The sequence below is a fragment of the Numenius arquata genome, chromosome 1 (assembly GCF_964106895.1).
Source record: "Numenius arquata chromosome 1, bNumArq3.hap1.1, whole genome shotgun sequence".
NCBI classification, from domain to species: domain Eukaryota; kingdom Metazoa; phylum Chordata; class Aves; order Charadriiformes; family Scolopacidae; genus Numenius; species Numenius arquata.
The window spans coordinates 20,895,897-20,960,965 of NC_133576.1; the positions used below are offsets into that span (position 1 = coordinate 20,895,897).

The window sequence follows — 65,069 nt, forward strand, 5'->3', positions numbered from 1 at the left end:
TACTAGGCAGAAGCGGGCAGCATTTTGAACAGTGAAGGAGGCAGCTGACATCAGTTCACTGAAGTCTTCAGAAAAGCACTTAACATCTTAACAGGGATCAACCAGCTACAGTACTTGTTAGCTGCTTGCTACAGGTAAGGAAAGGACACGTTCCAGCCTCCAGAGACCTTGGCTGAGCCTGCTTAAAGCACCATCAGATTTCCTTTTGCTTCCTCCACTCCTTCCTTTCCTATTCAACTCACCACACTTCCCTTTCTCTGCATCTCCTTACATCTCATTTCAACAGTGATACAAATCCTTCTTTCCCTTTACTTTTGGGTCCTTATAGAAGTGTCCCCTTTCATCCAGGTAACTTCAGTGCTATTCATTGTTTATCTATATATCTTTTGCTGCCCTAATTACTGCTTCTTGTTATGTATTTTTCCACTTCCCTTACATTTATGTATTATTTTCATTTCATAGCCTCCTATCTCTTCAGTCCTTGTTCCATTTAGTGTTCTCATTTTCCCCTGTAGACCCACTCCAAACAATAAATACTTCTTTTGACAATAAACTCAGAAGAGCATTTGAGTGACTTACTTTCTTCCCAAGTCCTTTTGCTAAAACCAGATTATGCACTTGTTGGAGTAGCAGCCAGAGGGTGGCACTGAAATGAGGGTTTCTATTGTGCTTAGCACTGTAAAGGCACATTAGTCTGACTAACTGTAGTCAGAAGACACTTTGTTCTTTGAAGAAGTTTGAGGTTTCTAAAAGCATTGACCCCAAGGGGACAAAAAGCAAACCATTTAAAATGAGATTCTGAAAAGTAAGTAGTATTTATCCACAGTTGTTAAGGGAAGAAATATATTCTGAAATGGTGATGGAACGGGGGAGCTTTCAAGAAATATTTGCTCAAGCTTTTCCAAAATGAGACATCAAAACAAGTTTTAATGAAAATTTTAGATCTTATTTGAAGTGACCTTTTGGTGGAAAACTCTTACTGTAAATGTTACCAACTCTAGTTGTGAGCTTTCTAGGCAAGTTACTCAAACAGAGAAATGTGCATAGTGCCTTTCATATAGTCATTAGGTAAACAGAAAGTTGGCAAATACAAAATTTGACATCAAAAAAGGACTGGCATTATCATGGGTATACACATCTCTAAGGGTCATTTGTCCCAGACATGAGATGCAAATGGCTCTGCTCTGGCTCTGCCGGCCAGGAAAGGAGCTGTTGCTGCATCTGCATGCCATCAAAGGTTGTGGGGGACCTGTGAGAGCGAGAACCGTTTGCAGGGCACCAGTGACTTGTTCCAGGCAGAGCACAGTTGTCTCCCCTGCAGCACCTGTGCTGACAGCCTGCCCTGGACATGGCCACAGGGCTCTGACTGAGGCTGTCAGGGGAATTCAGCTCCCCATGGGAAGGTCAAAGTGTGCCCACCGTGGACACATGAGACAGAGATCAAGGATGTGTCACTGCAGCAGTACAGGAAGAGCTGGCAGTTGTTGAATGCCCTGTGGATTTTAAAGGCTAACTAAGGTACCACTGTTCATGCAAAACATGGACACACACTGGGGTCCTGCCTCCTCCATGCTGCTGTTGATCAGCTGTTGACTTCAGATGCAGACATTTCATCTCCGCTTCATCCGCCAGGGCCCCCATTGTTCCCCCTCCCACCTCTGTGCCTGCATAGGCAGTGCAGGGATCCAACTAAAGCATCAGTCTTCCACAGTGGCAGCAACCAGGAATTTTTGAGACACAACTCATTTTATCTAAATTTTTTTTTGGCCTTAGATACAAATGAAAATATCCATAAAAGTATTAGAATTACTACTAAACTAAAACAAACAAACAAACAAACAAAAAACAACACCCCATCCCTCCCACCCCCCAGTCTCACTCTCTAATCATCTGCACTAAACTGAACCCAACGGATAGCTCTATTTCTGTAAAACTAGGTTTGTAAGAAGAAAACCTCAGCTGATTAATGGAAGGGAAAAAAACACCCCAATCTGGTAGCACTTCACTATCCAGAAGTTCACTTTTGAGTTTTTCACCCTAACCACAATAACCAGTCTAAGATTTTCTCTCCCTTGTTTATGTTCTGACTTTATTCAATCTCTCCATATCCATTAGAGATCACAAAAACTTAGAGATGGAGAACATCCAGAACCTTTAAAATTGTAACTGCAATGGTTGCTGGATCTATAGTTTTGGCGAGGGGTGGCCCAAGTAATGAATCGTACCCTAGACTCCAGTGCTTAAACTATGTACTCGACAGATGTATTGCTAACAGCAGAAAAAAAGATGCAGCAAGCTGTATAAATCGGGGGTGGGAAGGCAAGAGAGAGCAAAGATAGAACAGAATAGTTAGGTGCTCCCACAAATTTAACTATGACACAAAGCCTCAGGAACTTGGCCTTCATTTAGAAACTGAATACCAACATGTATAAACTTATTTTTCCATTAGTGACCTCTGGAACATCTCAGCACTAAGTGGTGCTGGTGTACAACAAAAGAGGCAGCTTTGTGCTTCTATAAAACAGGAAGCAAGGCCATGCTCCTTCGTCATATATCATCAGGCAGTAACAGGATAGAGACATTACAATGTATGAGTCCCAGGTATCTGTGAAGGTCTCATAATTCCTGTCAGAGCTCACTTAAGGCAAACTTTTCAATCAGAAGAATTAAGGAAGCTTCTTATATCTTTAAATAGGAACTTCTTTTAGATCAAGGATGATGTACTCACTCTCCCCCGAAAAAGGGTACTCAGGCAAATGCTTTAAATTCAGGAATTAGGGTTTCTGAATGATTCAACTTCATGCCCATTCTGGCACTGAGCAAAAAGCCCTGATGATGCAGAACCACTCAGCCCATGAGGGCAGAAGATTGAAAATACAAATACTCCTCCATAGCAGAAGGGGACAGGTCAGGCTGACTGAGATCCAGAGAGGTAATGAGTACTCTAGAAACACTTCCCTCATTTTAAAATAATGCCAAATTTCTAAGGTGAACACAGTGCAGTCTGCCTAGGACCTGACAGTGAGAGGACCCTCATGACCCACTCCCACGCAAAAAAAATGTGTCAGTATGGAGTCCCTGAAGTTTGTGGAGTGTTTCCAGCATGGAGCACATAAAGCTGTTGGGTGAGGTTGTCACAAATCACTCAACTTTCAGGCAGGAGGCTGAGAAGAACTGGCATTGGAAAGAGACCATGACAGTCTGTGGAAGGTCGACATGCTTTTCTAAGCTGATATTGAAAGAAACTACCATGACAATAAGGATTAGGGAGGCAGCTGATGTATTCAGCAGGTATATCTATACATACCATGGATGCTAAGTAGGCCCCTTGTTTGCTGGGATTGCTGAAGGACAGAACAGACCATGTACACATAAAACACACCATCTTCTCTATCAGTACTATTAGCAAGGGCAGTCAATAGTTAAAACATCTTGCTACTGAAAACCAAAATCCAGATTAAAGCCTGCATTCAGAAATCTACCAACATCTTGACTAAAGACAAGAAAAAAAAAAAAAAACTTTTGTACACAAATGGTTCATTTTCTTCTGCATCAGTAGATGGTGCTCTTTATATTCTCAGGTTACTTCTGAGAAACAGCACTCATATGCCTGGGGGTGAAATCTTGTTCCATAGGCCCCCCTTCATCTCCTTAAATTGCCAGGCCTTTTTCCCTCTAAAGTGGCTGGACAATAATCATATTAGTGCTCAACGTGTTCAACCAGGAACTTTAGATTAATCTGTCATGGTAAATAACCAAAGGAGTCAGAGAACATGTAGGATTTCTATGCCTCCCCTTAAGGCTACCACTCAGTAAGTACTAATGTGATCCTTCCTTTGTAAGTGCTGTTGAAGGCATCTCTCCAGGCTTCTGTCCATGGTCATCCTGGCAGGAAAGTGCTGAGCAGCAGAGTGACACCACATCTGACAAAGCCCAAACACAGTGCTTGTGGGTCCACAGCATTTAGAACCAGGATGTAAATTTTACACATTGGAGACACATTAAAACCGCCCTGCATGCTTCTGTACCACCACTTACTCCTATTAGGCTACCAGAATCCCAAAAAACACCCCAAACTGTCACATTCCAAAAAATTTTCCAAGTGCAGAATGAGGGAGGACAAATCCTGGAAAACACACATGAATACCAGCCCCTCTTCTGATCCCCAGAACAGAGGCATCCATAGTCCAGCCAGCAGCAGAACCATCTGTCCTCATCTCTGCAGGCAGGCACAGATGCCCTTGTCCTCTGGAAATGGAGCATCTGGGCATTTGTTCCAGTGTACTCACTGTAACTCAGGCAGGTGATAGAATATCACACAGTCTTTAAATAACCTCAGAGGCATGACGAAACAGAATCAATTTCTGGGATAATAGGAGGAAAATAAGTCCAAATATACACGCACATAAATCAAGCAAGTTGGCACGCTTACATAAAAGTGCTATAAACGATGCAGTACTGTGTAGGACTCTTAGTCCTTTCCTAGTCACCTTTTAAGTCTATAGTCTTCCACAACTGGCATCCATTTTTTCCATGGCTTCCTACTGAGTCTGGCACTAGAAGTTGCTCTAAAGACAATGTGCTGTATGAAGTGACCTGGATTTGTTAAAAATTAACCTATACCACAAAATGCATCCAGCCCACGACAATAACAGTAAGACCACAAACCACAAACAGCGGCACCGACACCACTGAGGTAGCAATACACTGCAGTGCTTGTCAATCAGCTTTCCCACCAGGGGAAAAAAAACACCAAACCAAAACAAACACCAAGATCACCCCAAAAGCCCAAGGAGGTATCTTACATTTACTATTGCTTAAATTCCATAGCAAACCTGGTCAAGGTGTTATTCTTTAGAAGCCTGAGAATGAATCTTTTCATCTCTGGCAGTGAAGGTAACCCACAATGAACCATGTGAAGGCAATCAAGACTTCCTCAAGAATTAGCTCCTCCACAGCTGCTTCCTTTTTAAACCTAGAAAAGCTCCTTTTTTTTTTTTTTTTTTTTTTTTTTTTGTAGGTTGTTAGTTTTTTTCCCTTGTGTGCGGGGCCTGCTCTTTGCCCTCAGCAGGAGGTGGAGATGCAAATAGCTGGACCACGAGTCTCTTTCTCAAGTGGCAAGATTCAACACTTCCATAGATTTTTCCACATAAATGTACATTGTTTATATGTCCATTACTTACTTCCAACCTCCTGCTCCCTTCACCCCCAGCACAGTCCTTATGTCAGGACTCAATTTTGCTCTTACAGCAGGCCTCCCAAAGATATCAAGATGGACACGTTCGAGGCTCAATGCCTCTGGCCACTTTAAAGAATCATGGCCTGCATCATGGGAACCTTTTTTATCTGTCCTTTACTGAACAGATTCAAGTTCTGCTCTGTGTCTCTCTCCCACATCTCTTTCTATATTCCTCACCCCTTCCTTATCTTAAATCATGCCTCTCTTTTCCCTGCAGTATTACCCAGTTGCCTTTTCCAACAAGACCCACACTCCCATTCAATCTTTGATGTCACAGGTTCATTGTTAAATTCAGGCATCTATAACCTTGAGGAATTTCCTGAGAGCAGAGGCATTCAACTTCAAAACGTGCTGCTGAAAAGCATGCACAGAGACTTAGGAACTTGCTGCCTTGGTCTGCATTTTCGCAATTTCTTTCTGAGCTAGAAAATTCACCTTGAGAAAGAGCTGAATGTGGCATGAAGATAAATACAGCTTTGGCGCTCAGTGCACTCTGCTTTTTTGTTTGTCATGCTAATGAAGCAAGACAAACCCCAGTACTTTTCTCCCAACAGAAGCCATGTATCTTATATCCCAGAAAACCCTTTTCTGTATCTTAAACATCTGTCTCAGAAATGCCACCCTGCTATGGTAAATAGAATTATGTATCTTGACCTGACGTTTACTCTACCTATATATTGGTTGTTTTCACTCCATGCTCTGCTCTCTCAAGATAAGCCACTCTTTGAATAGAGATGGAAGGAGGAAATGGAAACAAAGGAGGATGAGACTATTCACTGGCACTAGGAAAAGACTCTAGCTCCTCCTGAGGGCATGGGACTGGTTCTGTGCTTAAAAGCAGAAAGATGAGGACAGAACACAACAGAGCTAACCTGAAAGGAAAGAGCTTAAAAAGCTCTCCAAATTAACACAGGTGTCTGCTGGAGGGATCTGAAGTTCTGGCTGTTCAGCTTATCATCATAAGAAAGTATCCTCACAGAACAGATGGCCGTATCGACCGTTTTAAAATCCTCTAATTAAGTCATAGTTTGGGTTAAGATAACAGAAAAGTTCTTATGCTTGCCAGAAACCACAGACATTGGAAGTAAAGCAGAACAGTTATTGATTCTACTCCAGGATAACAAACATCTTCATTTCTGAGCTACAGCAAGGCAGCTGCCAATTAACTGGCAGCCTCAGTGTTCTAGTGAGGGGAGTGAGGGATATGGCTGAGCTGCATAAAGTAACCCTGCAGTAGAGTAATATAAGATCTCTAAGACCAATGAAGAAACTAGTTCATTCTAAATATTAATTGCATAGGTGATATCTCACTAGTTGGCCAGCATTTTCTAAGTTTTAAAGATTTGCATGCCCTCCCCTCCTCCTCCTAATAGGAGACATCAGTGACATGCTGCTAAAGGCTCATGCATGCAGACAAGCCTCTGTTCTTTCTCCTGTTAGTGCTGTCAAGTCTCTCATATGGGGTAAGACAACCTTGCCCAGCTGTCTCCCATCACATGCTTCACTGTCGTTAGCGGTTTACCACCTGAATCAGTGCAGGAGAGAGGCTCCAGCCCTGCACTGCAGCTAGTGAGGCAGGTCATGTCAGGAAAGACTGTGCTCAAAATATAGCCTGCCTATAGCAAACTAACTGTGCAGCCCAGGGCAGGAGTACCTCACCCACTGCAGGACCAGAATGGTCAAATGGGCAGGCATCACATCAGGAAAGCAGAGACATACAAGGATAGTACTGTAAGTACTCCTTGCCACACATTAGTGAGATTCCTTTTAATAGTGCTCTGCTCCCCTCCTTTGCTTCTCCAAACATAAAAATTAACCATCTAAATCATCAATACAACATCTTTAAAAACACTGGCATCAAAACGAGAAGTACAGGTAGTAGTTCATTAGTCACTTTGTCAGGCACCATACGACCACAGAGAAATACTACTGAAGTGATACTTAAGTCATGTCATAAACCACATGCCTGCTAGGTAGAGTTGAAACACTCTTGCTGCAGAAATTTTAGAAGTCCTAGTACAATGACCTTTCTGAAAACCTGGACACATTTAGTTCTAAATGCATTAAATTTCCAGATTTCACCTGTGCTTAAATTAGACGTGAATTAGTGCTCTCAACAAGTCATTGGAGGTCTGAACTTGCAGATATAGTAATGCTCAGGGGAAATTCAGAGCCAAGGCTCTGGACATGTAGCATAGATCTGTCTGCACAAAGTTACTCCAGTGTGTGGAGGAAATTGTGTGTTACTACCTCTAACTCAGGAGAAGCCAACCTGCAATCCTCATTTGATGGCATCCTTTCATCATGGCTTTAAACAATCTCACAGATATTGCTGCTGGGTAAGAGGTGTATTCTATATCAGAACTGACCACAAATCATGTTGTGTATGATGCATGGCTTTTATTGATTCCACTTTATCATAGAATCATAGAATGGTTAGAGTTGGAAGGGTCCTTAAAGATCACCGAGTTCCAACCCCCCTTCCATGGGCAGGAACACCTCCCACCAGACCAGGTTGCTCAAAGCCTCATCCAGCCTGGCCTTAAACACTTCCAGGGATGGGGCATCCACAACTTCCCTGGGCAACCTGTTCCAGTGTCTCACCACCCTCACAGTAAAGAATTTCCTCCTAATATCCAATCTAAATCTCCCCTCTTCCAATTTAAAACCATTACCCCTTGTCCTGTCACTACACCTCCTGACAAAGAGTCCCTCTCCGGCTCTCCTGTAGGCTCCCTTCAGATATTGGAAGGCTGCTATAAAGTTTCCCTGGAGCCTTCTCTTCTCCAGGCTGAACAACCCCAGCCCTCTCAGCCTGTCTTCATAGGGGAGGTGCTCCATCCCGCTGATCATCTTCGTGGCCCTCTGCTGGACCCATTCCAACAGGTCCATGTCCTTCCTGTGTTGAGGACTCCAAAGCTATTCCAGTATTCCAGGTGGGGTCTCACGAGTGCAGAGTAGAGGGGTAGAATCACCTCCCACAACCTGCTGGCCACGCTTCTCTTGATGCAGCCCAGGATGCGGTTGGCTTTCTGGGCTGCCAGTGCACACTGCCAGCTCATGTTGAGCCTCTCATCCATGAGCACTTCCAAGTCCTTCTCCTCAGGGCTGCTCTCCAGCTATTCTCCACCCAACCTGTGTTTGTGCCTGGGATTGCCACGTCCCAGGTGCAGGACCCTGCACTTGGCCTGGTTGAACTTCATGCGACTTGCACGAGCCCACCTCTCAAGCCTGTCCAGGTCCCTCTGGATGGCATCCCTTCCCTCCAGTGTGTCGACCGCGCCACCGAGCTTGGTGTCGTCAGCAAACTTGCTGAGGGTGCACTCTATCCCGCTGTCCATATCTCTGACAAAGATGTTAAATAGCGCTGGTCCCAGTACTGACCCCTGAGGAACTCCACTCATCACTGGCCTCCACTTGGACATTGAGCCGTTGACTACAACCCTTTTAGTGCGGCTATCCAGCCAGCTCCTTATCCACCCAGTGGTCCATCCATCAAAGCCATGACTTTCCAATTTTGAGACCAGGATGTCATGCAGGACAGTGTCAAACGCTTTGCATAAGTCCAGGTAGATGATGTCTGTTGCTCTGCCCTTGTCCACCAAGTCTGTGGCAGTATCGTAAAAGGCCACCAAATTTGTCAGGCATGATTTGCCCCTGGTGAAGCCATGTTGGCTGTCTCCAATCACCTCCTTATTTTCCACATGCCTTAGCAGAGATTCCAGGAGGATCTGCTGCATGATCTTGCCAGGCACAGAGGTGAGACTGACTGGCCTATAGTTCCCTGGGTCTTCTTTTTTTTCCTTTTTTGAATATCGGGGTTATGTTCCCCTTTTTCCAGTCAGCAGGAACTTTGCCAGACTGCCACGATTTCTCATATAAGATGGAAAGCGGCTTAGCAACTTCGTCTGCCAGCTCCCTCAGGACCTGTGGATGGATTTCATCAGGTCCCATGGACTTATGCACCTTCAGGTTCCTTAAGAGGTCTCGAACCTGATATTTATAAAGATCTGATCATTATAAAGTGTTTTGATATGTTTCAAGGATAGACAGTTCTGTAAGAAGTCTTTTATATCAAGCCTTAAAAAGCACTTCAGTACAGACTCATTTCTGTATAGCTTCTCTCTGAATTTCAGCATTGCCTAAGTTGAGCGGATTGGCACATTAACATACAGAGTTCCATTATATGATAGCAGGGAAAAAAAGTTAGCATCAAGTGGTAGCATTAGCGTATGAATCACACACAATTATACATGTTTAACCAGTGAAATAGAAACCTTTGTGAGCTACAAATGACCTCAGTCAGAAGCCTTTTCTCTCAATTGAAAAAAAAAACCAAACTATCAAGAGTTTCTTTAAAAGAACCTCCTTCGCCTCTAGCTGTGGAGAAAGAAACTCAGGGGTTTGCATGATAATCAAATGCTGCACGTTTGTTCAACAGTGTTATCAGTGCAAATTTTTGACATATACTGGATGTTAATAATGTTTAAAAGAAAAGCAGTCTAATATACATATGGAGAAAGTTCCAGCTTTTCTTTGCACCCTGCAGTTTTGTTACTGCTACTGAGTTGCAGCACAACTCTGGGAAAACTGGTGCCAGGTAAGTCAGAACCCTCCATCTCTATGATTAACGACTCTATGTGAACTGTTCCACGAGGTAAAGTCATGATGTGTACGTTTCAAAAGCAGAATACAAGCAATCAGCAGCAGAAAGCCGAAAACCAGAATGGTCAACCCTTACCACAATTTTTTTTCTCCCCAAGAAGCTGCAATACGCAGGTTGTGACTGTTCAGCTGAAACAGAGTCTTGTTTCCAAGAGCAACAGAAAAGAATTTACACTCTCCTCTTCATTTCATCATGGTGCTCTAACTCCCAAAATAAAGTTTCACTTCAAGTAAAGGGTAGAGTGAGGCATAAAACAGATTCTTTATCCAGGATGCTTGGCTAACAGCAAAGATGAACAGCTTTAAGCATGCACTTAGTCAGGTACTGAGAAGAAAATAAGTTTCAGTGCACAAAGATCAAATAGTAACGTGAACACACCTTTCCCTTCCCCAAGGTGAACACACCTTGCTTCCCTCACTTCATTTTTAAGTTCCAGGTGTGCCGGTACTTCTCCCCAACCCCATCCTGAGATGTGGCTACAGCATACAATCCACGTCCCTGTACCCCTCTACCCCCCTATACTAATTATTATCATATGCCACATTTCCGTTAGGAAGGGGGAGGTAAGTTTGGAAAATGGTTTGCTCTACCTGCCTCCTCTGCTTGAAGGGAATGCTATCAAGCTTCTGAACTACATTTAGAAGAGCATTGCTTCTCAGTAGCTGCAGACCATGGCCTAATGAGTATTGTATGAGCTAGGGAGTTTTAGCACACTTTCTGCTGGACCCGCAAGTAGTTTTAAAGACGGCAATGCCATCTATTTCTGCAGTGCTCACGCGTTGCTGGCTGCTTTGGTGTCGTTCACTCCCACTCCAGTCACAATGCCTTTGCTCCACCTGGTCTTATCTGACATAGACAGCTGAACACACACATACATATACATCAGTGGTGATGTAGAAGGTTGTGTGGTTTTTATTCATCAGTTAAACCAGCATCTGAACAGAAATTTCTAAATAGCAGTCAAATCACATGATTGCCTATCACCTTTAAATACTATGTAATTTTATTTTTTAGATTATGAAAGGAAAGAAGCCACTCATTCAAATATTTCTACATCCCTGGACAGTGCTACAAATAAAGTATTGACTAAGCAGCCTAGCAAGAATTTATATGCACCCATAATAGCACATAGAGTAACTCTTTCCTAAGCATCAGCTATGGAAGTGGGAGCTGCATGCACGCAAAAAAGATGACAAAAAAATACTCCTAAGTAGCACAGTTTCATAAAAGAGAAAAGCACCTTTCTTTAGTAGTCAAATAGACTCAAAATAAGAGTTATTAAGCACAGGACATGAGTAGAAAGACCATAGTACCCTAGATTAGAAACAAATCTAAAATCAAAATAATGGGACTATTCTACTAGTTTATAAATCTGAGGTAGCAGCAACAGAGCTTGCTTAGATCAGTTTTTCAGCAATTATTTACTTCTGAGAGAACATGAGTTTGTTCGCCAGGAAGCTTAGTGGAATGTGCCATGACACTTCTGGAGGGAAAACTTCCTCCCGCTGAGGATGCAGCATTTGTGTGTGACTGAGCAAGGCCACCCACGACTCCTAACAGGGTCCATGACTGCATTTTTCTGCTGCCACATGGAGACAAAACTTCAGCCCATATCCTGCCTTCTCCACGCAGAAACTTTAACCCAAGACTGCCCAAGACAGAAAACACCTTTAACTTATATATAATATTCATTTTGGCCTCTGAGAAATGTCAAAATGTGCATGCAAATGTAGACTTTATCGCCTTACAACATCCTGTGGGACAAGACAGCCATTTTCCACACACCTGTGCTCTTACTTTCTGCAAATGCTAACAAGCCACTGACAGTTTATACAAGGAAACTAGCACACACTTTGCTGTGCCTAAATGCGCCGCTGAACAGGAAGTAGTAAGAAAATAATGTTCTAACAGCCATGAGTGTGGCGAGACGAGCACTTTTATCTGCTTACCAGGTATTTCTTTAAATAGAGAGGCAACCACAACTCTGTTAAGCTGAAAGGTTCAGTAGTTGAGTGGTTCAGTTCAAATTTACTACTCCAATGCATCACTGACCACTTTTCAAGAGCTGGCTTCACAGTCATTATTTCAAATCTTCATCTTAACCTACATGCACACTAACTAGGTCTAAGCAGTCATTCAGCTGCACTGCAGATACCTTGGGTTGTTGGTAAATATATGCAAACACAGAGATTAAGTTAAGGCAGACTCATGCATTTTTTTATTTCCTCATCACTGTTTGTGCCTTTGCAGGCGTGTGCATGAACGCATTCCTTGGCTCCCAGTGCTGTGGTTCTCCTGCTGCCCTCTGGTAACTGTGTCACGTTAGGGGAACAGTGTCCCTCAGGGATAAAATGCAGGAAGGATGTCAGAGGAGAAAACAAAGTAGTTCAAATGCTTTTTACCTGCATTGTTGTGGCAAAGAGAGGTGGGAGCAGACACATATACCACAGAGTTTGACTTCTAACAAGAACCCCTAACAAGACAGCTTAAGTCTCCAACAGCTCTTAAAGAGCTCAGAACTTCTGTTCTGTCCAGAAGAAGGATAGGGCAAAGTCCAGTTAAGAGCCAACATGAACCATGCTGTGATAACACAGGCTTGGAGTAGTGGTGGAAGAGGCTTAGAGTTCAAACGCACAGACAGCAGCCTGAGTTACAATTCATTAGCTGTGAAGCCAGTCATTCACTAGAGTGCAGGTGGTTTTTTGTTCAAAGCAAGGGTTATTTTTATTCCAAATTGTATTTGGGAATACTTCATTCAAAGCAGAGCAAGTTTAACTCATTGCAACAGAGAGGACAAGCTTCTGACATTCTCCTAGCCAAACACTTAAGCTCGAAGCTGTGGATGAGAAAGCCCACTATGAAGGCTAAGCTGGTTAAAGGACTCACTGAAGAACTGGAATTAGTTTAATCACTTTAGCAATGAGCACTGTTGAGCAGTCGGGTTTATTAGCTCAGCTTTAACATTGTAGGAAGGGACATAGACTGTTTGGGGAGATTTTCCACAAGGCTCCATGCCACATACGCGAGTTTGTGTTTTTTACACTAGGTTCAACTGAGCCCCATGGACATGCTTGTGGCAGTTCCAAGCAACTTTTAAAAGCACAAGCTCAGTATTTTAAGGGACACTATTTTGCTCACAAATTCTTCTTGCACTTTGGTCATAGAAAGTGGATAGAGTTGCAAGCTCGTTACCAAGCACAGAGTGGAGCTCGCTGGCTTCACTAGGGTGTCTCACAAGAGGAGTAGTTGCAGGATCAGGTCTTTGATTGCCCAGGGGGAAATATTTGCCCCTACTCTTTGTATAAGCGTGTCAAGGGGGAATTACAAAAATCCTAAAACCAGGTAAGTGGTTTATAGCAATGTTAATAGGAAATTCCATCTTCTTGTGGCTATTGAAAGAAATACCACTAGAGATTACATCTCTGTCAGGATACAGTACCTGTCTGAACAGAAAATAAAATCCACTGAAGTCCATGGAAAGGCCACAGTTTACTTCTGCAGGTTTTGGATGAAGTGGCATCTGTTCTGTTTTCTCTTTGCTAGCTGTGCAGAGACTGCTCAGCTATCTCACAGCACACAACACGAAAAACCCCACCCAAAGCTGCACAAGTGTGCAGTGTTAGCTTTCAATGGAAATTTTGACAGTGCAGAATTACCAAGATAAGAAGTTTTCTCTTTACAGTCCTTGATAATAAGGTTTTGTAGCATTCGGAAAAAAACCCTGTGGTTTCCCCACAGGAAACCCATGATATTGGTTGTAATAGCAGCCATAATTTCAGGGGCAGTTAATGAGATAGCATTGTGCTTCACAGTGGTTTAAGTAAAACTGAAATTAAAGACTTTGTCTACAATGCACAAAAGAAACTGATGTTTTTTTTCAATTTTATTATCAACTACAAAATTCACTATAGGAGTCAGAAGAGCTCTCTGCAGCATTTGAGGCTGGCTTGAAAGGCCTCACTCTTTCTGGAAATTTTACCCCAACCTCTCTCTGTAGCATTGTTCCTCATTTATGTTCACTACACAAGGAGCACCAGGTCTGCACCTGCAGTCTAAGCAAAGAGCCACGTGCTAAGCTTAAAAGAACAGTTTATCTACTTCGGCGATGTGTTTGTGAGATTAGAAGCAGAGCAGATTTCACTTCAGCATAAGCTCCCCCTCAAAGCATTTCTGCTGTAGTTACTTTCCCCAGCAAATCCTAGAAGATTCATGATTGAAAATATATTCCCACTTCAAACAGAAATGTCATTTACCTCTTGCAGGAATACCTATACTTTTCAAGCTTTTACTACAAACAGTCTCTCTCTCATTCTTTGCAAGGGGGTTTCCACTACACCAGTTAGATAATGACATCATTTTTCAAAGAAAGGTTGTAATTTGAGTAGTGATAGAGAAAGTGGCATTTGAGGCCCAATTCTGTTGTCAGCTGAGCAATTTATTTCTCCTTCAGGAAGCTAGAATAAACCTGCATTCTGTGGTCTTAAAAAAGTCCAGATGGCTGGCAACATGCATGCATTGCAAACATGTACTAAACTAATTGACTTCTTAAGTAAAGAAGAGATGCAAGTTCATTAAGTCAAATGCATTGGAGGCTTGTGCCAACTGCCTGTTAAATTTGCATTTTCTCCAACTACACTTGGAAAATGTAATATTTAGTTTTAATATCCATTTTCTAAGTAACATTTAAGGCAGTCCCCAGAAGTCTTCTTTTAGTGGCATAGCAAAGACTCTCTTCTTTGAAAGCAAAGAGGAAGGATTCAAGAGGGCTTTTTGATTTCTTGGGGTGGAAGAAAGTACAAAATCTGAAGTTACTTCCAGGTCAATAAGGCTGAAAATTCTTTTCCCTTGAGGTTTCCAGTCATGTACAGCAAATCCTAGGCTTGGAAGAGACTGCTACATTCTGCTAAGATTCATCCAGAAGCAGAAAAGCACTTTAAATACAAAAATTCTAGTAATGGTCTTGCTTCTGGAAACTTGCTGACTTCCTCTGTTGGGAGAATTGCCTTAGTTCCACTTTCTGTGACAATAGTCTGCAATCTTATCACAGAAGTTATAGATCTCTACCATGTTTGGCTGCTGCCATATATCTCCCTCCTCAAAAAGGAGTGTAAATCTTGCAATTCTATGTATACCACAGATGCATAAACATACAAGTTTAAGGAACTTCATGGTAAGCGTGAGTTATCATTTCCTAGACCATGAGTACTTAACACAGGCAGTTCTAGGATTTCTAATTATTCCATTCTGTAGATAACAACATACATTTTTAAGACAAAAAAACCCCCTTAACATCCATAATCCATGATGTACTGCTTATCTTTTTTTTTTCTCTCTCTACACTAATATCAAGCTTACGCAGACTCAGCTAAGACCAAAGAAAGAAATTCAATATCCACCTCCTTTCCTAAGTGTGGCTTCCCCTCCAAACGTAAAATTGTCTTTCATGCCTACTTAGGATTCTTCAGCTTGTTTTTCCTTAAAACAACAAAGATAATACTACTTTATAAGTTTTTGTTTCCACTTTATTGTGATCTCTCAGTCAGCTTCACTTGATCATCCAAGTCTTCTGTCAAACAGTACTGTTTGACTCCATTTAAGCACAGACTTACTCCTTCATATACATCCTTGCGCACTGATATTTAATAATACTCCATTTACCTTCTTCAAGAACTCAAATAGCAAGACCAATTCCCAGCCAAGTCAGATGTCCATTTGGCATAGATTCTTATCTTGGAGACACCAGCAGCATATGCTTACCAAAGATCATATAAGTAGCTAAGCAGTCAGAGATACTTCCTTAGAATATACACCCAGCAGTTTATAGCTTGGTGACTTTCAAGAGAGGAGGAAACGTCATCAGATGTGGATGGAGTAACATTACCTTATGTCCTGTCTTTCTAAAATTAGGCATGATTTGTCCTTGTCTTTATTATCTTGAATAACAGCACTTTAAGCAGACTACTTGCTCAGTTTTTTTAACATAGCATTGATACGAAGGACAAGAAAGCAAAGTAAGAAGTCTTTTATATTCGTGATGGATTTTACAGCCTGCAGTGAATAATTTCTTGCTATCTAACAGAGCTTTCAGTCTGTTGCAGGCTGCCCAAAATAGCGTACCAAGCTCATGTCCAATTCAATAGACTTTGCTTTTGCAGCTAGTCTAAGCTGATACTGTACAACAATTATTTGCTCTTGGAGAACAGATGTATTAACATACCACCAGGTCTACAAACCCAGAAATCCCCTGCTGCACTCTCAGTGTTCACCTTTCCATTATGCCCCTAATTATCTCCAAAGGAGTTTATTCCTTGTAAGCTTCTTGTTCAGGCTGATGAGCATTTTATTCTGAATGCTCTGCAGATCTCAGATTTACTCCTCATGCTCTTAGCTGAGAAACTAAGCAACTGTCTCTGTTTTTACAATACATCTCTCTCACACTCTCCAGCTTCTCTTTTAGTTCAGGATCCTTATTTTTCTTAACAAGAGGACTCCTCTTGAGATGCATACTCTCATCAGATGGCCCCAGGACTCTTCTGTTCACTTGATCCTACAACATGGAACTGCCAAATCTGCTAAACCACTTATAACTGGTCGAGTCCTTCCCCTTCCCTAAGCTTGTGACAAACCCTTTATTTTCAAAGATACGAATTGCAGTTTCCACAGAACTGGATCTCTTCCCTGCTTAAAGCCCCAGTTTAGATTACAGATCATAGAATGCATCACTTACTGAAAAGAGCTCTGGTTCTATATCTTGGTTTTCGGTGAAATGTGATGGACCCATGCCTTTTGGCCCTGAACGTCCCTGCCCAGTTTTAACTCTGTCAGGGCTTTAGCTTTACTAACTTGATCCCTGGCTGTTTGGACAATTTCTCTGTATTCCTCCCAGGCTACCTGCCCTTGCTCCCATCCTCTATAGGCTTCCTTTTTGTGTTTGAGATTGTCTAGGAGCTCCTCGTTCATCCATGCAGGCCTCCTGGCTTTGGGGAGACTTTATAGCAGCCTTCCAGTACCTAAAGGGGGCCTATAGGAAAGATGGGGAGGGACACTTTATCAGGAGTGCAGAGATAGAATGAGAGCTAATGGTTTTAAACTGCAAGAGGGTAGACTTAAATTAGATATTAGGAAGAAATTCTTTACTGTGAGGTGGTGAGACACTGGAACAGCTTGCCCAGAGAAGTTGTGGATGCCCCATCCCTGGAAGTGTTCAAGACCAGCCTGGATGGGGTTTTGAGCAACCTGGTCTAGTGGGAGGTGTCCCTGCCCAGGGCAGGGGGTTTGGAACTAGATGATCTCTAAGGTCGTTTCCAACCCAAATCATTCCATGATTTTTGGTTTAACAATGACAAATTTTGATTCTACATATTTATGAGTGGGGTTTCTAAATTCAGTTGCTGACAAATGCAAAAACCATGTCCATTTTAAAATAGTGTGATTTTTCATGTATTTTTCATCATGATAATTACAACCTCAAAAATGTATAAAGTGTAAGAATTCCCACCATTTTCAGTATTTTAATATTAATTTCTCCTCATCAACTCACTTCATTATGCTAAAGCTCTGAGCAGTTAAGTGTCTATACCACTTTTGGACACAAATGGAAGGGTATATTTTATTAATCAAGACTAACCTGCTTCTTCATGTTCAAATAAGATGCTAATCCAGCAAATTATTTCTTAAATATTGATCTAAAGCAGTTAATATTAAAATAAACTTCCAAATTAATTACATCCCAAATAAACGTATACTGCAAAAGACATTTTCTCACATAAGAGCCTTTCTCGAAGTGCAATGTTTTACGTTGCTCCTTAGTCTACACTGAGGGCTATTTCAATGTACATATTCCAAAAAGACAAATATAGTCATGTGATTCACTTTTTTCCCTTAAAAAACCCTTCCTGCTTCTATATTATGCATAATTGGAAATAAACGCATTTGGTCCCCCACAAAACCTCAGAATTTAACAGAAGGCTTCTTTGTCAGTCCTCAGAGTGCAAGCTTCCTCTAGAAGAAGCTACTCTGATTCTGAGAATAAAATGGCTTCTCTGCCCAAACGCAGACACATTTCATTAAATTTTAAAGATAAATACACACAGTAAGCCACCTTCTGATTTACCCTCTTTTTCCACAACTGTTCTGGATTGTGGATCCAGATTCATAGACTTTAAAAGAATGGAGGAAGCATATTATGATATCCTAACCTGACCTTCCAGAGCTGGCAACGGTATAATTTCTGCATCATGCCTCTGAATCCTGTTTCAGCTAAACTGTAGGCTTTCTCATTGATGGACTTTCAGACTTGGTTTGTAAAGCTCAAAAGCTAAAGAGTCAAATAACACTCCTGGGTAGAATAGTTCTGTAATTCAGTTTAAGAGGTATCTAAATACTTTTCTTGAATTCAACATTAACATCACAAACAGGAAGACTTAGAGTATGGGTCTCATATGAATATTACAAAAGTAGGTTTGTTTCACATCAAATGGAACTAATAGTCCTGTACATGCTCTTCTGTGGCAAGACAGGTGGATAATAAATGCAAGTGCACACATAAATGTTCTATTCCTCTCTTGGAGGCAAGCATTGAAGGAGATCAGCAGTTTGCTAGTGAGGTTGTAAAAGCCTGAAACACATTTCCTGTTTGTAAGAAAGCAGGTGAAAAAGAGAGACTGGAGACCTTGTAAGACTGACGGCAACTCCAGAGATCGATTCATGCTGCCAGGTCGAAAACAAAAGGGCATCCAAGGTCTGCCAATATAACTTGATTTCCTGTTGGATAAAGGGGCGGGAAGTATTCCTAGAAACAACAAAAACAGGTAAGTTTATCTTTTCAGTATTACAAACTTGTAAACAAAGGAGCAGTAAAAACACACTTTGGTAGATTACCAGTCTTCCAAGAAGGCTCCTCAGGGTTCTGAAGTCAAATTGTTAATAATCACGGCAATGATGAGTCATCAGCAACAGCTTAAGCCTTCATTAATTAAGGTTTGTTAATGAAGACTAAGCATTGGCATTAGTTTTGTGCTTAAAATATTTACTGTGATGAGGGCTTCTTATTTTACAATGTGCTGCTTCCCTTCTGAAGTATGAATTTGATATCTTACAAAGCAATTAGTTGTGTGCTAATTAATTGCAGTTTAAGGAATACTTTCTGGAGAATTAATCCTCTCTTAAAAACTCACACAGGTGGAAATATCTTTAATGTTAATTTAAAACTCACCAAACTCTTAATGGTTTTCTTTTTCTTAGTATCATTAGTACAGAATATTATTTATTTCACCATTTAATTGGGGGGGAGGAGGGAGGGGAAGCCAATTTTGTCTCACCTTTGACAAATTTGCAGACAGAAATGACAGGAAACAAACCATTTTGTGCTCCAGATCACCATCACAAATCTAGTAGTGAACGAAGTAAATAATCTGCTTCTGTGAATGATGAGTTGATACCATGGATGGCATGTCCAGTTCTTGCCAGACAGGTATCTATATTCCCCACCTTGTTTTCCTTTTCAGTAGGAAAAACTGGTAGAAGTGTAATATCTTCCTGTTAGCCTTTGTGATGGATTCCCTAAATAAAATACATTAGAAAAAGAAGAAAAAAACTTAGTATTATTAGAATCATAGTGTACTATTTGCAGGGGCCTAATTTTTCATTAGGACTTTTTTTTTAAAGATATAACAAAACTTTTAAAAGTACTCAATTTGATGGCAGTTGACTGCGAATGCCCCGAACAGTGCTACGAGTTCTTTGGAATAAATACGTAATATGTAAAAAAAATTTAAAAATTTGGTTTTGCTATGTTTGACAGTAGATGACTTGAATGAAAATTGAAATTAGAATATAGAATAGAAGACACTATTTCAGAACAGACTATAATTAGACTAATAGGCTTCTCTGTTTATTTCTTGCTCTCCATCCACAGTCACCTTATCTTTTTTTTTCGTCTTTAGCACAATCAGTTAACGCTCACAGGCTATACCTGCTATTATACATGTAGGGACAGCAGTGTAGTTATCTGAGGAGACAGATTGTTCTTCAAACAGGTATTCGGCTTTCTTTCTACTGCTGCTGTTGTCAAAGTAGTAAATATTTAAATAATGCAGTTATAAATGTACATAGCTAGCATATTGGCAACAGCGATAGGGGTAGTGGAAGAACATCTGGGAAAGAGCTGTATATCTGTAAAGCTAAGACATAAAATCAAAATCTTTCATTTTTTGTACTTGGACAACAAGATTAACTTGAAACTGATTTTAGAAAAGCATAGAGCACTCAAAGCAGCATTCATATGTCTCTGATTAAGGCTTTTACTATGGTTTTACACTGTAAATGAAAACTGCTGTTGTTTCTGAAATATAAGTAGCATTGTCTGAGAAACAAATAGCTTGTATTGCAAAGACAAAAAAAAGATACTGAAGACAGGTATGCTTGTATACATTCTACTGAAAAACAAGCAGGTGCTTAAGTTAGAGTTGTGGAAAATAAATTTTAAATAAACTAAGCAGTATTCAGCCTGGAAAAAAGTGAAATTTTTTTTTTTCTAAACCAGGAGCTATAGATTGTGAGGTTTAAAACATTGGTATATTTTATTAGAAATCCAAGTTTCACACCTTTTGTTTTGCTAGAATATTTTTAAAATCCTAGATAAATGGGATTGCTCAAATACCGTAAAAGTTATACTTCAAACTGAAAAGGGAAACAACTTTTTTCCAACCTTTACTATTTTCCAGATAATAATTCCAATTTAAATCAGAAGCTGAATTGCACACCAAAAAAAATTAAAAATAATTGTAATCAAAAATTTGGTTATTTCGTCCGCTTCACTTAAGGGTTGAATATATTCAATTGGAAACTTAGAGTTCTCCTCCTGCTCTGGAAACACCAGGGAAAAATAGGATTCCTGAATCAGAAAGATAAATGACAACATTCAGTATAAAGAAAAAGGTACAAATTTAGGTTCCAATTGTACTTGAGGTATCTACTCACTCTTTTTATTCTAATGAATCATAGGGCTATAGTTTCTATCACAGTTATGTATGCTTCCCTTCTTTTAGGCCACAATACTGCTTTTGCCCCCTGCGGGGAAAAAAAAATAAAAAAGTAGGAAAATAAATGAATAAGAAACGAATATAAGAAAAATGGGAAGGAATCGCTTCAGAAAAGATAAAGGGACAACAGAAGGCATTATTCAGACAACATGTTGAGACTTAGAAGCTCTTGTCTTTGACACAGAGTTCTTGTAGTTTTGGACAGGTTGCGTAGGATGCAACTGTTTCTGAGTGACTAATTGTAGAGTAATCAGGTTCCAAACACTGGTGGTTCTTGACGTGTCCCAGTAACATCTTCTCAAGGTGAGATCTCCCCTTCTTTTAATTCCTACTCTGAAAAACTGGAATAATATATAGCTGCTCCATGGGGGTGTTGTCTCTACCCATGAATATCTGTATCTCATTGCAAAAACGTGCCTCTCAATCTAAAAAGTGCTATTGCAATGATGGAGAACCCTCAAATACTTTTGACAGAACTCAGGTAGGAGAAAAGAAAGGAATGGAAATTGGATGTTTCGTTTAACAGGAGGGATAAATGGCCACTGGAATTACTATGGGCAAAACCCAGTTATAAGTCTGTTAGAAAGTAGCACTTTATTTGCTTTGTTTTCTTCCTTCCTAAGGAAGGCTTCATAGAAGCCCATGTGATTTGTGATTTTTTTACTACCAAGGATTATCTTATCTTGTTTCATCATCATAAAAACATCTGTGACTTGGAATAAAACAAAACTAAAAGAGCTTTTGCAACACCAGCACAGTTAGGGAACAAAACCCGTAAGGGGCAGTTCCTAAGGTCAGCTGGTGTTGATCAGCCAAGGAACAAAACTGTCTCCTCAGCAGGAGCCAATGCATTGCCCCCCACTGCCCCTGGCCAGCAATATGGGAATGTGTATCCCCATACTCCTTTACCTCAGCTTTCCTTTAAGAAACAAACAAAATGGCAGCCTCCTGAAGGAATCCAGCTACATTCAAACCAAACAAAAGCATCAAGGACCTGCTTGAATCCCACACTCTCCCCTTGACTGCGCTGCTCCGGCTAGACTTTTCTTGTGTGGCGTTAGCGGAGTTCATGAGTTTTTTGGATGAAGCTTTATTTTAGACACTCCAAATCCATGCCTCTGGGGAAAGTGAAAACATCTAGATTCAAGCTCCTTTCACTCATGTATTTGGCTTAGCATTTCCTCTGCCAAGGAAGGGTTTCACAGGCCATTTGCAGCAATGCTGATCATTCTGGCCATTAGGCTGTCACAGGCTCTTTTCTTCAGCATGGTTTGCGATGCAAAATTTGTATGTACTAGATTAATCAAAGAATTCATTAATTGACAAAATATGTTTGGTGTGTGTGGGTTCCTTCTCGTGTTTTGCAGTCCAAGAAGAGGCAAGCTCAGTGTTCAATTAAGTCACCCATCTTTTACCGAGTGATTCTTCAGGAGCTGTCTGGGTTTTTCTCTGCACTAGTTCTGGGAGGTTCATCGGTTCCCAGCTACTGCTCTTCCTTTGCCACTACATCCTCTGCTTTCTCAGGAAGGAGAGTGAGGGTAGGAGTAAAGTGGTTTTAATAGGAGATAGAAGAAAACACATAACCAACCTTTGAAATTTGTTGCAGGGCTTGTTATAACCCGATGGATGTTTCCAGTGAAGTAAGTTACTTTGACTGAATTAATCTTCAGAACTACATTCATGAAATCTAAAATTTGGCAAAAAAATTTACTGCAAATAGTAAGTTAATTATGAAAATAATTCCAAAGCTATTCACTAAAATTACTTTTTTCTTTAGCAATTTCTGATTTTTACTGCATCTTACAGACAAACCAATAGCCCAACCTTTGCTTGAATTCCTATGAAACAGTAGTTCTGCTAACAGTTTATTGATGTTGCTGTCTTCTTATTTAGCATCTAATTTTGATATTAATTATTTAGCTCTTATAGCAATGGCTGTCAGAGAGTAAACAACAAGACAGCAACTTGTATTGAAGAAAGCAGAAATCAACCAACCGCAAAGAATACAGCAAAATTGTTAGACAACACAAACGATAAAATTATTTTCTTTCAGTTACAGAAATGAACTGCCATTTTTCCGTCTGGGGAGTTTTGGCTTTTCTGAGTTTGGCTCTGATTGTTTCGTTGATACTGAACATTTCACACTATATGAAACAGAAGCAAGGTAAGTAATGTTGTCTCTGTAAGGAATGGAGTTTGAGTGCTCGAAGTGTTTGTACAGAAAGCCATCACTACCGGGAGATTTCAAGGCAACAAATTGATTCTTTTGAATCTTAAAGTTAAATTTTGGCAAGAATGATTCTAGTAGAGAAGATGTAACTTTTAAAAATTTTTAGAAGATGAAAATCTTTAGATTTTTAGGTTTTTAGATTTTTTTTTAGAATTTAAGAAAATTTTTAGGTATGATTACAGAATGACTGCTAGCTGCCCAGTCTGCTGCTAAAAACAGCCACCCAAATCCATTCTCTGAAGACAAACCAACAGAACATGTACATGATGAAGAATTTAGTTCTGGCTAAATTTTTATTTTTAAAGTATATTTTAACATCTGTAATTTCCCTTTTAAAGTGTATTTTTCATGTAACTGGTTATTATTTGTATTAAATTTTAAATTTTTTTTTAGGCAGCTGCATTAATACAAAATACATTTGAGAAAATTTTCTCCTCCCAAAATTCCTGAATGCTTATGTGAATTTCAGATTTCATACACATTTTATGCCTAATCAGTTTATTCTGAAAAAAAATTCTAATGGCTTTTCATCATGGGATCCTAATGTAGCTCTTAAACCAATGTGTCACTCACAATAAGGAACTAATTTGTTTAATTTATGTTAGAAGGCGACTACAGTCATACTCTGGTTTTAGTTAAAATTAACTATGACTTTTTAAAAAGAATTGATTATGCCAGCACAACCTCTGTTATGCATACAAGTCTACAGTTATTAAGTTGTACAATCCTCACCACTCCCATTTAAGGAAAAACTGCCTTTTCACAGGGAAAGCTGCACCTGTGCTGTATGTGTATGGACAGGCCGGCAAACGGTGGTGGATTCAAACACTTTAAAACAAATACACATATACAATCTACATAAACAGAAGGTCTATCCTTAGAAACCGAACTCATCAAGTATAATGATGCCAGGATATTAAAACAACTGCTGGAGTGTCGTGAGATGGGGGTGTGTGTGCCTTTTTGGATTATTTTGTCTTTTAGTGCTACTAGGCAGATATTTCTATGATGAAAAATCACAGTCATTTACAAAACTAACCTTGAGCAAGGTTTTGGTCAGACTGGCTGATGCTGCATTGCGCATGGAATCAGAGTCTACCGTGGTAAATTCTGGAGTCCTGGAGCAGAGAATAGAAAGTCAGGCATTCCTGAGTTAATAATCAACATCTAGCTATAAATCTCTTTGTAGCTGCTGCCTCTCTGCTTCAGTTTCTTCATCTATGTGGATCACAGGATACCTGTGTTTCAGAGACAAAACCAACAGAACTAGTAAAATAAATGAACCCTTCACCTTGTAATATAAACACATGATGCGCCTCTCTAGCCAGAGAAAAAGCTCACAGAATCACAGAATTGTAGGGGTTGGAAGGGACCTTTGGAGATCATCTAGTCCAACCACCCTGCCAAAGCAGGTTCACCTACAGCAGGCTGCATCCAGGTGGGTTTTGAATGTCTCCAGAGAAGGAGACTCCACAACCTCTCTGGGCAACCCATTCCAGTGCTCTGTCACCCTCAAAGTAAAGAAGTTCTTCCACAGGTTGAGATGGAACTTCCTATGTTCCAGCTTGTGCCCGTTGCCCCTTGTCCTGTCACTGGGCACCACTGAGAAGAGTCTGACCCCATCCTCTTGACACTTGCCCTTTAGATATTGATAAGCATTGATGAGATCCCCCCTCAGTCTTCTCTTCTCCAGGCTAAACAGATTCAGGTCTCTCAGTCTTTCCTCATCTCTCCTCATAAGAGAGATGCTCCAGTCCCTTGATCATCTTTGTAGCCCTTCGCTGGACTCTCTCCAGTAGTTCCCTGTCCTTCTTCAAGTGGGGATCCCTGAACTAGACACAGTACTCCAGATCCGGTCTCACCAGGGCAGAGTAGAGAGGGAGGATGACCTCCCTCGACTTGCTGGCCGTGCTCTTTTTTATGCATCCCAGATGAGGTAGATAAAGAAGGAGGAGGAAACAAGGAATTAATTGCATGTGTTACAATATATTTCTGGGGTCTTGTAAACTAACATAGACTTTGAAGCCACAGCACAGACTTATAACACAAACATTTCTTATATTGGTCAAAAGTATTTGAGAAAAGCAGGGGGACAACTGAAGGTCCTGAAAGACAAAAGCTTTCAATTTTACTCTCTACAGTGAAATCAAAAGCATGTCAGTTAAGACAATTATCTGAAGTGTTCTAAAACAGCACGCTTCATTTTCTCTTAACTTTTTTTTACAAATTTTCCAGCTAAAACATATAAAGAATATGAAGACAACAGTCCAAGGTAAGTTGGATAAAAAAGTTTCTTTCCGGCAAGGATGAAATAAGGTATAAATAATGACAGATGGCTTTGGAGAGACGGCATAGAGGAAAATCTAATATCTCATGCAGCCTGTCTGGAAACATTGGAGAGCAGGATGGTTGCGGAGAAAAAGTTCTCCAAAGAAAACAGGAAAAAAAAATACAGTACTCCAGTCTGGAATACTCCAGTTCTTTGATGAACAATGAAATAATTGCATGTTAAATTATATAATTTTATATACTGAAGGAAGTGCAAGATATTGAGCTAAACCACTATTTACTATCAAACTCAATAGAGCTATAATAATGAAATTTATTATTTTTTTCTCAGAAAACAATGATAAATTATAGTCTGATATTTAATACTTGTAGAGCAATATTTTATACGTATTTATGTTTCGTAAACTTCTTTAACACATAATGTTCAAAAGCAATAAAATGGAGTCTTTTTACAGCTGCTGGATACCTCATGATCTGTTACAAGTCTGTTTCTCTTATTCCATATTAAAAAAAACACAAAAAGCTTTTGAAAACAGAGATGGAAAGAGTCTCATCTCAACCCAGATACAAAAAGCCCTTGAAAAAAAAAAATGAAAGCCTTCACCTGTTTCCCCAAACCAATGCTCTATTACAAATTTACTTGAAGCTGGGAAGTCTGTCTATTACTGCTGCCTGTTCAGCTAAAAAATACCACTCTAAAAGTGGGGTTAGATTGCATTATTTCATTCCCTTGACAAGGCACAGTATAGGGATGCAATGGGAACAAGGTTACAGTGTTTCACACTAACAATTCCCATTTTTACGAAGACGCTTAAAAACATTTTCAAGCAACACCAGGTAATGAAACACAGAATACCATTAAATATCCAAAGCTGAACTTTGCTTTGATCTTCTCTAGTTGTGTTGATATAAGTATTTTAGTCGAATCAAGACTGGACTTTTTAAGAACACCTCCTCAAAAGACCCATTTAGTGCTTCAGTTTGTGTTGCAAAGTGGTCTCAGAGGACATGAGCTGGGTTCATTTCAGTGATCATTAATATTTCTAGAACTACCTCAAACAGTAGCTTAGTAGTCTTGAGATTAGCTTGATTAATTGAGTTATGGAAAAAAAAAAAAGAGTTCAATTCTTGGCCAGATACCAAATCTCTATCCAGAATATGGACATTGCCATTTCTTCTCTTTCTGCAAAACTAGTATTTCTGTCCCCTCCTACTAACTTACCCCTTCCTCCCCCAGGCATATAGTAGGATCCTAAATAAAGCATATTCTGTGAATTAAAGGTATTTTTCCACTCTCTTTCTAGCTATGATGACTATTACACAGAAGATGACCCAGTTTATGGTAATCTCAATCAAAATATTTTAGGTAAGCTTCACTTTAAGATCATGTGTCTGTTCAGAGGCTATAATAAATGCAAAGAGTTAAAAGCAAGAGTTTCTGTGTTTCTCAACAAGCAAACTTGAGAATTTACCCCTTCTCAATTGCTGTATTAATACCTACCTGGGATAGCACTGCAAACCATCATACTGCACTACTTAAGACCAGATCCCATACCGAATTTGACGTTTACAGTCCAAATGGTCCTGTTCAGCCAAATATCTCAAAACCAACAGCCCCACCAACTGAAATAACAGCTTGATCCAAGCACGTTAAAGTGATCTAAGTCACGTATCACTCACTGCCCAAAGGCAATGCTGCCACAGAAGCTGGCAGAAACACCTACTGCTGTGGCTATCCACAGATCATCAGCGATGTTGACAAATATGCTGAAACAAGCCCAGTGGCTGAGTGATGGGCAGACATAACTTTTCTCTGCTTTACTGGGCTGAAATTAATAATCCTTGGCAGAGGGATACCACATTAAAGGCAGTAACATCATATCACTGCAGCTAGAGCTAGATACGCTGAGGGTATGTCTTTTGAAGCCCTTACGGTGTTAAAGCAGTATTTAAGTAGCACCAACACAAGTTTTTTGCCACCCTTATTTGGGGTTAAACAAAACTGAACTTAAGTACTTCAACTGCAGGGAAAAAAGACCCCCAACTTTTTCATATAGAGTTTGCATAAATTAAACTAAGCCAACACTCAAATACATTGACACTACAAAAGCCTGAAAACTGCAAGCTTACTGTAAGTAATCTGTTTTACTGGCGGCTAAAATGAGACATGGCATGAGAAAATAACTTGCACGAAATTTACAGAAAACTGAAAGTAGAGTCAAGAATAGAATTTAATCACCAGCTGCTGCAATTCACAGCCTCTTTCTCAGCCAGAGAAAAGATTGCCTATGCTGAAAAATACATCAGTATGTGGTTACCCTCTAATTGCAAGATGTCCTTCTAGCAGTCTCAAATCATGTCCAACTAGACAATAATGAGAAACTTCCCATCCATATGAGCAGAAAATGATTTTCATTTTCACAGTACGCGTGCCTGAATTTCTTAGCTATTTGCTCCTCTATAAATAGAGGGAGAGATCTGCGTGTGATTTCAAAACAAAATAAACTTCTACCAAGTAAACTGGAGGGAGTTAGTTCTACAACAGGGAGGATCTGTTGATCTGATCTTTTAAGACTTGGTAGTGTGTCTTAACTAAAACATTTTTCTACTTTCATAAATTACAGAGGAATGTTGTTATGAGCAGATGAAGTCCCAGCCTCAAAGGCCAGTTAACCAACTACAGGTATATTTAATTTTAATTCTGGATTTCTGAATTAGGGTAATGTGGTCTGTCTCATTTTTCTCTTGTGTTTATCCCATGACAATATATAACAAAAAACCTTCACACTGCTCATCACAAAAATTACCATGCATTAGTGTCTCAGTTCATCAGGGAATTTAAGCAGAAACTTGACCCTTCATTCAAATCTGGGTCATTAGTGAGGGAGCAGGAGAATTACAGACAGCTCATTTCCATTCATACGGCATGATAAGGCTCAGGTCACAGGCATGCAGATCAGGCTGAATTAAACCTGCATCTACCTCCATAGCTTATGTAAAGAATTAATTTAATTTATTTTAAACTTCAACCAAGTGAAAACACAAGTTGTGTCACATGATAATCATGAGTTTGACTGGATCTCTCCTGCCCAGCACAAAATCTATATGCCTTAACAAATGAAAGACAACTGTTTTTCTATTGATACGTATTTTGTTGAGATACTTGGATGCCTAAAAGCATGCAAGTTTCAACTGAAATTTGTCTCTAATTGAAGTATTCCTAGCATCAATTTTCTGAATTGATTTCCAGGTTTTTCATAAGGACTGATTTCTAGCCTCTCTCAGGATTCTTCCAGGGGGTAGAAATATCCCTTTTTTATGAAGACGTTTGTTTTCATTAACTTCATGGAAACAGAATAATCTATGAAAATTCCAATGTCAAAAGTGCTTGCCAACTTGAAAAACAGAGAGAGCAGGCAAAGACATACAAAATATACATTTTGCACTGGAAATTAGGCTATATGTACATACGGGAATCACCATCTTTGGTTTTCTGCAGACAAAGCCTGTGAAAAATGTTGTTGTTAATAACTGGATTCTAATTAAAAAAAAAAAAAGTGGGAAAAAAAACCAGATCAAGTAATGTTTTGCACCCCAAAGAACTTGGACTGATTATATAAGCCACCCTCATTCCCACAGAGAATCTTTCCAATAATACCTTGATGAATTTTTCCTTACTGTCATTATCCTAAGGACATGAGTCATTTGCCATTAGGTTATGTCGGTCTGTTTTCTGTGGGGCCACAGTTTGATCATTTGTACTTTAAATGAGTTAATTTCCAGCTAGTTTGGGTAAACTTCAGCCACTATTATGGTAACAGTGCAGACATACTCAAAGTCTTAGACATAATTTTAAAGCAAGCATAACTACTGAATGTCAAATAAACAATGAAATTCCTTCTAGGTGGAGCCTGCCAATCAGATGTGTTATGCCTCACTTGATCACAGCGTCAAGGGAAAACGCAGAAAACCAAGGAGGAAGGCAGACCCTTCATTACAGGGGGATGAAGAAGAAAGATCATCTAACCCCACCACGATGGCTTCCAAAGTTAGCATTTACCTGAATAGTGAGCAGCTGGCTGCTGAAAACACAGCAGCAGAAGCCATTCATGACGACCCCATCAGATTAATGGGCTTGATTCATCCTACAAAAGGAGAGAACATTTGAAGTAGCTTCATGAACCAAACATGTAATCATAAAGCGAGATCTACTTGTTCATTCTGGAGGAACGGTGAACGATTAGAGATAATATCCTGGCAAAATGACATACCAAACAATGGTATATAATGGGTAAGTGTTCCAAAGTGTCTTCCAAACACATTTACAGAATAAGCAAGAAATAAGATCCAGACTGCCACTTTGAAGGACCTGCCCTTCTGAAGACATCTTGAAAGGGAGTTGTAGAAGCTGGTATCTCAGCATTTGCATTGCATTGATTACAGTAAAAATTAATCCTTTGTTTAAAACTTTCAAATAGTCCCAAAAGACCCACTCTGTTTTCTGTAGAACTCTAGCAGAGTAGAACTGCTAGAGTTATATAGGTTTTAACAATACTTCTGGAAGGAAATCCTGTTTCATACTTGCACATTTAATGATTCCATTGCTTTCCCAATTAAAACCTGATCTGCTGTTCAACATCTTGTGCTTTCCCACTGTGACTGGTCTATGGTAATAACACGATATATCTAAAGCTAATTGGAGAATAATTTAACAGCTTGTTTAAAGAAGCAATTGTACATCTCACAAGATTTAACAATATCCTTATATATCTTTTGTTTCCTTCTGCGAGCAATACCCAAATACAGCTCGAATCCCAACTCCTCTACTAACGTAACATCTATCCAGCTGTATTTGAGTCAAAAAGATACTGCCAAATGATCTGTAACAATAAATCTCCTAGGGACGATTTTTTCCTTCTAATTCTCTATGCAATGCTTAAATTCCTATTGTGTTTTACATTGCCATTTTTACCAACTATTTTACAAAAGTAAAGAGAGCTTTTTATTTCCCCAAATAATTCACATACTGTGTGCACATTCATCTTAAGACTTTAAACTCATCAGATGGTATGTTTGTATAGAATGGGGATTTATTTTTATATTCCGGGAGTCATTAAATAGTAGCCGGAAACAATGTAATATGCCTACCTTTAGGTGTCAGACAGTTCTGCCTTCTCAAAAAAAGCACATTAGTGCCTTTAAAATCCATGGAGAGCACAGCGTCAAGGAGCTTGAAACTCTTAAGCACATAGAGCCCTGCAAGTGTTTCACATCCTGAAGGAGATAGCCTTGAAAATAGTTACAAAAAGCAAAACACTCATAGTACAAAGAGCCAACACCTTCTCTAAAAGCAGAAGTGGATGGACACGTCCAGAGATGGGACAAATTTATGAAGGGGGAAAAACAAACAATCAATGTAAAAGAAACAGTTGACAGCCTGGTTCATGCTTTGTTTAGGTCATAGTTAATGAGCCTCTTTAATTAATGTGCCTTGACTTCTGTGCTAGACCAAAAGGAAAAGGGGCCAACCCCTACAGCCAAAGTTGCCCAGTGTCACTGCCTGTCTTGTGCTAGCACTTGCTTTTGTGTGCACAAATCAAGTCAATATATGTTTGCCTGTTACACCACAGAAACAAGGCAGGGTTGAATTAAAGTGACTGCCTGGTCATGGTCTTAGACCAACTCCCATTGGGTAAGCAAAAATAAAAACTATTACAGAATCGAAAAAAAACCCCACTTTAATTGAGAACCATATTAAACAACAACCCTGACTAAGATCCTAAGGAGGGAAAGGAGGAAAGCGGATCCAAAGCTAAACATCAAGATATCAGCGTGTGACGTTCCAACTTAATTTGATTAGATTGGAAGGTAGTATACTTTGTTCCACGGTAGGAACAAAATAAATAATAAAATATATATCAAAATACTCTTGCTTGGACTCATATCAAAACTGTTTAAATATCATTAATATGAAAAATATTTATATAAATGGTTTCAATTTAGGTGGCACCAATTGGATGCAATACTCAGCCCTCTGAGATAATTAAAAGAAAAAGTTTTCTTAAACAATCTCTCAAGCAAATAAGCACCGGTCCAAGAGACTATTCGTTACTATTTTCTAACATACACATGAAACAAGGGATGCTGTATTTTCTTTTAAAACAATTTGTGTAGAGTTTGTACAAGAGTTGCTATTTCCCAATTCTCTCACAGCATTTGCACTCTGATTATGCCTTTCCTCTAAAAATTCCAAGGGCAAAGAACTTCTATAAGTTACCTAAATCCAACCTGTTATTTCAGCCTGATCATTAATTTAATGGAAATGAAGTACATGTTTCTCTCATTGAGTGTACATGTACAGTGAGTCCACTTTCATGGGATTTAGGTACATCTAGTTTCCTCTGTATTCTTAGTCTTCATTATTTAGTCCAACTATTTATTCACACCAATTTTCAGCAGTTGCTTTCCCTTGCAACATAGCTTGCTAAAAGAGAAGGGTACTTTTGTAAACATTCTCCTTCAATAAAAACTTCCTTTCCAGATTTAATCACTGCTTCTATTAAATTTTTCACCGCTGCCTCTCAACTGTTTTCAAGGCACTTCTAATGCTGCCATAAGTCACATTTAGCTTTATTCCTCCAGGTCTTTACCCTATATCTGCTTAAATAAGCAAATGATTTTTTTTTTTTTTTAATGACTTTTTGGGATAATTTTCAAATGACTACTGAATTCTTACATGAAAGAGCATGTTCAATATCGCTCCATCTTCAAGCCATTGGAGCAAGATCTACATAAACCATCATATATTAGTTAAATTCTTTATGTATAAAGAAAGTTTCAACTAATTACAACAAAATAAGAAAAGAAGATGCTAGGTCTACATTTATACTGTCTCAATAATGTAGCCTGTTTTTCCAGCATTCTTAACAAAAATTTTGAAGCAAAGGGAAGCAGTGTGAAGCTATTTTTATTAACAGTAAGCTTAGGATTCAAGTATCAGTTCAATGAAACAGTGAAGAAAGAGTAAACGAAGAAATATGGTGGAAGTAGTAAAACTGTTTGGAAGGGGAGAAGAACAGAGCTCAAAACACAAAGGGCATCAATTAGCAGCATGAAATCTTTTTAAATGTGGGAAGGTATACTCCAGTAGTCGTTAAAGCATCTGACAATCACTGCAGATGCAGCCATCTAAACAGTATTGTTAGGAAAAACAACAGACTTTTGGTTATATCATACTGAAGAGTGGACTCAAGTGGATATTGGAGGGTCAGACTCTAAACATAGCTGTGTAACTTTCTCCCATTTTTTGCTACTGCTAGCATCACAAAGGTGGCACTGGGATGAGCTTATCTGCCAACATCTCAAGGTTTTTCAAGAACTACACCTCTTATAATTCTTTTGAAGTGATTTTCTTGTAGGCAATGAACAATTGCTATATCATTTAAATAAATTTACCTTCCTACCTGGGTAATCCTGCATTCAGGTAGCTGTGTAGAAGTCATATCTAGCATCAGAACATGTCCAAAACTCAATTCCAGGTTGCCTTTAAGTTATTTTAGAACACAAAACATTAATGGATTTATGTAATCTCTCAGAACTGGTGTATCAAGAAATACTGGGAAATAATTACGTCAACATATCCAAGGGGAAGATAGTTCATAAAGCATATTCCCTACAGTTCATCCATGTCTGGAACAGGAAGTAAAATGAGCCACAAAAGCATTTCTAAAAGACAAGCTTCTGTGGCTGTTGTTGAAGGAAACATAACATACAAGCGATGAGGGACAGAATGTGTGTGGGTATATTGCAGAAGTTCTTGCCTTATTACAGAGTAAACCTCACTGAAGCCGGCTTCTTGTTCCATTCAAGAACAACACTTAACAAGAATTAGTTTTAAGAGCTAAAAATAACATAAACCTGTCTGCCCTGTCTGCCCAGAAATGAAGTAAAGTGAAAGGAAAATGTTGGGTTTATTTATTTTTCCCCCTTTCTGGAGCTCAGAAAGCTGACAAGGAGCAATGCCGATAAAACAACGTACTTGACCTGACACCACTAAAACAATCTCCTTGCCAAGAAAGAACACAGCAATGAAAACCTGTGGGACCCTACCACATCACTCCCATGTATTTGCTATAGGTATGCAAACTCCTCCTGAGAATCATGAAATAACATGTTGAAAGCAGGTATCTGTTCAGAATAGATTTTTATTTAGAATATATAGTGTCACATAGAATTTTGTCAGAACAAAGAATCTAGTTATCAAATCCAATAAAAATTATAAAATTTCATTGAATAATCATTTTTGGTGAGCGACTTAGAAAATTTAACATTAAAATTACATTGCAGGCATATTACAAGTCATAGCATATAATACTGGCATTTGGATCATCCAGCCCAGTTTAGATTTTTTCATTTAATACTGATACATCTATAAAGCATGAATAAACAGGAATGCAGCAGAAAGAGCTTACTACTACTATGTTAAGAATCAAAGCTTATCAGCAGATTAAAAGTTAATACAGACCATGTTCTGTTATCATAAACACCAGTAAATACATAACTTGAACTTGGCCATAGAAAGGAACCCTGATACCCTGCAATATCTGATGAAGCCAGATGATTAAGAAGTGCCCTGTCAGAAGGCACAAATCAGTTCCTGAAGATTTATAATACAGGGAAGTGTAAGCAGGACTAATTGTATATTACATATATAAAAAACATCCTTGATTCTTAGAAGAGGAAAGAAAACCAAAACTAAACCAAACTTTAAAAATCAATATTTTCTCCGTAGCAGTCCATGAATGCTTCTTGGTGAGCTTTGACCAGGAATTCGTCCAAGGGATTGCTAGGGTTTTGGTCTTTCCCATCAGCGTAACTTAGTTTTCTGGATACCCTATAGAAAAGAATTGTTTCGATGATAAAGTAAATTACACAAAAATACCATGCTTACTGAAATTCTGATGAACCGAATGAAATTGAAACAAATCGACAAAACAAGATATCTGAACATCTTGACTGTGAACAGCAGCAGGACTCCTTGTCTGCATTCCTTTGTGCTTTCAGCTGGAGAGGAAACTTTTCATCCAATATCATTTTAGTGTCTCAGTAATACTACATTAACCTAAATTAAATATCTATTAAACTTTGAGATGCAATCTTTGAAGCTATTCACAAATAGCTAAACATGGAAGATACAAGTGAGAAAACAATTATTTCCTTGCATGTTACTTAAGAAAAGGCAGAGTTTTTTTAGCATTTCTTTTAAACTATTTTGGTTTACACCTGACAACTAAGTATAGTAGTATAGCTGTGGGACAGCAGTCACACAGAGTTGAAGAAAAGTTTATTAGTTACAAACATTTCCTTTTCTGAAATAGCTCATTCATAAACATCTTCTAAAGCCACTCCGGATAATATTAATTTTCTTTCCACAACCATTCATTACAACCTACAGCATTTTGCCACACGGCTTAGGCATAAAACTTGAGGGCTCTGAAGCCACTAAAGAGCAGCTTCACTCCTGGGAACCGTAGAAGGCTAAGAATATCACACCAGAGGCCTAAGGAAGCTGGCCAGCTGACAGTCCATTTTGGCTACAAATCAGCAAATATGCATTTATTTAATTAAGGAACAAAGAAATAGATTTTATTCCAGGTGGCTGGCAAGAAAGCACTCTGTGAAATCCTGATTTCCTACTCTCTCAAACTTCTGTACTTACATGCATTAAAGAAAGGAAAACCATTCCTTTCTTACTAATCTTATATGGAGGGCTATTTTTCTATGGAGTCAGGAAAAAGAAGTGAGGGGGAAAAAAAGAGGGAATCCAAGAACTGAGCAGAAATTTACTCAGCTAAGTGGACATCACAGAAACATGCTTGTATACTCATCAGCTTGCCTCCAGTCTTCCATCATATCAAAAAATAATCTCGATACTATCTTTATCAATATCGTTACATATTTGTAATCCAAGCCTCTACGTTTTAATTCCAGCTTTGCTTAAACTGAAACTTTTTTTTTCTTTAAATCACGCAGCCTCTTTTCTGGTCAAGTTCTCCATACAAGTAGTTTAAAAATACATTCAGGCTTCCTTTGAAGTTTTAATTTGAACATTTCAGAAAATTTTGTATGATTATCTCAAGCACAGTGAAAATATTTATTGACAGAGTTTGGGAAGGTAACATATCTTGTGGTGCCAAATTAGACTTTTTGGAAAAAAAAAATGTCAAAAATGTTTTGGAAAATAAAAATGAGAAACTGTTTAGAGAACTTTTAATGCTTTTTAATCCTGCTGCCTATTAAATTAGTTTGCAATTAAAAACCCAAGAGATCTGAAACTTGAGAATCCTTTAAAAATCATACCTTTTCTAAGGAAAACAGGTGTAGTAGGCCAGTATCCAGCAAGAACACTCCTTCCAGAGATATAAAAACACCGCCAATAGCGATAACAGCAGGAGGAGAAGATCTTGGATATCCTCCAAACAGCCAAAATGCAGGTAACTATGCTCAACTGCACAGAAGCTAACTTTTGGAAGTCCTTTTAAACGGCAATACACTGCACTCTTCATAGGCTAAGGATCTGAGACGACTTGTTAGCTCAAACACACAGACAGAATCAAATCAATTCTATAGTTATATCCAAAAAAATAAATGTCTCTATAATTAACACAAAATAAGGACTAGAGTAACTGTTCCGTTAGGCTATCTTACTAACTTTAGCTCACTGGCCATCCATGCTGGAGCCTGGCTAGTTTTGTCCACAGACACTTGCCTCCCAGTGTGGAGCCCTACAGGTGTGATTAGCTTGGGCTCTCCCAAGTATCCACGTTTATTTTCATTATAGAAGTACACATGTAAGCAACAACCTCCATACCTTTAATATGGATGTAGAGCAGCAAGAATTTCTTTTGAAATTTCTTTTCTCAAAAGGCGCTTACCTTTGGTGACACTTCTGCGCGTTTCTGGGAGAGCTGTAATTCTTCACTGCCCTAGACCAACCAGAGTGGCCATCTGCAATCACAGATTCTGGTGATGAAAAACAGTAGTGTGAAAAGGGTAAGAACACTGCTGAGTAGCATATAAACTACAGTATGTTGTGAAAACATTAGCCTCTTAAGACATGGATAACACTTCATTGGCATACTTCAATGAGTAAATTTCCTTACGAAAATATTCTAATGCAAAAGGTTAAGCTAGGCTTCTTCAAATGCTTATAATTTGTCACCATTAGAAAAAAGTAGAAGTATAAGAAACTGTTAATACCAGAACAAATGTAATACATAAATACGAGTTAAAATTTGAAGAAGGTAAAGTAAGACAGATGGGATAAGTCCATCTCAAATAATCGAATTTTTTATAATTAATCAGTAATGAAAATGCAACAAGGCAAGAACCATGCAAACAAATGCATTTCTTCTGCCATTTTCTTATTGTGTACCAGTTGACCGTATTTCAGGTCACCTTCTTCAGTATTTTCCTCTACGTATTAGTTATCTTGATGATAAGGTTCATAAAAATAAAATATGGAAAATAAAGATTAGTGATGTTACTTGGCAGGAAAAGAGTTCAGGTTGTAAGCATGCTTTAACCGATACGACATTTTTAAGGAAATTAAAAGACTAGCATCTAAAAACTTAAACTACTGTAGTTTTGGGTTGGTTTTTTAAATAAAAAAAATTCTACTGTCCTGAATTGGCAAGTGTCTTTTTATCCAGATTAATAATCTAATTCTCCATAGCAAGTGACAGTAGCCATACAACAACTCAATTGCAAGCTTTTGTAAAACTGAAGAATCCAATCAAAAGCCTTTGGTTATTCAAGTGTAGAATTAACAAACTATGCATTTCCTGCTGAACATTTAGATACAGAAAGTAAAAGCAACAGCAGACTTTATATGAAATTAAAAAAGGAAGAGAAAAACAGAGGATAATAAGCAACATGTTAGTAGGAAAAGTCCCAGTTAACCTACAGAAATGCTTCTTAAATAGCTGTTAACACGTGATTCAGAAACCCCTTTTCTGTATAGATTCGTTACTTAAAGGAACACTTAAACATATCCAATTATTACTGAGGAAGACAAGCTGTCACCTAGATGGTGGTCTATTGAGATCTGTAGGTTTACCCGTTGAAGAAAGTAGTAACTCAAAGTCTCTGAAACTAACCTTGCAGGGAAGTATCAGGAATACCAAGAAAAGTTTTATCTGAAGAAGCATGAAATCCAGAGTCCTGAAAACAAAGCATCAACAGATTACATTGGTGGAAAAACTCAGATATTATTTCACAGCTTGCCTCAAAAGAAATTACTAGGAACCTGGATGTAAGGGGCTGATTCAGAATTTAAATCAACAAGTCTAATGATTCCAATGGAACCCAGTAAAGCTTAATTTGTTTACCACATCCATCTATAAAATTTAAAAAAAGTCATCATTTCAGAAGGACAACACCTTAATTAACAAGACCACTGTTTGAGATTATTTTAACCAGTGGCATGGTTTGTTAAAATGTAACAAAATCTTTTCTTGAGCATTTTATAACTGTTTTCAAGGTTATTAAATATAGTGAACTTCCTCACGTGATCCAGGAGACTTCATGCAACTTATATTTCTAAAATATAGAAATCCCCAAAACCCCAAACCTGTAAAACCATCCTACTGACCAAATAGCACCAGAAGTATACTGTCAGTAGTTTAAACAGCTTCCAGCTCTAATCCATTTTAAGCCCTTCTCCAAATATCAGCAAAGAGTGCACAATAATTTATTATTTTTTTTTTACAAGGCCCTTAAGTACCTGACTCTGGCAGTTGCGACCATCAAACAAGCTGGGACTACTGCGACTGTATGTGCTCAAAAAATCCACGCCAACGGTTTGAAGATTAACATTTTTTCTATGAGAGGTCTGTTGACATTTTGTTGAAGGAAAGTAAAGCTCTGGTACATTTTTCAGTCGCTTTACTGGGGAACAAAAAAGATCATTTTGAAAGTTTCCTAGTCTTTTAATTCTGGGAATTGCAGATAAAGTTCGAACAGGTGAGTTAACAAGAGCATTTACAGTTTCAGACACGTGTATTCCTTCATATTTCCTTAAATTTGAAGCTCTCTGAAACACAGGAAGTTTTGGAACAGTCTCGCTACACAGTTCCTCATAGATCCTGTCAAATTCTCTATCATACTGTGTAATGGACCTCACAGAATTACTTAAATTACTCTTTACTAATCTTCCTTTCTCTTCAAGGTTCTGTGAATTTGCAAGAGGTCTGGTCAATGTCAAAGGTTTTTGGATTTCTTTGGAACACAGTTTGTAGTAGAGTTTCTCAAATGCATCTTCGTATTTCTGGGGCATCTTTGAAGGACTCTGCTTCATAGACAACGAGGAAAATAGGTGTTTGCGCTGGAAAGAAATTTGTCCTTGAGAAATTATTTTTTCAGGACTTATAAGCAAAGGATTTGATGCTCTTGCAAGAGAACCGTGGGTGACAGGTGTCAAAACGTTACTATTGCCATAGGAACTGCAAGTAGAGGAACACAACTCTGAGGTATCACCACAAGAAAAGTCAATTTTTTGTGTTCTACTCTCTTTTACCAGATGAAGCGCTGTTGACCCTGAACTGGCAGCAGACATTATAAAAGGGTATTGCCAGGAACACTTGTAAGCTGATTTTTCACTTTCTTTGCGTTTTGAATTCTTCAGTGAGACAGTAGTCTGTAACTCATCTTCAACTAGAAATGTCTCTCCCATTCTAGCCATAACATTAGGAAGAGTCTGTTTGGAGACTTTCTGGCCTTCTCCAGATACCAAATGATGTTCTAAACTTGAGACAGAGTAGTCCATTTTGATTTCATTTTTATCAGTATAAGAATAAGGTACTAGACCAGATAAATTGTTAGTTGAACACATGTCATCACAAAGTTCTCTGTTCTCATTTCTGAAAGTTTGATTCTGGATGTCTTCACTTCTGCTGCTGCATATGCTAGGTAGTACATTCTTCAGTTTAAGAGGTCTGAACCCTCTTATTTTGTCTATCGTGACATTGAGCTTTGCTCTTCTAAAATGCCGTCTTTTGTGCCTTAATTGCCCAAATACGTATTTTAACTCTTTTCTCCAAGACTGCTTTGTCATGAGCCTTCTAAATATCTCTACCATTGCTGGATACAAGTCTGCAAGAGTTACATTGTTCCAGGAGCATGTCTCATCTGCAGACTGGTATTCTTCCAAGACACTATCATAACTTTTATTCAGTTCTGGAGAAGGTCGATGCCTGGGTATAGTTATTGTATTTGGTGAAATGGGAACACCAGAAAATTGTAACTGTAGAGGTCTGGATGAAGAACATTTATTTGGCAACTCCACATTCTCTCTGAAAACAGCAGCTTGGTTGCCTATTCAAAAAAAAACCAACAAACCCTCAAATGAATCACAAAACAAAACTAGAAAAAGAAAAAAAAACACAACCCAAACCTATTAGGGCACTTCTAGTAATCTATTACATGACTTAGACTACCTGTGCCGAATGCAATTGTTTCTTACTGTAATAGTATATTTCATTAAGCTTTTTTGCCAGGCTAAATGGATGATTAACATAATCCATTAGGAAAAAATTAAACAGTTTTTCCTAACTATGTTGAATTAACAGACTATAGACGACAAATGAAATGTGTTGGAAAAAAAAAATTAAAATAGCTTAATATATAGATATAAAATATTTTCATTGTAGAGGCAGACTGTTTTGCTCTTTGTGATTTCTGACCAGGAGGAACAGCCTTATCCTGCAGGTTTTGTCGACTGTATTTGCAGATTACTTAAAAGCTTTGTACTTGGCTAGTGCCAGTGCAGCTTTTCTTGCTGAAAAGCACACCGAAAAGAATGGTTTCTGTAGTTGTTAGGCTTCAAATATTTACATCAAAAGTCTGTCTTAGGTTTGCATCAAGTCTGGAGAACTTCTGAAGAAAGAAAGTTTACTAGCAAAGTGTCAGTTGCCAGAAGATGAAAAGCCATTCAATACATTCCTTGAATTTAAAATAAGGAGACTCAAAAAAATTATGCTTTCATTTAGTTAAGCTTAATGCTTCTGAATTTTATAAATATGCATTTTATTTCCTGAGGCTATTTAAGAAAAGCTGTTTTTACATATACAAGTTACTTAATTTCTATTTTTCAAATAGATTTTGCCATAAGCAAACTAACTTTTCTTCAATAATCCAGCCTGTTCAACTTTTCAGTTGGATAAATAGTGCCCCTGTGTTTTCAATAAATTAATTATTTCTAAAAAATTTTAATAAAAACATATTTCGTAACTAACATATTTGACCAACACCCAAAAGATTCAGTTGTACCAATGAGTTCTTGCACTGGTGAAGCTAAATGAAGACTTTCTGACACCCCTTGAGGTGCTATCTGAAAAATAAACAGAAAAAAAGAGACACAATCTGTTATCCTGAATTTTTTGCATGTTAAAGGTAACATCAAAACCTTATTTGTGAAGAGTCCTGCTCTCCTTAATATACTAGGTCATTACTCTACTAGGTCCTGTACAGAGTTATGGTTATAAGGGGCTTCATAAATTTTATACTAGGAGGAAAGAGTCTAGTTTAAGACCTAAGTAACATTTTTTAAGAGTTACCAGTTAAATCTTAGAAAGTTATTTATCATCTTTGCAACTTCTACATTATGTATTTTAATCCCTTTCCCAAAAATGGGGATTTATACCTAGATAATGTATACATCTCTGGCAACTCCAGCTGTACCATAACCCTTTGCCCCTAATCCCTTTCACCCCCAAAACCAAAATAAAGCTAAAACTCCTTTTTTCTCTACAAACCTCAAATTTAAGTTTTTCAGAAAACTTACTGAAGTGAAGATAAACTTGCACGAGGGTTCAAAGAACAAAGTATAAAAGTAAAAAAAAATAAAAAATTATCTGCTCTGTGTCTTACAAATTGTTGCTGTCTGAGACCTGAGATACTAAGATATTTACATAGACAGCAAGCAGGAGAGGAACAAGGGTGGAACAGCAGAGAAGTTGTATTAGAATTCATTGTACCGTACAGTTAGAGTTCTTATTTTATTCTAATTAGCTAATAATGTAAACCAGGAGGAATACGTTACCGCAATCCATTTGGGAATTTTTCTAGCATAATCTTGTACTATCACATCCACTGGAATGTTTACATTCTCTTTACTATTCACGTCATCTACACACAGATTCTTAGAGGGGAAAAAAAAAAAAAGAATTAATTAAAACACATAGAATTTTCTGACATTGACAAACCCAACCACATTACTTAGATTTGTTTCAAACTAGTATTATTCAGATGAGGATACTGAACCAGCATAAACTTATTTTGAATGTATACATTTTATGTCAAGAAGAAAAAAAGACTCTGAGAAGGAACCGTATGTGAAGACATATAAAAAGAGATAACTAGCTAGTTTACTGATGCAGGGAAAAGCATGCACACTGCCTCAGAAGACTTATGGATAAAAACAAACACACACACAAAAAAAAAAAAACCCAAAAAGGAAAACCTAACCTAATGTTAGGTTGCAAAGCACTGGTAATTACGGCTGCAAATTTTTACATGTATTATTAACATCCCATGAATTCATATACAAATTAAGGTCTACTCTGTAATGCACCTCTATGCAAAATCTAAAAGCATTTGGTGATAAATGGCAAACATTTTTCATCAGTGAAACTCTCTGAAGCAGTTTGTATTAGCTATTGTCAGAGAAATGACAATGCCTAGCACTATGTTAAACAAGTAAAGAAAGTAAATTCAAATTTTGGTAATTGTATTTGAGCAAGCAGAACACAGGATTAGAATGGCTGTTCACACCAAAGTGCATGTTGTATTTTTCTTCATCAATGTAACTACTCTGGGTACTCCTGATACTCACAATCTAGTTTGGGAAAAAACAGCAGAAAATTCGTCTGCTTTTGTTATGGTAGTCACTATTTCAGATTTACCTTTTTAAAAAAAAAAAAAAATATAAAAATCATGTTATCTGTTTATGCTAGACTCTCAGGTGAATCATCATATTTTTATAAGATTTTTCACTTTTGTGATTCATCTGGTTATTCTTTTTCCATACTTGTAATAGCCTTTCTCATGGTTGGCTGTTCTATGCAACACATTGTATGGCTTTCTCTGGTATACTAACAATACCAAGACATAATACTACTCCATATTGGACTTCATGACATAATTTATTGAACATCTCTTTTTAAAACGGATTAGAGTCTTCTGTTGACAGTGCATCAACTCATCAGACACATGTAAGCTATTCAAATAGTTCAATTGTTTCTACTGAACACAAGATTATTCCATTATATTAGATATCAGAAGTTTTTACCTGGAAATGAATGTCTTCAAATTTTCTTCTTACTGAAGCTATATCGGCATCACTTTCTTCATCTACAATTTGAAGATAAATACTAAATAAAATCTAGTTGGACTCAAAACCAAAATGGAAATATTTTTAAAAGCACACTGTATAAGTTATAGACTAAACTGTTTTCATTTTAGAAAACAGTTTTCTACACTAAAACTCTATCTGTATTACCTTTCGATTTTAAGTCCAATTGAAAAGCATAGTTTATAGGTTCATAAGTGACTTGAGGGGAACAAAGAAGAGTGAAGATAACTTGTTTGTAACCAGTTCTTCAAGTTTTATGCTAACCATTTCAGAGAGTAAAATATTTTCAAAAGCATTGCCCTGCAAGATTCACTACTCATTATATATCATTCCCACTTATTTCCCACTACATTCCTAAATATCCCAAGTCTTCCAACTCAATTTTTAGATATTCTATGAGTATTTTTGTGAATGGAATGCAAAAAAACCATTCTTTTGCTAGATGTAGCCGGATCATAAAAGCTGTGGTTGCATTGTAAGCCCTGATTTCTAAATTTCCCTGTTATATCTTTCTCCCACAATTGTGTTCACCACAATGAGGGAAAGAGGAGAATAATCCTAAAAAGGAAACCAATGAGTGAAAAATCATCTTGGTTATGATACCTACTACATCACTGCCTCTTCATGCTATTCTTAAATTACTAAAAACAGAATGAAAATCTTTTCCAGCTAATCCCATCTTCCTTTTTTGTTCCCTGTCAGTGCAATCACCACCTAAAGCTCTGTGGACAGCTGCTGCCATAGAGCTAGGATAAAGACACATATGAAAGAAATATTATCCTTGTGGGAGACAATACAATTTTGCATCTTCTGGTGAAAATGTTGAGTAAGAAGAGGGTTGGCTTTGACAGTCAACCTGACCCCAGTAGGATTATTTTATTAGAACCGAAACCCATACCTGTCAGATTATCAAAGTTTCTTCCCACATGACTAATGGAAGACAAAGTTGTGGTCACTTTATCCACAGGAAAACAGTTACTAAGCATCCATAGTGGAGGAAGCAGTAAGAACATCAATATTTTAATCTAGAAGTTTCAGCCTCCAGTTTCTCTTGTAACAGCTGATACTCTCTTTCTACCACGCACTCTTCTTCCTCCAGTAGAATTGGGCACAAAACTGGCAAACTGCTCCCTAAATGGTCACTGAGACGACCAGACTGCTACAAAAATGGGAGGTTCTTGAAATAAAGGTAACAACTCCAGTGTTTGGGATTGGTCAACTCCATTGCACTAGTTACAAATAATCAGAAAATAGCTTGTATCATAGAATGAAGTGATCTGTGTAAAAGTTGAATACTCTTCTAGGTGTCAAACCTCATAGAAGTGTAACTTTAGTATGTCTTCAATGTATTTTCAGTCATACCTCAAATTACTAGAACATTAACTATTAGCAGAGGACCACGGAAAAAGCAAAGTATCTTCTCCAGGGAACCTTAACGTGTTTTTAAGGGCCAAAAGGGAAACTTGGGAACACCTTTGTTCCACAAGTGAAGAGAGAAAAAATTTCTGAAAACTCGCACCTTTCTCTCTGGAAAATTTGACCTATAATACAGAAAGTTATTTCACTGGAGATGTACTCGATACACTATCATCACCTAAAAGATTATATCCTGTTTAAAAGATGAACATGTTAGTAAGGGCGTTACTGTGAATTTTAAGTTTTGACTTTGATGTGATCTTATAAACTTATATACTCTTAAATAAATATACAATTCAGATTGAACTTTCCCCTTTCTCTCCAAATAAACTAATTTTTCTGTGACAGTAATAGACACAGGAAATCGTTCAGATATCACTGTACTTTGCCATGCTACTTCTTGTGAAACCAAAGGAGGTAGACCTAACAATTTTCCCTACTAGGGGCAGACCAATACATGTGAGAGCTGTTTCACTTTATCTGTGCTTGCTGTTGATAGTCCTTGCATAGTTTTAGAATAAAAATACCTTATAATATCTGGAAGAAACACTGGCTTCACTGAGAAGCGTGAAGCATTCTGTATGAATACTAAAAATTGAAAAAAACCTGCCAAAGCTAAAGTTTTAGCTAAAGCAGCTAAAGATATGCTTTTTCTTAACAGTTAGCATGCCCTATTACTAACCTTTTAGATATTTAGAAAAAAACAAACCCAAAACCAAAAAAAAAACACCCACAACACCTAAGTGAATTCCATTTTTAAGTGAGGAATCCAACCCCACATCTCTAAGAAACTAGTTTCTAGGTCTTACTGTATTTGAAGATAACTGGGACTCAACAAGTCTGCTATAAATCCTCTCCAGTCTCTTCCTAGAACATTCACAAGAGAAGGAAGAGGAGTGTATAATCAATATTATTGTATGCTGCTATGAAGATACCAGAGTCTAAACTGCATCACTCATTTATCCCCACGAGTGCAAAAGACACAAAGAACACTTACAGAAACTAAGCTACAGATGCTTCTGAAATTTCCTTCCTGTATTTCATCGCGCAGGTTCAGAAAAAACAAAATCACATTTTTTAAATTTGCAGAAATTATTTTATCATTCAAATAGATGTTTGAAATTATCCCCTCAAATGACAGGAGGGCAAGTTTCAGATTGCTCTTTTCTGTTTTCCCTCAACAGAGAGGTAATCATCTGCCTTGGAAATAACTATGTGTATGAAGCACCTAATTTATATCAGAGTATTTAAACACTAGCTAACCATATTTTCCTGCAACTGCTGTTTTAATCATTAAATGTTGGTTACCACCTAGCCATAGTTTAAGTTATGCAAAATAGTAAGTTTTTATATGCACAAGAATCAAAAGATCTTGAGTAATACAAGTTTTAAATATTTTAAAGACATTCATTCAGATATTGTTATCACTAACTAATACAATCAAATAATTATTTGGGAAAACAAGGTCAAAATCACACAAAACTTTGCAGACAGGCCACAAGACTGATGCTGAAACTGCTACAAACACTACTGAAGATGTATTGTTGCAGCTGAATGCCATATCCATGTTTACCAGACCACTACAAATTAATGTATATATTCTAATTATTAATAAAACTTCTATTGCCACTTATGCCAAAGTTTTAATTTTGCTGTTCCTTTCTTTATTAAGAAGAGACAATTGAACATATTCCACATTATCTTTCCAACCTATCAAGGATTCAGAAATGAGATTTTAAAATGTGGATATTGATTTCACAGTACTACCAGTACCTCAGTCTCTTGTTATTCTTATTCTCTACTTTCCGAAAGGGTACAGAACATGTATTGAATTTATTACTACTATGTCAGAAAACTATGAAAAAGTTATTTGCAATCTTTTTCAAAATGTTTAAAATAACGGTAGCTAAAACGTAAATTTAAAAACCCACCTATGTCAGATGTATCCACACGAGATTTCTCAGGAGATACCTTAAAAGCACATGAAAGGAATTTTAAAACCTAGTAGCATAAGTTATATTAATTAGTCTGTAGAGTTTTCTGCTCTCACTACTTGCTCAATTTTTTGGGAAGGGGGTGGTGGTGGTGGTAATGAAACAAACACAGTCACATTCCACAAACTATGTCCAAATAACACCATCTTTATTAATAAATCTGTACACTAATTTGTCTTCATTCACATTTGGTTACTCAATGGGGAAAACTATTTTCTTCCCAGCCCTTCTATATTCAGCCAAATAATTCAAGGAAAAGCTGTTATACAACAAGAGCAAAAAACCATTTGACTGATGAATTCAAATCACCCAATATTTATCAGTATGTCCTGGGGATTTTCTCTGTATTCCAATGTATAAGAAAAGTTTCTTAACTGCCCACTTTAAACAATTCTAATTGCCTACTTCAAACAACCTATATATATTTCAAATAGTTTTTTGCTCTATTTTGTAGAAGTCTTGATAGTTGCATAAAAAGCTCATTTATATACATAAAGAGCCTTTTCTAAATGGTTACAATTTACATCTAACATCACTTTCTTCAGAATGTCTTTTAAAAAAGTCTGTTTTGTCCAGCTCAATCACAAAATCAGTGTATTGTGCGTTAAAATGACACCAATAAAGTGAGACAATCCTAGCTACCATCTATGTAGAACAAATAATTAGGAGTGACCAGTGAGATGGCTGATATCACTCTTTAAATGCTGAATATTTTCTCCTTAAGAAGATAAGGAGTCAAAAGAAGTTATTCCATATGACCACAGATTCTGCACATCATAATTAAAAAAGTTAGATGCACATATTGCTTAACTGAAAAGACACTTGATGGCTTAAAGCTTATGTCCAACTGCTCTATCTCCCTTAAACTTAAAAGAAGAGTAGAATTCAGATGAAATCCAAGGCTGTTATTCGATACCCCAAATATCATAATGGAAGGATATATAATTATATGAAACATATGTGAAGCCTACCACATAAACAATGTGAGTAGGGACATAGTAAAAATAATAAAAAAATGCATAAATCCACCATCACAAAATATATTAGACCACCACATATAGAAGTCCAGAGCTTGAATTCATCACCATGTCAAAGCACAGAATCTATCAGGGGAGGTAACAGTCAGGGAAAGTATACTAGATGATCAACATTAATCATAATATGACAATTTTAATTTTACACAAACATGTACCTGGTAAATAAATACACATCTTTCATAAAATAATGCAATTACATGTGGGGAACTACATGAGGGGAAATATAAAGCAATTGTTTAATAAGATACTTGAAATTTGAAGAACTGCAGGAAAATACTTTAAGCCCTCGATATTTTCAGAAGTACTTATTTAAGGAGAATAAAATAATTCAATTCAGCAATTAGTAGATCTTAAAAATCTAATTTTATAGCTATGGTACAGGACCACCTGCTCATGTTTAATTACTTAGCTTTTGACTACATAAATACATTTTTCCAAAGAGGCTTTATAAAAGTAGATGCAATGTGGTATCCATACCCGATGCATTGTTGAATGTTCATCTTCAAAATCACTGGTCTGTTGCTTTGACATATCTGAGCATGCATAGGAGGGAAAAAAAAAAAATTTTAATATGATAGATCACAGATCAATATTGTACCTGAACTCATTAATTCTTCATTCATATATACTCTTATTTGTTTTGAAAAATATTTAACAAATGGAGAACATAGGACTGAAACAAAGAACAGACAAGCAACAGAACAACATCCTAGTCAAATATGGCAGACTAATTCTGATCAGAGATGCAGATCTACCACATTACATGTTTTCTTCTTAACCCACGAAGCACCACAAAAAATACAATTTGTTCCTTTATCGGGGGATATTCACTTGTGGAAAAAGAAGACAAAAGCAAGCTTCTTGTGCATTTTTTTTTTGCATATATTGAAAAGAATAAGAAAAATACTAAGTTCTGAAGCCTGAGGATAGTGCTCCAAACCTTTCTTGCATCTTTTTAACGATTTTTGGTAAGAGAGACTTCCAAAACCTGTCTTCCTGCACAGATAGACCCACCCACAGTCTTTGTGCCTCTAAGCAGTTACTGTTGCTATTAAAATTACTCAGACTGAAAACTGTTTTGATATTGCTGAAAAAAGTTATATTTCTAACCATCGCCTTTTAGATTTAAAGAGGTATCTATAAAAAGATACAACTTCTCAAGTCAGTATACAGTGTATATGATTATGATTTGCATATAAAAATTAGCGCCTAAACCTAGAGTTAATACTGCATAAAATCACAGAAATTCAATCTTTCCCAAAAGAGAAGATCTATATTTCTAAACGTACAACTCTGCTGATACTAAGGCTGTAGTGCAACATCTCATAATTGGATGCAATGTGACTTAGACTTAAATTATAAAAGTAATACACGTGCTTTAGCAGATATGTTTACCCTACTCAAGACCCTCACTAAAAAAGTTTCTGTTTAATGAAGAATTTGTTGTCCTTGCTTTTTTCTACATTTCTGTTTCCAGATAAATTGTCAAATATCACAGGTGATTTACTTTTTTGGTTAAATGTTGAGATAACTTCTCATACATAACTCAGGCACATATGTATTATTTACTTCTATAAACACTTAATATGCTTGGCACTATTAAATAATACATCTAAAGATTTCCAGTGTTCTAAAGACTTAAGGCATGTGGAAAGGAACCTAAAGATGTCATCTATTCTTTCTTCCGTTTTAAAGCATGAACAAGTATACCTAACTCACCTCTAGGAGAAGTCTAACCCATTCTTAAGAGCAACTCCATAATCTCTAAGAAAGATATTTCAGGACTTCTTATGTTTACATTTAGAAAGCTTTTCTAATATTTATTTATCTAGATAAGAGTCCTGAGAAACATAAACATCACCTGGCAACAACTAAAAATCAATATGCATTATTGACATTCCTTTCATACCAAATCTGAAACACAGCAACCACTAGAAAAAAAAACAGATTAACTTTATCCCAGCTGAAACCAGCACAGCAGCTCTTGTCTTCCCCAACTCCCCCTCCCCATTTAAGTCCTATCACCAGGGGCTCTAGGAATTTTTTCCTTTTTCTGACTCACTCCAGCTAGTCAAATTACTACTGAATACAAAATAAAGAACTCCACCACAAGTTTTATCACTGTTGATACATTAACTTTTATTACTGCCATATATTAAAAAAAAAAAAAACACACAACAAAACCCCAAAAATCAACACTTAAAAAATTGTCATTTTACCCAGGAAAACTTCATAGGGGTACTGGACTTTTTATCCAAATAGTAAAAATAGATTCTAGCAAAATCCAGAATTGTAAGTTGAAAAAAATAACATAAGTTATATTCCAAGGGAAGGAGTTAATTAATAAGTATTTGGGTCTTATAAAGATATTTTAAATCTTCGCAATTCATAGCACAGAACTTTATATATCCTAATTGAAAACACATATCAGGCCCACATAAAAGTATAGAACAAGAATAAGTAAAATTTGCACATTAGGTTTAATAATCCATAGCCAGAAGCAGCTAGCCTTTTTTTTCGTTGTTCTTGGGTTGGTTTTTTTTTTGGTGTGTGTTTTGAGGTGTTTTTAAAGGTAAGACCAACCACGACCAGACAGTTCAAATGCTTATTCCATGTACTTTTGTATTCCAAATAAAAGAAGTCAGTGCAAGATACAATTTGCTTAAATTGAACAAAATCCGTGAGGTTCTATCTTTTATAGCATATAAATACATATAAATCTGTAAAAAGCAGGTTTTTCCTTATAACAAAAGCTGTCAACACTAGTGCTCTTCCCACACCTTCAATATTTAGTTAAGTATTTCTTCCCTAGGATAACTTAAAACATAATTAAATAATAAAGACTTTGCTCAAGTTATATTAAAATTTGGAAAAAATATGTAATGTATCAATTCTTCTGCTTTTCTACCTTATCTGTAATGCAGTACACTAAGTTTGAATTTAATTAGATCAAGCCTCCATGGCATTAAAGAAACCCCCAAGTAAATTCCTTCAGTAAGAACTACTAAAGCATTTAGACCTTAGGTCAAAACACAGATTAACAAAACATTACTTCTAAAAAAACTTCAAATACTGTGTCTTTAAAAAAACAAACAACTAACTGCTAGGTGCTTGCTTTCTGAGTTTCACTGCAGATTGTAGCCAGTCATTTTTTGTACTATTCAGACCCATCGGCACATATTTTCTAAAAGTTAGAGGCAAAGGTCTGGACCACGTGAATCTTTTTGTACCAGACTCTTATTCCCTGGCTCAACAGTTTAATATCATTCTGATTCACAGTCTATACCTGAACCCTATATGGACAAATGTTTTTGTGGGATTGTAAAGGGTGAGGGACACAGGTGGTGTTTTGTCCTCAGATGTTCAGCAGAAAAGTTTCTTGGAGGAATATCATAAGTTAAGCAACACCAAAAAATCCCACCTCAAAACCTTCAGAAAATAAAGCCCAACATACCTGTGCTGTACTACACATCATAATTTCCCCCCATCATTTATCCCAGTAAGAAAAATATATTTTATTGTAACACACACATCCTTTTCAGAACAATGAGAAAAACTTCAGATGTCATACAACTCCTTAAGTAGTACAAGAGCTACACTTCGATGTGCAGTCTTGATTTAACTTCCATCATGATACTTGATCTCTAATGAAATAACTATACACTACTTTTTCCTGCAGGCAGTCTGATTCATTCGGTATACAGAATAATCTGCTAAACTTTTGATAACTCATCATGCAACTTCATGCGATTCTTTTAACACAGATTTTTTAATATGCTTACTTATCTAGTTATTTTTTAAAAGCTAGCAACTTCCTAATATCTCCACTTGTACATCCATGTAAGTCAGGGTTGGAATTTTTAGATTCAGTGAATATCTGACAAAACTGACAAATACAACAAAAAGCATACTGATGAGGGGAGATTATTTTAATCAACTTGTAATGATACCAAACCCAAGTATAATGTATTTACTGATCTTAAACATTTTAAACTACATTTCACAATACTTATGAACGTAAGTACTGTTAGCTTTTTGAGTGGTTCCCCTCACAGAAAAACAGCAAGTATCCTAAAGAGTTTGGCATAAAACCAGGATGTCTTCTATTAAGTCAAGACTCTTTTGATAAGATAATTTATAGCACTTATTTTTTAAAAAAAAAACCAAAACCTTTACCTGCTTTCCTTTGACTTCCTCTATTACACTGCAATTAGAAAAAGAAAAAAAAGCCATGTCAGAAGAATCTTAGTATTGTAAAGGTATTTTAACCAGTGCTTTTGTTTACTTTGGTATATTTCACAACTAGGCACTTCCTAAATAACCTTTCAGTTTCCTTCAGGTTTCCTATGGCCTGATCAGAAAAGCCACAAATACATGGTAAAACTTACCTGATCATTCACTTCTTGCCGTACTGTTGCTGTTAAAATCACTACAAGAACATAAGCTACAGCTACCTGAGCCCATATGAGAGGCTAAGAAAGAGAACTGCTCTTACAGTCCTTAATGGATTTAGTCTGTAAAATTCTGCAGCAATGCTTAGTAGATGACACAGAAGATATTACCAGAAGCAGAAAAGGAAAGGGAAATACAGCCCTTCTTCTGTCTTCTTTAAATCCACCCTCGTTCCCCTCACTCTGTGGGGTTCAGAACAGCTTCTGTGTTAACTACCAAGGTACACTACCACAACTTCGCTTTTTAAACAGATATTAGGAATGTAGCAGCAAGGTGACTTTTGACAGTTACATGAAACACACTGGGATTTTGATGAAATTCACTGTTGAGTCCTTTTGGGGAATTTTAGGAAACAGAAAAACAGGCAACTGCTTGTTTAATATAAATATTCAGAATAAAAAATTCAGATCATATGCCCACAACAGTAACGGCTTTAGCCTGACACAGGCGGCGAGTACTGAGACTGCAAAGATACTTTAATCACTCTCGCATTATTTTACAGAAAAAAAAAGTCTAAAGATCAGTAAGCCCTTCAGAATTGAAAAGCTTATTACCTGAACCAAGATAAATTGATTCAATGCATGTTAACTTCAATGACAACAGTCTGATGGGATCCAAAAGTCCGCGTCCCCATCAGACAGCATTGTTTTAAAAAAAAAAAAAAAAGGTATTTTTCTAGGTTCACCAGCAGCGTTAACCACTGGTAAATGGTCATATATTTTAGTTCATCTCATCTGACAGTCTTAACTAATCTATCCTAAAACTCTATTTTAAAGCAGATGTTGACTTAATTGATTAATACCTTTTGCAAATATATGGCACAGGAAGACTAGAATATGTTCCTATATCTACGTAGAATCATAGAATAATTTGGGTTGGAAGTGACCTTTAAAGGTCATCTAGTCCAACCACTCTGCAATGAGCAGGGACATCTTCAACTAGATTAGGTTGCTCAGAGGCCCATCCAACCTGACCTTGAATGTTTCCAGGGTCACCGATCTCCATCTAGACATTGAGCCATTGACCACTACCCTCTGGATGTGACCATCCAACCAACTCCTCATCCACCAAACAGGTCACCCATCAAATCCATATCCCTCCAATTTACAGAGAAGGATGTAGGGGACTGTGTCAGAGGCCTAACAGAAGTCCAGGTAGTCAACATTCGTAGTTCTTCCCTTGTCCACTGATGTAGTCACTCCTTCACAGAGGGCCACTACGTTGGTCAGGCAGGACTTGCCCTTGGTGAAGCCATGCTGGCTGTCTTAAATCATCTCCCTGTCCCCCATGTGCCCTAGCGTAGCTTCTAGGAGGATCTGTTCTGTCATTTTCCCAGGCACAGAGGTGAGGCTGACAAGTCGGTAGTTCCCAAGGTCCTCCTTTCTACCTTTTTTCAAAAATGGGTGCAATGTTTCCCTTTTTCCAGTCACTGGGGACTTCACCTGACTGCCATGACTTTTCAATATCATGGAGAGTGGTTTGGCAACTACACCAGCCAATTCCCTCAGGATTCTGGTACACATCTCATTGGGTCCCACAGATTTATGTATGTTCATGTTCCTCAGGTAGTCACGAACCTGATCTTCTCTTACATTGGGAGGGACTTTGCTCCCCCAGTCCCTGCCTTGTGGTCGCATCTACTTGAGGCGTGTGGGAAGAGAGTTTGCCAGTGAAGACTGAGGCAAAAAAGTTGTTGAGAACCTCAGCCTTCTCCTCATCTCTTGTTACCAGTTTGACGGTCTTACTCATTGCAGGGGTATGCTTCCTTTGATCTTCCTTTTTTTGGCTGACATATCTGTAGAAGCCCTTTTTGTTATTCTTTGCATCCCTCACCAAGTTCACTTCCAGCTGTGCCTTGGCCTTCCTGATCCCATTCCTACACAACCGGGCAGCCTCCGTGTACTCTTCACAGGACACCTCTCCCTGCTTCTACTGCCTCTCTTTCTTGCGCTTTAGTTTGACCAGCAGGTCTTGACTTAGTCATGCCAGTCTCTTGCCCTTACTTCCTGATTTCTCACACCTGGGGATCAAGAGCTCTTATGCTCTATGGAAAGTGTCCTTAAAGCTCTGCCAGCTCTGTTCTGCTCCCTTGTCCCTGAGGGCAGTTTCCCAGGGGATCCTAATGACTAACTCCTTGAAGAGCTGGAATTTTGCTTTCCTAAAATTCAGGGTCCTGACTTTACTCTTTGCCTGACCCGTATCCCTCAGGACTACAAACTCTACCAGTCCATTTTTTTATATTATATATGAAAAAAAAAAACACGCTACATTTTGACTGCATTGTAGGACTATATTATTAGATACCTGAAATACTTCCTTCTTCCATTTCCTAAGCTTTTTGGTTGACACTTTTGTCCATTGTTTTGGTCCTAGAAATAAGAAGAGATATCAATATAAACATAGCTTTTCTTACAACACCATCTATACCGAGTATCATTCTAACAAACACAAACATCTAGGAACAACATATTACATAGTAACAAAACATTATCAAAACTGAACAGTCTCCAATAGAATTGCTGAAACAAAAACTTAGAGAAAAACAAACCAAGAAAATTTTGTAATTGCAAGTTAATCGAGAAGTCAAGCAAAAAAAAAATAATTCATATGCTGAATCTAACAACATGGAGCTAAAATCCAAAGAGCATTACAGCCCCAGATGCTACGAAGAGGTGATAAAAAAGCAATTATTTTCCTTTTTAAATCGTATTTAATGCATGTGGACTACATGGTACCTGAGGTTACTTAAAGGCATAATTAAGGCAATAAAGGACCGAGATCCATATTATTTCCATATTGAATAGAGGTTACTAAACCAAAACCATAACCAAGCCTTTAAAAATTCAAAGACTGTCTTACAGTGTTGTAAGCATGTTTCCTTCCTCCCCCTCTCTCGATGGACAATATATATTAAATGCTATAAAATGCAAACTTCCCAGTCTGTAAAAGCCTTTAAAAAGTAAATCATATTTGGTGCAACAATTGCATTGGGCTTGATACTGTGGTAGTACTTCATGTGTATGTCCAGTAAGCTCTTCTTTATGAGAACTGATATGGTCATTTACATATCATAATCCTCACTTCAGTGAAGATAAAAACTATCAGAACGTGTTATTTCCCAGTAAAGCCACAAGGTACTAAGTCACAAGTCCCCCTGAGCAATGTAATTTACAACAAGGTTTTTTCCACAATAAGCTCTCCATAAGCATTATCAACTCTATAATGGATTACCAGTTATAATGAAACACTGGAAAAATATGACAGGGCATAATGTGGTACAGATTTATGCTAACCACATGAACATTCAGTGAAAAGTTAAAGAGACTATCTACCCAGTCCACCCTGACACTTGACATAACAAAAATTTATCAGAGCAGCCTTCAGAATACTAAGAGGAGATGAAGTTATAACACCTATTCATGCATATCAACTTCCTGCTAATACCTCCATTCCTTTGTTTCTCCTCAGTCTTCTCCATTTTGATTCTTCTTTTTACAAGACACATCCAAATATTAACCATTGTTATCCTGAATTTAGCTAGTAACATTTTTCTGTTGTCTAAAACAGAGCACACAATGGACTAATATGATGCATATAAATTCTCCAGGTATTATATGCATGTATTGAAGTTTACATACGAAATGACATACGTAAGTGAACAAAAATTCAATATCTGTTGCAATGAAATGTTGTATAACTGTCAAGAGTCGCACGCTTCATCGCACGCTTCACTAAATCTAAATATACTGTATGTAAATATTGAAACTTTAAGGTTCTTACCATCAGGTGTATCATAAGTGAGAGTTTCCATGGAAATGAGTAAATCATCTTCAAAAGGATGATTATACTAAGTAAAAAGGACAATTAAAGATTAGAAAAATTGATTAAAACAATGTATTTAACAGGCATTTTAAGTATTGTTTTTATACAACTTTGTTTTGACCAAACCATGAAATTGTCAGTATATTGTTTTATTGGCTGAAGTTAAAAGTCAGCCCTGTGGAAATACCAATTCCTAGAGGAAACACATTTTAAGCATGTATGTGAGTCAGTCAGTTTCAAGAAATAAGCCACTGACAAAATGGGGCTTCAGAGTTTTCATAAGTGGTTAAGTTACTCCATTGCAGATTTTCTTGTAAACTTCGGTAGTTTCTTGAAGCAGCCACTTGGCATAGACCTACAGTTCACAACATACAAAAATATCCAATCTAATGCTAGATGAGAAAACTGCTCTAGAACCAGACCTACCCTTAAGACAGTCCCTAGACATTAGCACAAAACATTTCGCTGAACAGCCAAGCTGACATTCCTGAGCAAACACATGCATCTCTGGATGGAAGCATATGGTTCCCACATCTTTAACACAAAATGGCTCTAAAGTAAGGAGCATTTGTGGAGGGAGTGTCCCACTTTCTGTAGTTTCATTGAAAATATCTCATCTAATGCTAGCTAACTTGAGTTAAGGGCACAACTTGGACTTATATTTAAGTCACTTATTTAATGCTGGCAATCCCGGATCTAAGTTTTATGGATGTATTTGATATTTACCAGCTTACTCATGCCAAGGCACAGGAGCGCATGGCTCAGCACAAACTGCAAAGCTCCACAAGGCCTTGGGTGACAGCTGCTTTTAGCAGCCAGTAAGAATAGGAGTTTGTGACACCACGTATAATTAAATAACGAAGATAATTCAATGTCACCCACTGCAAATTAATGCACAGAAAGGAAATTGAACCCGTCAGTACTGACACACCAGGACTTAACAGGCCGTCAGAAAGGAGGGGAGGAGAAAGGGCTGTCACAGCCTAAGGCGAGGTGGGCAGAGGGCCGCTCTGCCTAGCGGCCTTCCAGAAGCTGTCAGAGGGACGCATGAGGGCGGCCCCGCCCGGTCAAGGCACGCCACACGCCATTTCAGCGAGAGAAACCGGAGAAGCGGAGACCGCGCTCCTGAGACAGGCAGGAAGGAGCAAGGCAGGGCGGCGGCGGCAGCCTGGAAGGCCCCACGCTGCACGGCCGCCCCGGTGACAGAGCTTCCCCGCCGCCTCAGGCAAGCGACGAGGGCCCCTGCCAACGGCCCCCGCCGAACGGCCGGGAGCGCGTGAGCGCGGCCCTCACCTGCTCCAAGATGCTGTGGATGGAGGTCAGGAAGCGGTTGTTGCTCCGCTGCAGACGCTCGCCCAGGTCAAAAGCCATGGCTACGGCTCTGGCGCGCGGGACGCTCCTCTGCGGCGCCAGAGGACGGCGGGCGGCCGGGCGGCCTGTTCCTGACCGCCACCGCCGCCAAACGCTTCCGCCCCGGCTAACGCCAATTCAAACTGCGCGCCACCTCCCATCCCCGCAGTCTCCGCCCCGCCAATGATTGGCCCTTGCTCACGTCAGCTCAGGCGCCACAGCCCATCCGAGTACGCAGTGAGTCGCCTTTCTCATTCCGATTGGCTCCTAGGGCTGCCGAGCGCCCTCCCACTCCTTACAGTCAACCCGCCTCAAAGTCCTCCCATTGGGCACAGGGCTTGCAGCGGGGCGGGGCTTGGCCGCTCTGCAAAGTCGCTGCGCTACGTAGCAACAGCGGCCTACTGTGAGCTCCCATTGGCTGCGGGGCCAGCGGCTGGGGCAGCCAGCCGAGCTCTGTGCTTGTTGGGGCCGGTGGCGGCGGGCGTTGAGCTGCTTCCCGGCCGCCGAGACTTCCCACCTGGTTGCGCCTTTGGTCGGCCGCTGCCGCTTTCCGTCCGTGGACCGCGTCGGCCCGGGCGCTCTGAGGGGCGCTCACTCAGCGGGAGCGAACATGGCGGCCCAGGGGTCCCGGCTGTTATCCCCTGCGAAGGCAGCCGCGGGTGCCGGGACCGGGGAAGCCCCGCTTGCCCAGCGGGGTGCTGCCCTGGCGTCGGCAAAATGCCAGTATTTAAAAAACAGCTGCTTCATGTGAAATAGACGTCGAGCTCCTTGAGGCTGGGGAGTGGTGCAGGCCGGGGAGCTCCAGGCAAAGCTGTAGAGAATGTAACCTTCCTGTTGGGTTCAGCAGAAAGGGTCGGAGGAATGAGGACGGGAGAATTTGATCCTAAATGTCTGCCACGAGTCATGCCCTTTCCAGTCATTCTCCAGCTGGTCCCATAGGGTTGCAGGCCCGAAGGTGCTGAGGAGGAGGAGGGCTGGAACTGACACTGCTGAAGGCGTTGTTGCTTGCCCACTGACCGGCCCTGATATTTTGGATATCAGCCCGTTCTTCTCCAGTATTCTTCACGCAACCATTCCTTTTCTATAAATAAAGATGTGAAAAATAAATGCTATCAGCTCATTAAGTTCCCTGGAGCATCCCACAGAGGAAAAAAAACCAAAACATTTTGTCATTTTGCCAATGTAAAGACATAAATGCATTTTTCATAATGGCTTCTTGTCCAAAGCTGACTTGTATTTATCTACTTAGAGTTTATGAGTTCAGTTGTAATAAATCTTATTTTTCAAATGGCAGAACTGAAGAAAAATACACTCGTTCATCCATTTTTTAGCATTCGTACTATTGCGTGGTTGTGAAATTTCCACAGCTGACAAGCTCTGCCTTACCCTGTTTCTGGCAGGCCTTACCTCTTCTCTGGTTCTCCATGAAGGCCTTACCCTTTTTCAAGGTATGACTTTTCTGCCGCCACTGCACGAACCCCTGTGCTCAGCAGTTAAATAACATGTGTTTGGTGAGCCAGCCAGGTACCAGAGTAGTGAAGTGTTGATTTCGATTAGCAGGAAGAGAAAGGCTGAATGTGGTAATTCAAAGCTGACAAACTAGATCCCACCCCTACATTTGTCACCCTCCTCCCACTGGGATGAATGCAGGACAAATAATCTAAAAACCAGAACCTCACTGATGATCACCCAACTGTATATTCTTTATTTTCTTGATACTCACCTGGGAGTGGACTTTCAGAAGCTCTCAGCACTTTCTCTTGCTATTTACTTTGATGGAAGCTATCCTTTGAATGTATAAAAGCTTATATAATCTTCCTAAGATTTTAAAAAAAGTGTAAATACCCTGTGTATTCTGTGTATCTCAGACTGAGTTGACAAAATTGGTGGGCACTCTGTAATTTGGACCAAGTCCCTTTCCTTTCCTGTGGGTAAAAGCAGAATAATGCTACTACTTTTACTCTCCTGAATACTGGAAAATTAATCCTGTGATACGTCAAACAGGGTCAAATATTGGCATAGGTCAGAATATTTAGTATTTAGTATTTAGTTTATTAGTAGACAAGTAAGTCTATATAAGTTCAGGGCAAGCTTCAGATGATGTGTAGTGAAAAAGACCTGAAGCCCTACACTTAAAGAAGGATAAAAGGAAGTACTGGATAACTAACTACTTGGTTCTTTCAACAAAGTGCTGTCCCTGTGGAAAAAATGCATCATGAAATTGCTGGTGGAAAAAAAAAGCTTCATAAAGCCTCTGGTTCTTCACTGTAGGGTTTAGGGTCATCGTGGCCTTCATTGTGGGGTTTTTTGATCCCCTTGCAGTGCTTGGATAATTGAAGATTGAAATACAGTGCACACATAGGATTAAATTAATTCCTTTTCTCTGCCTTGAGCTTAGGAGTCACTCACTTTACAACCTTAATGTCTTCTAATTTCTTAATGTGTAATTTTATATTAGAAATAATAGAAATAGCCCCAGACTTATTTTGTGTTTGATGTAATTGCTAATCTAGGAAAATAAAGGTATGTTCCTGTTATTTCACTCTTACTGATAGAAGATCAGTCTTTCAGCCAATCTATCCATTAGTTACTTGTGGCTGTTCGGAATTCATGCCACATTTCACTAGAGCGACAGGAGCACTCAATTGCAAGGAATTTCTTCTACCACCCCTGTGAGAAAATGGGAGTGGCATTCAGTGGCGTTCAGTTGTGCATGAAAACTGTCCTATACCAGTGGCTTCTGGTATACTTGATAAGGTGGAACCAAAAATTTCAAACTCCATGACCTTAGGAATCACAAAGTCAACAAATGCTAGTGAATGCTTTTGCCCAGGTGATGCGTTTAGACTGCAAAGCAAGGTCTAAATATCAAATTCGAAACAAGCAAAAGAAAGGAAATAAGGAAGTGCCATAATGTTAAAACCTTGATGTTAAGGTCCCTATAGGAAACAGCAGATGTTATTTGTCTTGTGTGACCAGAGAACGGCCTATCTTAGTGCTTCTCTGTACTTCCTTTTGTGTCTGCTGCTTGCCATCGCTTGCTTAATTATTGAGATTGTAAATTAACAGGGACTACCCATTTGTCTTTTCATTTATGCAGCACCTAGCATAACAAAGTCCTTGTCTCAGGTTCTACTCCAATAAAGATAGCTAATAAATCCTTAAAACTATTTCTGAAGTCACGAATAAGCTGAGTACTGGGAGGTGTGGTTTGCAGTCCTGAGTGGGGGTAGCTGGGCTGTAAAGGTGTAATTGTGCTATGTGCCATGAGGAAGCGTGGGTCTTGAACAGTACCAGTGGAGAGATGAAAATCAGTCAATACACAATCAGACTTCTGAGGCCTTGCTCTTAGATAGGTTTTCCTCTGCTGCTGGGAAAGAGCATACTGATGTCAGCAGGAAAATTCCTATGATATGAGGCAGATGGCAGCTTTTTAATCTTATGGTTAAGTAAACAATGAACACTGCCTTTTTTTTCTGTAAAAGAAAATATTGTTAATTAATATGATGCAGAAACACAGACATTTCAAGAAGAGAACTTCTTTGGTGCCAATATAGTGCTTGAAGCTCATCCTCTGTTCCTACTCGAGTAGTTGTATGCAGAAAAGATTTAACCTCAACTTCTTTTTGATTAATTTGGTTTACAGAAGAATAATTTGTGGGACTGAGATATGTGTGCTATTGCTTACCCTGTGGTACACTGCCATGTGAAATTGTTTCATTCATGGTGTTTATTCGTATTTGGAGAGAGCCGTGTTCTCTCTAGCTCAACAGTTAGCCCAGCCTCAAACTGTATTTTATCCCTTTAATCTTTCTATCGCTTTTTTATAAATCATATGCACTAAATGATCATTTTTACTATTCTGTTCTGGACTCTCTCCAGTCAGTCAATATCTTTGGGTATGTAGGCATCTGGAATAGTAAATAATTTTCTGAAAGCAACCTCTGAAGAACCATATAAAAAGCGATTTACACATCTATTCTTTGTAGATATTGATCTTCAGATACAGCCAAAACATCACATTGACTATTGAAATGACAAACTCATCTCTCTTCAGTATATTTTTCCGGATTGCATGCTGCTCTCCCTCCTTGTGCAAGGGAGTATGAAGGCATAAAATAGCTGCTCTTTTCCAGAAACCCTTGCACAGCTCAGCTTGTGTCAACTCAGTGAATATAATTAGAGATTCAGAGGCAGTGGAAAACCACTGAGAAGTGTGGAGGGGAGAGTAGCTGTAGGCATGCCGAACAGCTGGGGTGCCTCTGGAAAGGGGTGCGTTAGCATCCTGGGAAAACACCGCAGTACATTAGTCAGCACAGGCCAGGTGCTGCAGCAGGCACCGTGTACCATCACCTCTGCGAGAAGCCCTGCCTTCCCTGTTCTCCTAGAGGTAGGACAGAAAGCGGTATTTTACTCCTCCTTACTCGCAACTCTATCCAAAGTCACAAATTCGTTCCTTCACATAAGGCAGCCCCTGCATGAGTGTCTGTTAAACAGACAACTGTTTCCAAACCTTATCATAATTAAACACACCCAACCACTCCACAACTCTGCTTATATAAAACATAAAAGTATACAAAACAAAGAACCATCCGCAGTTGGCCATTAAGAAGCCATCAAAAATCTTGCCCTTCAAGCCAGATACTTTGCCGAGCCCCTAAATGCAGTACTGGGCAGACTGACATTATTTAGCTCCCTATTTCTGAACATCGTGTGCAGGCCTGCTAATAGGGAATTGGAACAGGCCCTAGGGCTGCCCTTGCTGTGTCGCTCGTTCTTTGAGGGTTTTTTTACTGCCCTCAGTTGTTCAAGAGCATATTTAATTTTGTGGGGGAGTAATTTAATCAGTTCCAGTCTAATCACTCCTCTGCCAGAATGGGACTTCGCTATTTTCATTTCTTTCCTGATATACTGGGTCTGGCAGGGATGGAGCTAACTTTCTTCGTAGCAGCCCTGTGGTGCTGTGTTTTGGGTTTGTGGTTAAAATAGTGTTGGTAAAACATTAATTACCTGAGTATTGCTGAGCAGTGCTTGAAAGCACAAGGCTTTCTCTTTTTTCCCATTGTGCTGCCTCTCCCCCACCAGTGAATATGAGTAGGCTGGGGCTGTGCAAGAAGTTGGGAGGGGACACAGCAGGACAACTGACCCATATTGACCGTACCATATGACATCATGCTTAGCAATAAAAGGTGTGGTAGAAGAAGGTGAGGGTTTTTTTTCTTCCATATTGGCCATTGCTCGGAGACCTCTGCTTGTGGGAGGTAGTGAGTCATTGCCTTTTCATCACTTGTTTTTTGTAAGGCTTTTTTTTCCCCCGCTTTCCTTCACCTACTCAACTGTCTTTATCTTGACTCAGGAGTTTTCTTGCATTTCCTCTTCCTATTCTCCCCCCTGTCCCACTGGGGTGCATGTGGGTGCTTGGCTGCTGGCAGAGCTTAACTCACAGCACCTGGTTGCTTCTGCCTGATCTGCCTGACCACTGACAGATCTCTGACTATAAACTCATTTATAAAGACAGGTCCTGAGTTCAACCGCCATGTCTGTGAATAGAGGGATAAGCAATTACTAGGACAGCCATTACCTTGAAATAGCCAAGCCTTTTTTACCATCACGTGAAAATGGAGAAGTGAGAACAAAAGTCACCTTTTATCATTGAGGACCCAGGGCACAAGGCTCAGGAATCAGACCTAGTAGGATTGTACTACCATTGAAGCAAAGAATGAGAATTTCCTTGAAGAGGAACAGGCAATTCTTGCCCTTTTCACTATTCACTACTTTCCCCAGTTTCCCAGCATCAGCTGAAACTGTCTGGATTGACTTCTGCTCCAAACTTTTCACTCTCTCTGGCATTTTGTAGAAGTAGCTCCTGCCTGGATTAGCAAAGAACTGAGTGTCACCAGTGTGCTGAATGAATGCCACAACTCAACAGTCACATCACACCTCTCTTGCATAGATGTCAAAGCATAGTAAGAATTATTAACTTTGCCTGATAGAAAACCCAAGGCACAGAGCTAAGTGATTTGCCCAAGGTTATGTACAGGCCATTGGCAGATTGTTGAATAGGCTGTAGGCATATCCTAAATTCTAGTCAAGCATCCCTCTGCTTGACAGTATTAACATCTAAATAGTCATAGCCAGTTCCCCTGAGTGCTGTCACACACAGCAGAATGCATCGCTCAGGGTCTATTCCCAGAATGCTAGTCCTCCTGAGGAACGTATGACTGTCTGTCATGTCCCTTTAGGTCTTCCTTTGAAAGAAATGAAGCAACCATTCTGCATGACCCCATCTATTCCTGCCAGCTTTCACAAATGAATGATTGCAGTCGGATACATTGGAGGTGATATCAAAGCGTATTCATCTGTAACAGGCCACTAAAAGATGTGCTGTAATCAGCACAGCTACCTAACCTCTGTCCTGCATGAGCAGATTAAATTGTTTTAAAATGTTTGAACACAGTGCTCATTGTGATCGATGTCATTCTGTTGATCAGATCAGCGGGAGTGAAAAATAAAACCACATTTACTGAACAACAAATATTGGCAGCGCTTCTGAAACAGGCCAAGGGCTTATTGAAAAGAATATTGATTGAGCCAAGAAAACATCAAGCAGTTATAAAAGTTTAATCATATTCTCATTCAAGCCTGCCTTCAGTGCCAGGAATTAAAATTCTCCCATCTCCTGAGGACGGAAGATACATTTCCATAACGTTCTGTAACTTCCAACACTCTGCATCTGTACCGAATGGTGGAATTATTCATTGGAAATGATTTAGCTGAGATACATAGCCCTTTCTACTGTGAGCGTACAAATCATGCATAAACAAGCTGTGATTTTTTGTATGCTTCTTATTTGCAATTGTCTAACAAAGAGCTGGGCAAACCAGAGTTAGCCCACAAGATATTTTTGAAGTGGTCAAAATAAATATTTGGTCTGCATGATCCAACAACATATGTCTGGTTGCTCAAACTAGATGAAATTATAACAGCTCCTCAGCTAGAAAAGATTAGTTTCATTAAAAGAATATGTCCATGTCCTTATTAGGAAACTGCTCGTAAGCATTTGCAGTTGCCTGAAAGAACTGCTGTATGCAGAGAGTGAAAGGCCGTTTTCAGAATGTCGTATTTTGGCACAAGTGCTGTGGCAGTGTCTGATTAGAGAAGCTGCATGTGGTTTAGGAGCACAGAAGTTTGTGCTTGCTGGGAGAAAACAGGAAATGGTTTTTCTGGGCTGCAGTTGCAAAGATTCACACTTTTCTAAGCTAGACTTGCTGCTGTGGAGAACAAAAAGAAAACAGAGTTATGCTTGAGCTATTATTTGCCCTCGTCTTTCAACCCTCTGCTGCTCTTGTGCCTGAGGCAAGCTTTATGGAAGTCAAGTGTTGCTGGGTCTGTCCTGCGAGGGCAAATGCGAACGTAGCAGGGGCAGCAGTATCTAAGCTGGCTTCCAACCAGCTGGGACTGTAGCATTAGCAAGGGCGGCAGGGTTGTGCAGGGCATGGATCCCCCCTGTGCACACCTGGGAGCCCGCAAACATGCCGCTGTATTCTCAAGGATTTTTGTATAGCAGGTACCTGGCTAAATCAGAGTTATATGGCATGTAAACCTCTGTGTTGTACAATTCACTTATATCCTACTGAAAATAAGGTGTGGTGGGCGTCCTCCCCCCGTTACCAAGCTCATAAGAATTCATGGCTACGAATGGGGTCAGTGGGCAGCCTAGATTTACAGACATGTCCTGCTCATCTCAAACTTCTGATTTCTAACCACTGTGGATTGCAAAGCGAAGAGCTAAACCCATCTGGACACTTAGGCCTCAATTTTCTTCAGGTGGCTTATTACTTCTGAGGCATAAAGGACACTTGCATTGGTGCATGGAGTTCTGAATTTCTGACCTTCCTCTTTCTTGCCCCTCCACTCTTCTGTGGGCTCTCTTCAAGGAAGTGGGAAGAAATTTTATATGTGAAGAAGGCTTGAAAATTAAAATAGGGTCTGTGTGAAGTTGGCTGAAGGATTGGATTGCACAAGAAAAATCAAAGGGGATGAATAAAGACTTGGTAGCAAAGTGCTGGGTAGAGAGTAAAAAATTATTATGGATTGGTGGGGGTAGCTTGGGTGGAGGTGG

At 38.8% G+C, this 65,069-nt stretch overlaps 2 protein-coding genes across 2 annotated transcripts; one reads left to right on the plus strand and one right to left on the minus strand.

Moving 5' to 3' along the window:
- Positions 1 to 23,008: 23,008 nt before the first annotated feature.
- TRAT1 (T cell receptor associated transmembrane adaptor 1) lies at positions 23,009 to 29,634 on the plus strand. The gene is made up of 6 exons (XM_074156652.1): positions 23,009 to 23,111; positions 24,044 to 24,046; positions 25,413 to 25,449; positions 26,771 to 26,832; positions 28,091 to 28,149; positions 29,371 to 29,634. The coding sequence occupies exons 1-6, from the start codon at positions 23,009 to 23,011 to the stop codon at positions 29,632 to 29,634; spliced, it is 528 nt and encodes a 175-aa protein (XP_074012753.1).
- Positions 29,635 to 34,232: 4,598 nt separating this feature from the next.
- HJURP (Holliday junction recognition protein) lies at positions 34,233 to 56,968 on the minus strand. The gene is made up of 12 exons (XM_074165766.1): positions 56,891 to 56,968; positions 55,556 to 55,622; positions 54,080 to 54,144; positions 51,712 to 51,777; positions 51,500 to 51,527; positions 42,814 to 42,875; positions 41,566 to 41,664; positions 40,794 to 40,854; positions 38,251 to 39,839; positions 37,625 to 37,688; positions 36,401 to 36,488; positions 34,233 to 34,359 (listed from the first exon to the last, which is right to left on the minus strand). Exons 1-12 carry the CDS (start codon positions 56,966 to 56,968, stop codon positions 34,233 to 34,235), a joined length of 2,394 nt encoding a protein of 797 aa, XP_074021867.1.
- Positions 56,969 to 65,069: the final 8,101 nt, after the last annotated feature.

Bases quoted from the DNA above. Each gene is read 5' to 3' on its own strand.
- TRAT1 (XM_074156652.1), top strand. From the start codon at position 23,009: ATGAACTGCCATTTTTCCGTCTGGGGAGTTTTGGCTTTTCTGAGTTTG. The intron at 25,450-26,770 runs GTAAGTTGGATA...CTCTCTTTCTAG, and splicing joins TATGAAGACAACAGTCCAAG to CTATGATGACTATTACACAG. The intron at 26,833-28,090 runs GTAAGCTTCACT...CATAAATTACAG, and splicing joins TCTCAATCAAAATATTTTAG to AGGAATGTTGTTATGAGCAG.
- HJURP (XM_074165766.1), bottom strand. From the start codon at position 56,968: ATGGCTTTTGACCTGGGCGAGCGTCTGCAGCGGAGCAACAACCGCTTC. The intron at 55,623-56,890 runs GTGAGGGCCGCG...CTTTTTACTTAG, and splicing joins TCCACAGCATCTTGGAGCAG to TATAATCATCCTTTTGAAGA. The intron at 37,689-38,250 runs GTACTTAAGGGC...CTTTGTTTTCAG, and splicing joins GTCGCAACTGCCAGAGTCAG to GACTCTGGATTTCATGCTTC.